This window comes from Ranitomeya imitator, chromosome 1 (genome assembly GCF_032444005.1).
Source record: "Ranitomeya imitator isolate aRanImi1 chromosome 1, aRanImi1.pri, whole genome shotgun sequence".
NCBI classification, from domain to species: Eukaryota; Metazoa; Chordata; class Amphibia; order Anura; family Dendrobatidae; genus Ranitomeya; species Ranitomeya imitator.
In genome coordinates, this window is record NC_091282.1 from 362010981 (window position 1) to 362083069 (window position 72089).

At 46.5% G+C, this 72089-nt stretch overlaps 1 protein-coding gene and 1 non-coding gene across 2 annotated transcripts; both read right to left on the reverse strand.

The window, feature by feature from the left end:
- Window positions 1–25723: 25723 nt before the first annotated feature.
- SUPT16H (SPT16 homolog, facilitates chromatin remodeling subunit) lies at window positions 25724–57833 on the reverse strand. The gene is made up of 26 exons (XM_069761216.1): window positions 57304–57833; window positions 54379–54471; window positions 54119–54289; window positions 52117–52272; window positions 51227–51373; window positions 50685–50836; window positions 50434–50606; window positions 49996–50086; window positions 49683–49756; window positions 49484–49596; window positions 49308–49373; window positions 49098–49193; window positions 48861–48976; window positions 48031–48184; window positions 41127–41254; window positions 40915–41050; window positions 40709–40835; window positions 37561–37679; window positions 37186–37311; window positions 32523–32635; window positions 32047–32122; window positions 30713–30882; window positions 30501–30630; window positions 27824–27953; window positions 27602–27679; window positions 25724–26922 (listed from the first exon to the last, which is right to left on the reverse strand). Exons 1-26 carry the CDS (start codon window positions 57367–57369, stop codon window positions 26819–26821), a joined length of 3105 nt encoding a protein of 1034 aa, XP_069617317.1. The 5' UTR covers window positions 57370–57833; the 3' UTR covers window positions 25724–26818.
- On the reverse strand, window positions 55096–55151 carry LOC138660503 (small nucleolar RNA U6-53/MBII-28). Its single transcript, XR_011317894.1, has one exon. It is a non-coding gene; the product is annotated as a small nucleolar RNA U6-53/MBII-28 (small nucleolar RNA).
- Window positions 57834–72089: the final 14256 nt, after the last annotated feature.

Consider the following 72089-nt stretch of genomic DNA (forward strand, 5'->3'; position numbering starts at 1 on the left):
CCTTACAGATGAATATACAGTATAAGCAGAAAGACCCCCCACAGGCCGTCCTAAATTACCGAAATCTCATTAACTGAAAACTACATATAAAGATTAAACAACAACCACAAGATGGATTTCATCAACCCAGGTATCATTTTAATCAGTATAACAGCGCCAACCTGACACTGTCTGTAGGTTACGGAGCACAATCCTGCTGACAGGTTCACTTTAAGTAAGAGCTCAGTTTTATACACAGTTAACATGGATGTTTTAACTTAAATCCTTAAATAAATGAAAAAGGAATAAAAACAAAAAAACGGGATTGTTTACTTTACTTTCTACCTGGAACTTTAACTGTGATACTCCATATAAAGGTTTCTATACACTACAGCGGATGCCCCCAACCTTTCTGACCTTGAGAGCCACATTCAGCTATGAAAAAGGGTCATGGGCCACATTCATCTCTAAGAGATGCTCGCAAGCCCAATCCAGCTCCTGTCCCACTGGCAGTAGTGACACCCAGAGACCCCTATTAGGCTGGGGTCACACTTGCGAGAAACTCGCATGAGTCTCAATGCCCGGCACTGCCGCCGGCACTCGGGACCGGAGTACAAGCGGCAGTGCCGGGTGTTGGGATGCGAGACTCGTGCGAGTTTCTCGCAAGTGTGACCCCGGCCTTACCAGTATAATGACAGCCAAAGCTTTTCCATTGGCAGGCAGCCAGGAGCCACTCACATCACAGGCCCGTAAGGGTTTGTGCACACGTCAGGATTTCTTGCAGAAATTTCCTGAAGAAAACCGGAAATTTTCTGCAAGAAATCCACTTTTTTTTTTGCGTTTTTTTCCCGTTTTTTTCGTGTGTTTTTTTTAGCATTTTGCAAGCAAAATTAGCTTGCAGAATGCTAAAGTTTTCCAAGCGATCTGTAGCATCGCTTGGAAAACTGGTTGGTCACACTTGTCAAACATAGTGTTTGACAAGTGTGACCAACTTTTTACTATAGATGCTGCCTATGCAGAATCAATAGTAAAAGATAGAATGTTTAAAAATAATAAAAAAAAATTAAAAAAATGGTTATACTCACCCGCACACAGCCGATCCCCTCAGCGGCGTCCATTCCTATAGATGGTGTGCGTGTGCAGGACCTTCGATGACGTCGCGGTCACATGAGCGGTCACGCGACGAATCACAAGACGGCGACGTCATCGCAGGTCCTTCACACAGAGCATCTATAGGAATGGAAGAGAGAGCATGCACCGATGAGAGGCGGGAGGACTCCAGGGCCATCAGAGGGTGAGTATATGATTATTTTTTAGTTTAATTCTTTTTTTTTAACCAATTATATGGTGCCCAGTCCGTGGAGGAGAGTCTCCTCTCCTCCACCAACCGCACATAATCTGCTTACTTCCTACATGGTGTGCACAGCCCCATGCGGAAAGTAAGCAGCTCAATGCATTCCTAGGTGTGCAGAATCCCCGCAATTCCGCAAATTTAATGAACATGTTGCTTTTTTTTCCGCAATGCGATTTTTTCACGGGAAAACAAGAAATGCGGAATACACTTTAAATAATAGGATGCATATGTAAGCGTTTTTTTCGCGTTTTTATCACGTTTTTATAGCGAAAAAACACGAAAAAAACGCGAAAAATACTGAACGTGTGCACATGGCCTGTCTCGAGCTACAGGTTGGGGATCTCCACATTAAAGTGTAGTTGGCCTAATTCGCCATCTTTGATGGGACCTCCCAACTCTCACCCGACAATGTCGTCACAGATAAGGATCAGTTTTAATTCTAAAGGTACCGTCATACTCAGCAACTTTGCAACGAGAACGACTACAATCCGTAACGTTGCAGCGTCCTGGATAGCGATCTCGTTGTGTTTGACACGCAGCAGCGATCTGGATCCCGCTGTGCCATCGCTGGTCGGAGCTAGAAGTCCAGAACTTTATTTAGTCGCCAGGTCGGCGTGTATCGTCATGTTTGACATCAAAAGCAACGATGCCAGCAACGTTTTACATGGAGCTAACAACCAGCGAGAACGATAAGTGAGTCGCCGTTACGTCACTGGATCGCTCCTGCATCGTTCTTGAGTTGCTGTGTTTGACGTCTCTACAGCGACCTAAACAGCGACGCTCCAGCAATCGGCTCGTGTTCTATATCGCTGCAGCGTCGCTGAGTGTGACGGTACCTTAACACTTGATCATTTTGATCTCCAGATACTGTAACTAAATAAATAAAAAAATAAATAAAAAGCAAAAGTGCATTTAAATAACACAGGGTTCTTGGTTACATTGTTTTTGATCAAAAATAGCATAAACGCCATCTCATTGTCGGCTTTTTATTTATTTAGCTACAGCAGGGTTTATGTTCATCTTGATTCTTGTCATGGCCAATGTGAACATGCATTTATATGCTGCATGTATACCAACTTAAACCAAGCTCAATTTTTGTGTTTTTTCTTTGTTCCATTCATAGTCTACTGTATGTCTTAAAATGATATCAGTTCATCTGGCCTGTAGTAGGCAGGAAAATGGCATCCAACATCTCAAATGCCACCAGTAAGTACAGGGTAGTCATAATACTTATGCTTATGTATGTATATTATGCCCCTACTCGTAAACTAATAACATTGTAGCAATACGGAGAGTATATATGCCTATAGTTTTCCAGTTCATTGCATTAATTTGGTCATAAATGAACATTCTGACTGACCAATTAAATAAAGCAGATTAATCTCTGTTCATTTTAAGGCTATGTGCGCACGTCTGGAACGGCCGCGGAAATTTCCGCGGCGATTCTGCAACACTGCCACGGGTAAAACGCATGTGGAATTGGCATGCGTTTTCCCGCTAAACACTAGCATTTTACAAGCGTAATTAGCTTGCAGAATGCTAGTGTTTTCCAAGCGATCTGTAGCATCGCTTGGAAAACTGATTGACAGGTTGGTCACACTTGTCAAACATAGTGTTTGACAAGTGTGACCAACTTTTTACTATTGATGCTGCCTATGCAGCATCAATAGTAAAAAGATAGAATGTTAAAAATAATAAATCGTGATATTCTCACCTTCCGGCGTCCCCTGCAGCCTTCCCGCTCCTCGCGATGCTCCTGTCAGCTTCCGTTCCCAGTAATGCCTCGCGGCAATGACCCCAGATGACATAGCGGTCTCGCGAGATCGCTAAGTCATCACAGGTCATTGCCGCAAAGCATCCCTGGGAACAGAAGCATCGCGAGGAGCGGGAAGGCTGCTGGGGACGCCAGAAGGTGAGAATTTCACGATTTTGTTATTTTAATTTTTTTTTACAGATATATGGTTCCCAGGGCCTGGAGGAGTGTCTCATCTCCTCCACCCTGGGTACCAACCGCACATGATCCACTTACTTCCCGCATGTTGGATATAGACACATGCGGAAAGTAAGCGGATCAATGCATTCCTATGTGTGTGGAATCCTCGCGATTCCTCACAAAAAATGAACATGCTGGTTTTTTTTCCGGAATGCGATTCCGCAGTGGAAAAAAAAATGCAACATGGGCACAAAAATTACGGATTGCATTCAATAATAGGATGCTTAATGTAAGCGTTTTTTTTTTTTTTGCGGTTTTAGTTTTTAAAGCGAAAAACCGCAAAAAATCCTGAACGTATGCACACAGCCTTATTCTTCACCTTTGACCACCACTGAGCATACTGAACTCCACCAGATCATTTCTAGCACCGAAGCTTAAACCACCAATAACAGAGGATGAGAAGCTTTATGTGGCTTCTGGCAGCAACCAATGGAAGAGCAGTCAGAGCATGCTTCAGATGAGCTGTCTACTGAATTGTAATCGACGTGTTGGGGATATGATTTTGTGGTAATTACTAATTTACAAGTATTGCATGTTTCTCGCCTGTACTTGTTACAGATGTCCTCAGAAACTGCACAGAGCTCCTATTCATCAGTTGATGAAGGGACATATCACCAGAACAGTCATTCAGCCTCCTCCTATTGAACACCAGATTTCTCCTATGAGGTGTTTTACAATTAGAGGAGGCTGAGGACAGGTGTGGTCACATGTTCCTCCACAGGCAGCCATTTTCAGTACATGAGAGCTGTGCAGTCTGTGAGGAAAACTGAAGGAAATGAATGAATCTGTTATACTTCTATATAAGTGTCACAAAATCACATTGCCTACATCTTTTAAAATAAAGTGTCCAACCAGTTTAACAATGGCAAGGCCAATGCATACTGATCCCCTCTGCTGACTAAGAGTCCTCCACATCTGATGATGGATCAATTCAGCTAGTCACCTTCCTCTATCACCACAACAAACGACATCTGAACTGCACATTACTTATTAGATGACCCCATAACACCCATCCTCCCCCTACATCACGACAGATTTTCCGAGTCACCATTTACTTAACTATTATTTTCTGAATATTTTGGTGACATCATGTTCATCTATAAGACCATGCTACCTCACTTCTATCATTACCACCTACCCTGTGTACTCTATGTCAGACGGCATTGCTGCCTGTATTCCCTATTTCCACCCTATGACTGACATGCTCCAGAGATAGGCAGGATAACTATACACTGTGGATAGTACTGGTAATGTTCCAACCTTAGTAGATGTGACCTCCTTACATACCTCCCCTAATACTATTCTAGACATACTATAGGACGTAAATGACATTCACGGGGGGACCCCAAACAGTTCTAGACACTAACTTCACTGTTCCAGCCATCGTTCTGCCTGCTATAAGGTCCTCTCCTATTATCGCATGCACCCTAACGAACAGGCCATCCCATGTATTCAAGCTGTCTAGCAGCCGCAAATCATGCAGCTGCGTCGACATAAACTAAATCTCCGAGCACGCCGAAATACTCGGAGACCACCAGAGCGTGCTCAGAGAAACTCAAGTAACGAGCACACTCGCTCATCACTTGTCAGGACTTAAAGTCACATCCAGACCTTGGGGATCACTGCGTGTCATATGACCATGATATCAATACCACAAAATTAAGATATTTGGCACCTGCACGCTGCCGGAAATTCTGGAACTCCAGCATGACAGCGGAAAGAAAAGGACTGGAGGGCCAGCAGATATGACAGGTGTGGTGACTGTATTAGCTTTGCTTATTAAACAGCTGATATTCATAACTAGGGGTCTATGTAAGTGGAGACTGCCAATGAAAACATTGTTGTAGACCAAGTACACCTCTTGATGGTATTGGTTTTCACTATTAACAATGGTTTATTTGATGTGTCCTGACTGCAAATACGATCAGGAATAAGTTAAATAAAGAGTAAGGCTATGTTCACATGGCCAGCAGTTATTTTCATTTTTTGGATCTGTTTTGGGATGACAAAAAGTAAGTATTAGACCTACTGGTGATAGGTTTACCAGGAGTCCATCATGACAGCACCATCAGGAGGTTGTCCTTCTTATCCTTGATAGGAACAGGAACACACAAGAGGTTAAAAGTCGCCTCTCCCTCCACCACCCCTTGATTTTTTCAAGTACCAGGCCAGGATGGATGCAACTCTATTTTGTTTAGTTTTTTTTCTACATACGTTACCGTCACATATTAGATAGGAATTTAAGGGAGGGAATATAATTGGTGCTGTCATGATGGATTCCTAGAAAACATATTACCGGTAGGTCTAATGCCTACTTTTCAGGATGTCCCTCCTGACAGCACCATCAGGAGAATGCCAGAAAATACATTCAGGGCAGGACCACTGCTTAGATGACCTACCTTCCAAAGGCCATCTTTTGGCCAGAAAAAGTCCAGTTTAGAGTGTCTGCAAAAGGTATTCAGATTTGTCCATGTTGCAGTGCTGCAGATTTGGTCCACTGAGGCCCCTACTTGCTCTGCTCTTGAAGTGGCTACTACTCTCGTGGAATGGGCTCTGATATTGACTGGAAGAGACTTCACTTCTGATGTGTAAATCAGGCTGATCACTGGTCTGACCCATTGTGCCAACATCACTTTTGACGCCTTTTTCCCCTTATTTTTCTCCCAAAAATGTATGAACATATTGGGATCTATTCACCAGTCCTTGGTGGTTTCCAAGTACCGGAGGACAACCTTACTGACAGGGAATGAAAAGACCGTTCCTGACTGCTTTTATGGTGTTGGCAGAAGGGCTACCTCTTGACTCATGTTACTGCTTTAGGCCAGAATGCAGGGTCTAATCTAAGAATAATGCAGTCACCTAAGATCCTTAGGTATGGGCTTTTACTGGAAAAAGCCTGTATTTCCCCAATTCATCTGGCTGTTATGGCAACCAGGAATGCAGTTTTAAGTGAGATTTTGTATCTGAATCTTCAAGTGGTTCATATGTATTGGTAACGTTGAGTTTTCCTCTCCTCTACCAACGCAAATCATAGATACCACTGGCTGTGAGGATGAATAGGCACTAGTGATTGTTGTGTGGGTTTTCCCGAGCACGTTCGGGTGGTCTCCGAGTATTTGTAAGTTTAAGATTAAGTTTTCCTTGCCTCAGCTGCATGATTTAAAGCTGATAGACAGCTTGAATACATGTGGAGATTCCCTAGCAACCCCCACATGTACTCAGGCTGGCTAGCAGCTGTGAATCATGCAGCTGCGTCAACAAAAAATAAATCTCCGAGCAGTTACAAATATTCGGAGACCACCCGAGCGTGCTTGGGAAAACCAGAGCAACGAGTACACTCGCTCATCACTAATAGGCACGTGATAATACGCTGCTTTGAGACCTAACGAGCACGTTACCATATTCCCCTTGATCAATGGCGTCGTACATCTTATAGACTCCATTTTGAATCTTTTGTATAATACCCATCTGTTTAGTGACTTCAGATTTATTATGGTGCGATAGTCTCCCCCAATGTCTTTGAGAACAGGCTCAAATAGTAACCGAGACCCCCATTCTGACTCTGTAGTGGGTAAACGTGTGCACAACCTTAGGATGTGGTGCCCAGGTAGGTTCCAACACCTTAGTAGTAGATAACAAAACCTGGCACTCAACTTGTATGCAAGTGGTTTTATTTTACAGCAACAAAAACGTTTCGGTCACAAAGTTTGACCTTCATCAGTTACGTTTTGTGGGTGATATATATGGGAGGCCTATAGTATTAAGCAGTTATTGTGGCACATCCTTGCTCCATGCAGGGAGTGTATGCAGAGAAGCAGCCCTTGCTGTGTGGTGGTAGGACGTTTTTGTAGCTGTAAAATAAAACCACTTGCATACAAGTTGAGTGCCAGGTTTTGTTATATATATCCCATTCTGACTCTGGCACTGGAACCACTGCTCCTTATTCCACCAACTTCTTAATGTCTGCCAGCAGCCTTCTTGCAATCTGGGGAGACTGGATGTAACAACCCTGCCGGCATCACTGCATGGCCTTCCATTCCCCACCTGCCTGTTACATCTACTCACTCACCCAGTGCCATGCTGTGAGATCTGTCTGCTGCTGGTTCCATGCCATGTGCTTCATGGCGGCCTGCTCTGTGTACACTTCCTGGCTGTGTGCATAGGGGGGCGGCGCCAGCCACTCCGGATTCTTATTGAGACTGTGTGCACCTCCCTAAGGTGCTTCTGGCCAATAGCCTTGAGGCCTCTGATACTTAAGGCATCCTCAACCATTGGAGGATGCCTGAGCAAACTATTCCCCTCAGTTTGCATTTGCTACTGAGCTGCCAGGTCGTGTGTTTCCTGTCTCTGAGGGCTGCACTATTGCAGGCCTTCATCTGTGTTCTGTTTGTGTATCCGTTCCTGTCTGTACTCTGGTCTATGTCCGTCCCTGCTCCTTCTTTGTCATTAGTAATTTCCCACTCTGCTGTGGGTACCTCTGCCTTATCTTTCTGCTCTGTTCGCCACTGTCTGTGGCTCTGCTTCTCTCTGCTCAGTTCTACCAAAACCTGTGGCTCTGTGTCTCTCAGCTTTTCTCTCAGCTCTCCTCTCTGACCTTGCTCCGCTCTCTGTGGCTTTGCTGTACGGCTTCGCTCCTTGCGGTTCCACCTGGCACCGCTCCTTGCGGTTCTACGTCTTTAGCTCCGCCTCCAGTGTCCCCGCTCTTGGCTCCGCCTCCAGTGTCCCCGCTCTTGGCTCCGCCTCCAGCATCCCCGCTCTTGGCTCCGCCTCCAGTGTCCCCGCTCTTGGCTCCGCCTCCAGTGTCCCCGCTCTTGGCTCCGCCTCCAGCGTCCCCGCTCTTGGCTCCTCCTCCAGCGTCTCCGCTCTTGGCTCCGCCTCCTGCGGCTCCGTCCTTGGCTCTGCCTTCTCCTTCTCTACTCTCTGCTCTACATTCTCCTTCTCTGCTCATAGCTCCACCTTCTACTCGTACTCCGCCTCCTGCGATTCAGCTTTTCTTCCACTCTTGCTCTATATTAATTCTCCAACTTTCCCTACAGGTCTCTACCTGTTCCTTTATATTCTCCAGTCTGAACAGGTTCTTACCTGTTTCCACACATCCATCTGAATACCAGTTCCTAACCGAGTATCAGTCCTGTCTGCCAGTGCCCGCCTGTCTGCCTGAGTGCCAGCCGTGCCCACCTGAGTGCCAGCCGCGCCCGTCTGCCTGCCTGTATCTCCGTCAAGCCAGTCCGCCCGTCAGGGCCTCTGCCATACCCGTCTGTCAGCCAGTGTCACAGCCGTGCCTGCCTGCCCGTGTCTTGTCCCCGGTGGGATCAGCATCCACAGTCCGACTCCACCCTGGAGTGGTACCTGGTAGCTTCCTATTGCACAAGTCTGACCTCACCATCAGAGGCTCCAGCGAACACCTAGGAAGCTACTTAGTTACGCCCCTTCCAGGGAAGTTCGGTCTGTGGTCCAGTGGGGCCACACCCCCTGGTGCCCGCGCCAACCAGTCTCGGCGCGAGCGTTACACTGAATAGTTTTTAGGTGGAATCTTCCCTGGAGTATCTGCACGAATTGTATCTTGTAACTCTCTGCTACCGTTTACCGTATCCATGTGTTACTGGATACCTCTGTCCAAGCCGGAAGAAAGTTTTGAAGTCTTCCCCCCACTTTCCTGGCGTCATTGTTTGCGTGAACTATTTGCTGAACAGGAAAAGGCACTTCTTCCTTTATCACCCTTCGGGTAGCTCCACCTACCGGTCTTCCAATTCCCTTTGTATTCCGGTGTCTGATGGGAATAAGGCATCCGAAAGGATAAAACTTTTTTAGGTTTTCTCCGGAAACCCCTTTTTTTCATCCGACGCCCTTCCTTTGTCGTCCAGTAACGGACCAAACATTCAAAGGCCAGAAAAGGGGATGGAGCACAATTTTATTATTAGAGTGACAATCTCCTGACCACATTTTCAGCCATATTGCTCGCCTATTGGCTAGTGCCCCATTTCTTGCGGTGAATCTAATGGATTCTGCTGAGGTGCCACCATAAAACCTGTTGCCATTTTGAGCAACAGCATGGATTCCAAGATCTCCTCTCTGGGTGTCTTCTTTCTTAGATGAGCCTCTAACTTTTCCAATCTTATATTCATGGATCTTGCCACAGAGGTAGAGGCTATATTAGCCTTAATTATGGCTGCAGAGGTCTTCCATGTTTTTTTTTTTTTTAGAAGACCTTCTGCCTTTCTGTCCATAAGATCTTTTAGGCATGACGAGTCTTCAAAGGGGATAGCCGTTTTCTTTGCTAATCTTGCTATAGGGATATCCACCATAGGGATTTCTCCCCATAATTTTCCTCCGACTCATGTTTTGTCAGTCTTATTTCCACATCTTGCCACTCTTCCAGGATCATGGCTTTAATATGCTTATTGACAGGGAACACCTTGTACATACGGCTCCTTAAACCTCCGAACATTTCATCCTGTATTGATCTGGAGGAAGTGGAGAAATGACAAGGACCTTGTTCCGATCCTCCTGCACCTGGCATCAGGAGCTCCAGCTTGCTGGAAGATGAGAGGTACATTCTTCTGTGTCCGTCCCTGATAGGGACAGGAAAAACACTTGTGTGTTCCTGTCCCTATCAAGGATAAGAAGGACAACCTCCTAATGGTGCTGTCACAAGGGACGTCCTGGAAAACAGAAATAAAATGATCCAGCATAGGATCGGAAATGACTCAAAAGGTCTTACGTTTGTCCTCCTTCCCGCTACAATCAGCTTCTTTTTTAGCTGTCTCAAAAACCATGTTCAGACCCCCAGAAAAACTTGCGACAATTTTTTTTTCAGAAACATTTCTATGGGAAAGGAAAAGTCATCTGTTAAAAGATTCATTTTTTTAACCCTTTAAGCCCCGAGGGTGGTTTGCACGTTAATGACCGGGCCAATTTTTACGATTCTGACCACTGTCCCTTTATGAGGTCATAACTCTGAAACGCTTCAACGGATCCCGGTGATTCTGACATTGTTTTCTCGATACATATTGTACTTCATGATAGTGGTAACATTTCTTTGATATTACCTGCGTTTATTTGTGAAAAAATGGAAATTTGGCGAAAATATTGAAAATTTCGCCATTTTCCAACTTTGAATTTTTATGCCCTTAAATCACAGAGATATGTCACACAAAATACTTAATAAGTAACATTTCCCACATGTCTACTTTACATCAGCATAATTTTGGAACCAAAATTTTTTTTTGGTAGGGAGTTATAAGGGTTAAAAGTTGACCAGCAATTTCTAATTTTTACAACACCATTTTTTTTTTAGGGACCACATTTGAAGTCATTTTGAGGGGTCTATATGATAGAAAATAACCAGGTGTGACACCATTCTAAGAACTGCACCCCTCAAGGTGCTCAAAACCACATTCAAGAAGTTTATTAACCCTTCAGGTGTTTAACAGGAATTTTTGGAATGTTTAAAAAAAAAAATGAACATTTAATTTTTTTCACAAAAAATTTACTTCAGCTCCAATTTGTTTTATTTTACCAAAGGTAACAGAAGAAAATGGACCCCAAAAGTTGTTGTACAATTTGTTCTGAGTACCCCAATACCCCATATGTGGGGGTAAACCACTGTTTGGGTGCATGGCAGAGCTCGGAAGGGAAGGAGCACCATTTGACTTTTCAATGCAAAAATGGCTGGAATTGAGATGGGACGCCATGTTGCGTTTGAAAAGCCACTAATGTGCCTAAACATTGAAACCCCCCACAAGTGACACCATTTTGGAAAGTAGACCCCCTAAGAAACTTATCTAGATGTGTGGTGAGAACTTTGACCCACCAAGTGCTTCACAGAAGTTTATAATGTAGAGCCGCAAAAATAAAAAATATTTTTTCACAAAAATGAACTTTTCGCCCCCAATTTTTTATTTTCCCAAGGTTACCAGGAGAAATTGGTGAGCAATTTGTCCTGAGTACGCTGATACCCCATATGTGGGGGTAAACCACTGTTTGGGTGCATGGCAGAGCTCGGAAGGGAAGGAGCGCCATTTGGAATGCAGACTTAGATGGAATGGTCTGCAGGAGTCACATTGTTTGCAGAGCCCCTAATGTACATAAACAGTAGAAACCCCCCACAAGTGATACCATATTGGAAACTAGTCCCCCTAAGGATCTAGATGTGTTGAGAGAGCTTTGAACACCCAAATGTTTCACTACAGTTTATAACGCAGAGCCGTGAAAATAAAAATTCTTTTTTTTTTCCCAAAAACTATTTTTTAGCTTAGTTTTGTATTTTCCCAAGGGTAACAGGAGAAATTGGACCCCAAAAGTTGTTGTGCAATTTGTCCTGAGTACGCTGATACCCCATATGTGGGGGGTAACCACTGTTTGGGTGCATGGCAGAGCTCGGAAGGGAAGGAGCGCCATTTGGAATGCAGACTTAGATGGGATGGTCTGCAGGCGTCACATTGTTTGCAGAGCCCCTAATGTACCTAAACAGTAGAAACCCCCCACAAGTGACCCCATATTGGAAACTAGACCCCCCAAGGAACTTATCTAGATGTGTTGTGAGAACTTTGAACCCCCAAGTGTTTCACTATATTAATAATGCAGAGCCGTGAAAATAAAAAAATCACTTTTTTTCCACAAAAATTATCTTTAACACAGCGATCTGACGTGCACTGCTCCTGGCTTACCAGCGCCTGCTCTGAGCAGGCGCTTGGTAAGCCACCTCCCTGCAGGACCCGGATGCAGCCCCGTGGCCATTTTGGATCCAGGGCCTGCAGGGAGGAGACGCTCGGTACAAGGTGAGCACATCGCCTTGTACCGAGGGTCTCAGGGAAGCCCGCAGGGAGCCCCCTCCCTGCACGATGCTTCCCTATGCCCTCGGAATGCTGCAATCATGTTTGATCGCAGTGTGCCGGGGGTTAATGTGCCGGGGGTGGTCCGTGACCACTCCTGGCACATAGTGCCGGATGTCAGCTGCGATAGTCAGCCGTGAGCGCGGCCGATCGCTATGACATACTATCCTGTCCCTGGGAATTAAGTCCCAGGTCACCTTGATGGGATAGTACGTCATATGGGATTAAGGGGTTAAGCAATGCACATGCCCAGAACTATAAGGTGCCACACCTCTAAGTGAAGACGAATTTGTTTGAAACGGAACAAAAGCAGATGCAAAACTGAAACCAAAGTGTGCATCTATTGTGGTCCTACTAATACAGTAGTGTTCAAAAACATGACAAAATGATCACAAATTCTTTATACTAGTTTTGATTTCCATGCATTGGGAACATTGCACACTGTTTTTCTAATTCAAAACATGAAGAGAAATGTATATAATTTTTTAACTACCTTACAGAAAATAACAAAAAATGATAATTGGGCTGTACTAAAAAATAGCAGTGTCTGCATTTGTCTTTACAAACTCACAATATGCACTTTTTTGTGGGTTTAGCATTCCTGTGAATCACTAACCTAATATCTAGCTGTAAACCCACAGGTTTTTTTTTTAGAACTGCTTCATATCTCTGTTGCATAGAGTCAAACAACTGCTGGCACCTGTCAACTGTGATTTCCAGCCCAGGATGCTTGGATTACATCCCACAATTTTTTGGCATTTGTTGGCTTTGCCTCAGAAACAGAATTTTTTATGTCACCCCACAAGTGTTCTATCAGATTAAGGTCTGAGGATTGGTCTGGCCACTCCATAACCTCAATTTTTTTTGACTGGAACCAAGATTTTGCTTGTTTACTAGTGTGTTTAGGGTCGGTTCTTGTTGAAACACCAATCTCAAGGGCATATCCTCTTTAGCGTCAGGGAAAATGATCTCTTCAAGAATTTTGATATATGCAAACTAGTCCATGATCCCTGGTATGCAGTAAATAGGTTCGGCACAATAGTTAGAAAAACAAGCCCCCGGATGTAACCTAAAATATAAAAAAAACCAAGTTTGATTATACTCACCCAGGTCCGGTGCCTTCCATCTTCATGCTATGTCGTCCTCTTCCTTGCTCCTGAGCAGGCGTAATTCTTTGTCCTGTTGAGGGCAGAGCACAGTACTGCAGTGCGCAGGGAAAGCTCAGAGATGCCCAGCGCCTGCGCACTGCAGTACTTTACTCTACCCTCAATGGGGCAAATCTGTACGCCTGCGCCGGAGCCGCGACACGAAGCAAGGAGAATTACATCGTATGTAGATGGGAGGCGCTGGACACGGACCATGCCCATCAGACCCAGACTGCACTGGACCGCACCTGGGTGATTATAATCTAACTTGTATGTCTTCTCTTTCAGGATACATCGGGGGGCTTATCTATAGCATTACAGAATGCTGTAGATAAGCCCCTGATGGCGGTGGCCGCAGCTTATATGCGAAAAATGAGGTGACAGATTCCCTTTAATCAAAGTACGCTATTCTTCTCAACGTAGTCTCGAACAACCCATATTTCTCAGGCTTTCAAGGAGAAATGAATGTACAACATGTCCTGGCTTCATCCTTAAATAAGGACCACCTGACTCACACCTGTTTCTTCCCAGAATGACCTCACTGATTGAACTCCACACTGCTATTATTTTGAACACACCCCCTTTCAATTAATTATTCTAATATACAGACTCAAAAACATGCAGATCATGAATGCGGAGTCTGTTGGTTTTCTTAGAATCTATTGCACCAACTGGTAAATTGTTTGACACGTGATAATATAATTTATACCAAAAACAGTGATTAATCTGGTTAGTCATATTGGACTGCTATTATTTTGAACACTACTGTACACCAGTGGCCAGCATTGTTGGCTTACAGCACTGATGTCATGGAAGTTTGTATACTCTGCTCCTTTCTTCTTGGGGCTTCTGCCACACTAAAAAAAATAATATTTGATAAAGAGGTTGTGTAATGACACACTATGCTGTTAAAAACCCCTTTACAGGTATAAATATTCACAGAAAATATTTAAACTGGATTACTTGAATAAATAACATGTTTTTATGTTTTCTGGTTGGCTTGTACCCTAATCATTTCACACTGATTATTGATAAGGTGTTATTAGAACATGCTCGGGTGCTAACCGAGTGACTTTGTCGTGCTAGAACAATATATCATGTTTCGCGGCTGTTCGACAGCTGCAATAATACATGCGATGATTGCCTGTTTGTTGGGCAATCCTTGCATGCGTTGTGGCTGTCGAACAGCCGCGAAACATGCAGGTGCGGGGACTCGCACAGTGGCCACGTTGGTAGTTTGTCAATAAAATAAGCGCCATGTAGAGTGTGTCTGTGATTGCGTTACATGAGATAAGCATGTAAATAAGAGTGATAGGAAAGATGGTCTGATATTTGATAAGCATTGATCAATGCATCAATATCTATATATGTATATGAATATACAGTGCATACACTCACAGGCTGTTCCCCGATTACAAACAAGATATTGTAGGTTTGTTTGTAACCCAAATTTGTATAGAAGTTGGAATGTAGACCGCAAAGGCTGGGCCCTTTCCTCTCTGTACCAGTTTGTCATCATTATTTTGTTCTCTGTATTTTATATTTGTATGTAACCCTTTCTCATGTACAGCACCATGGATTCAATGGTGCCCCAAAAACAAATATTAATAACTGGGCCAGTAAAAATAAACAACAAAGGCCAGGTTCACATTGCGTTAGTGGGTGTCCGCTGACGGAATCCGTTGCGTAGCGGCACTAACGCTATGTAACGGATCCATTAGCGCACCCATTGAGTGCAATTATGTAGCGCATCGCTAACGCATGCCATTATCGGCATGCGTTAGTGATGTGCCGTTATTTTGTGACGGACCCTCGAACGCTGTCTGCTGCGTTTTTGGGTCCGTTCCCGCTAGCGCAGATAGAGCATCTGTGCTAGCGCGATCGCATAACGCGATCCCTTTTCGGCAATTGCGTTAACGCAGTCAGTTAGTGTATGCGCTAAACGGACTGCACTAACGCAATGTGAACCTAGCCTAACACTGATCCCATCACTGACCTGTCATGGCACTCTGCTGCTGATGACACACAATATGGTTTCTATGCATTTTTGTTGCACATAAAACCCCCATAGTGGAATAAAATGTCAGCAAAGTAAATAGAAAAAAAAGTGTACATGAGACTATCGCTTGACTTGTGATCCTGATTTTAAAACTAGCAGCATGTGAGTTATTTCTGTATTTTTTATGCCTTTTTCCGCATTGATATCACTGAAGCAGGGAAGTAACATCGATAGCAGCAACCCACACAGCCACTATGGGGCCTGTGAGTCAGGGGGGGCCCGCAGCCGGTCAGCACCAGGTTCCCCTCCCCTATCATCTCAATTTCAGCAGTGTTGCTTTTTTTTGTTTATATCAGTAATTGGTGATGCAATTATACTGCATGAAGGGCTGTGTGAGGGTCACAGTTGGGGGTACAGTAGGGTTATCATACTGTGTTTGTGGCACACTTGTTGGCATACTTTAAGGGTGCAATGAAAGGGGAATCTAGGGCTTCAGTAAGATGAAAAGAAGGATTTTTGATACTCACCGTAAAATCTTTTTCTTGGATCCTTCATTGGGGGACACAGGTAACCATGGGGGTATGCTACTGTCCCTAGGAGGATGACAGTAGGCAAAAAAAAGTTAGCTCCTCCTCAGCAGTGTACACCCACCGACCAGCACAAAGCTCATCAGAATTAGTGAAAAAGCAATAGAAGTACAAGAACTATATACAAACCCAACATAGTTTTTTGCATCTATGGGTGGGCGCTGTGTACACCATTGAAGGCTCCAAGGAAGAGATTTTACGGTGAGTACCTAAAATCCTTCTTTCCTTATCACTTCATTGGGGAACACAGGTAACCATGGGACGTTCTAAAGCAGTCCCAAGGGAGGGAACAGAATATCTTGCTTAAAGTAGGCACCTTTCTACCTGAGCCGACATGAGCTGAGGCATAAGTATGTACCCTATAGAATCTTGCCAATGTATGAAGAAATGACCAGGTAGCGGCCTTGCAAATCTGGGTTGTAGAAACCTCGTGCTGAAAGCCCAGGAGGCTTCCATCACTCGAGTGGAGCGAGTCCTCACACTCAGAGGGGGTGGTCTGTCTCTGACAAGGTAAGCCTCCAGAATAGCTGAGCGGTTCCAATGGGCGGTAGTAGACTTGAAGGCAGGAAGTTCCTTCCAGCGAACCTTGGAAATGACGAACAAGGAGTTCGATCATCTGAAGGATGCGGTCCTTGAGAGGGAGAAACGCAATGCTCTGACTATGTCCAGCTTGTGGAAAGAAATTTACAGGGGATGGACGGGTGATGGGCAGCAGGAGGGAAGGACACTATGCTCGTTGATCTGGAACGGGGATAGAAAGAGGGAGCGACAAGAGAGAGGAGCAAATTCTCAAACACGTATAATGGAAATGATCGCACCTAAAAAAGGAGAACTTCCAAAAGGGAAGAGAATACGAGATGTCCTAGATGCGGTGATCTCTGAAGAATGCTCAAAACTAGGTTAAGGTGCCACAGGTCCAAGGAGGGATGATATGGTGTTGCTAGACAAGCAATTCCCTGAAGGAAGGTCCTGACCTTTGTTGAAACAGGGTTAAGAGTGCCGAGACCAGACACTTGAGGGTACTAAGAGTCAAATCAGACTCTAGTCCTGATTGCAAAAATGCCAGAATAGGTGGAAGAGAAAAAGACATGGGAGCTGTGTGCATCTTAACATCAGTGAATAAACACCTTCCAATTATAAATGCGTGAAGACGAGAGTTTTCTTGCCCTGATAATAGTCTGAATGACCTGGGGAGAGAAACCTGCCTTCATCAGGATTGCAGCTTCAACCGCCATGCCATTAAATTGAGAGACCGAGAATTGTGGTGTAAGTTCCCAAAGAACATCTGCGAGCAGGTTAACCAACTCTGCGTACGAAGCTCTTTTGGGCCAGGCACTTAAAGGGATGGCTGACAGTATTCACTAAGTGTTAGATGCCCGCTCTCGCTCCAAGGAACCCACTTGAAAAATCAGCTCCTTAAGACCAGCGTCCAATCCAGGTGATGGCATTTCCAGAAAGATTTATTCTGCCATAGACATACTAAAAAGGCACAGATGATTGGCCTCGGGGAGACCAAAACATCCAACACTGCGGAGACACCATCACGTGTTTCTCAACGCAGTGATTCCAGAACACTGCCCCCATCCCTTATGGGAAATATGCAGATGCATGTAAAGAAGCTGCGGAGACACCATCACGTGTTTCTCGACGCAAGCAGTGAATAGCCAGGCCTGGCTATTCACTGCTTGCGTCGAGAAACACGTGATGGTGTTTCCGCAGCTTCTTTACATGCATAGACATACTAAAGACCTGCTACAGATCGAAACATGTATGTCTATGGCAAAATAAATCTTTCTGGAAATGTTATCACCTGGATTGGACACCGTTCTCATTCTGTTCTGAAGCTCTTTTGGGCCAGTCTGGGTCCACCAGAATGACTGGAACTCCTTCATCCTTGATCTTCTTGACGAGTCTGGGGACCAGGGGAAGGGGTGGAAAAAAGGTATGGTAGTTGAAAGACCATGGATCATAACGGACCAACGGGTGTCAGGAGACTGGGCCTCGAAAAAAGGTACCTTGTGATTCATCCAAGATGCCATCAGATCGACATCAGGAGTGTCCCACCTCTGGCAGATGTGTTTGAACACAGAGGGATTAAGGAACCATTCGCCCGATGAGAGGCCTTGACGACTTCAGAAGCAAACACTAGCAGACGCCATTCAGCCCAAGCCAGAATCCGTGAGAAATCTAGCATGATGGACTTGCTGTGTGTCCCGCCTTGGTGGTTTATGCCATTTCATTGTCGAATTTAATTCAGACTAGTCGGTCCGACAGAAATTCCTGCCAGTGGAGACAAGAGAGGTAGATGGCTCTGATTGATGGTAGATTGATGGAAAGGAAGGGTTCCAAGCAGAGGCGTAGCTAGGGTTTCAACTTAGGGGGGGCGAAACATCTGAGTGGGCCCCTAACCAGCTAACCCTGATTACAGCTACGGTTGCGGACTCTAATTATGACTATAGTGGAACCTCAGAATATGACCGCGCTGTTATTGAAAATAAATCTATATACAAAAACGAACATTGACATTACCGCCATATTGTGTCGGTATGCAACTTTGACGGTCACAATACTCTGAGTGCCCCTATAACAATGATGCTTAAGTGCCCACTTAACATTTAATAATGTCCCCTAAGTTCCCCCATGTACTGCTCCATTATACACAGTATGGTGAGCTTAAAGCTTCCATATACACAGTATAAGGCCCCCACAGCTCCCCTATACACAGTATGATGATTCTATAACTCCCCGCTACACCATATGATGTTCCCACTGCTCCCCTTTACACAGTATGATCCCACTGCTCCCCTATACATAGTATGAGCCCAATGCTCCCTTATAGACAGTATAATGCTGACAGAACTCCACTATAGAAAGTATAATGCAAATCAGAGCTCCCGTATATAGTGTAATGTGCCAACAGCTCCCATATGCACAATATGCCTTCACAGTTCCCTATACATAGTATGATGTCCCCCACAGTTCCCTATACACAGTATGATGGGCCATCAGCTCCCTTATACACAGTATGATGGGCCCGCAACTCCCTTATACACAGTATGATGGGCCAGCAGCTCCTATATACACAGTATGATGGGCCTGCAGCTCCCATATACACAGTATGATGTGTGCACAGCTCCCTTATACACAGTATGATGGACTCACAACTCCCTTATACACAGTATGATGGACCCGCAGCTCCCTTATACAGTATGATGGTCCCACAGCTCCCGTATACACAGTATGATGGGCCCGCAGCTCCCTTATACACAGTATGATGGACTCACAACTCCCTTATACACAGTATGATGGGACCGCAGCTTCCTTATACAGTGTATGATGGGCCCACAGCTCCCTTATACACAGTATGATGGACCCGCAGCTCCCGTATACACAGTATGATTGGCCTGCAGCTCCCTTATACACAGTGTGATGGGCCCGCAGCTCCCTTATACACAGTATGATGGACCCGCAGCTCCCGTATACACAGCATGATGGGCCCGCAGCTTCCTTATACACAGTATGATGGACTCACATCTCCCTTATACACAGTATGATGGGCCCGCAGCTTCCTTATACAGTGTATGATGGGCCCACAGCTCCCTTATACACAGTGTTATGGGCCCGAAGCTTCCTTATACACAGTATGATGGGCCCGCAGCTCCCTTATACACAGTATGATGGACTCACAACTCCCTTATACACAGTATGATGGACCTGCAGCTCCTGTATACACAGTGTGATGGGCCCACAGCTCCCGTATACACAGTATGATGGACCCGCAGCTCCCGTATACACAGTATGATTGGCCTGCAGCTCCCTTATACACAGTGTGATGGGCCCGCAGCTCCCTTATACACAGTATGATGGACCCGCAGCTCCCGTATACACAGTATGATGGGCCCGCAGCTTCCTTATACACAGTATGATGGACTCACATTTCCCTTATACACAGTATGATGGGCCCGCAGCTTCCTTATACAGTGTATGATGGGCCCACAGCTCCCTTATACACAGTGTTATGGGCCCAAAGCTTCCTTATACACAGTATGATGGACTCACATCTCCCTTATACACAGTATGATGGGCCCGCAGCTTCCTTATACACAGTATGATGGGCCCACAGCTCCCTTATACACAGTGTGATGGGCCCGCAGCTCCCATATACACAGTATGATGGGCCCACAGCTTCCTTATACACAGTATGATGGGCCACAGCTCCCTTATACACAGTGTGATGGGCCCGCAGTTCCCTTATACATAATATGATGGGCCCACAGCTCCCTTATACACAGTGTGATGGATTCACAGCCTCCTGTCATGATTTGGCTGTCCCGGTCATTTACTTATCCTCATTCACTATTTTTTGTGGCACTGCTGCATTACTGCTGCTCAAACTTGTGAGCGCAGCTTCTGACTGGCCAGAAGTTATGTCACAAGCGCTCAATGTAAGACTATGAGGCTATGTGCACTTGTTGCGGATTTGTGTGCGGAATTACCATGGATTTCCTGTGTTTTTTGTGCAGATTTCACCCGCGTTTTACCACCTGCGGATTCCTATACAGTAGCAGGTGTAAAACGCTACGGAATCTACACAAAGAATTGACATGCTGCGTAAAATACAACGCAGCGTTTCCGCGCGGTATTTTCCGCACCATGTGCACTGCGGATTTGGTTTTCCATAGGTTTACATGGCACTGTAAACCAGACGGAAAACTGCTGTGAATCCTCAGCGGCCAATCCGCAATGTGTGCACATAGCCTGAGCGTGAGAAAGAGGTCAGAACGAGGCTCCCATAGACTCACACTGATTAGTGACCTCTGCGCTGCTCCATGAAACACTGGGGCACAGACAGGCCACAAACTGCAGGAGACGGAGCCGAGCGGAGACAACAACAGATGAAAAACGCCAGAAGGTGAGAATGAGACAGAGGGCAGGGGACGTGGATTTTCAGCACCGCTCCAGCAATGAAATAAAAAATAATGCTGGAGTGGTGCCGTAGATGTGATGCAGCTCTTGGTTACTGCATGTGGGCTCCTTATACTAATACTCATAAAAGACCCAGGTGGTACGCATCAAACCCCCCCCCCATCTCCAGCCTCACCAGAAAGCAAATATTACATGTGATGGAGTACATATAATATCATAACTAAACATTATAATATTCAGCCCCCAGTGCCCTGTCCCCCCTCCCCCACTTCAGCCCCAATACCCCCATCATCTCCCATCCACCCCCTCAGTGCCCTGTCCCACCTCACCAACCTTCTGCCTTACACCCCCCAAATGGTCTCACATTCACCCCCCAGTGCCCTGACTCCCCTCCCCCACAATACCCCCATGGTCTCACAATCACCCCCCAGTACCCCCTCACTCACTTTTAGCCCCCACAATACCCCAACGGTCTCACAGTGACAAACCTGAATTTAATAAATCTAATAAGTTCCATCCCCACTTACTGAGAAAGTTTGGACTGCAGGCAGGACCAGGAAGTAAGTGAAATGAAAGGTGTGGGCACTAGGACCCAGCGTGCACAGAGTGAAGAAACTGCAGCCAGGAAAAGCTTCAGGATCAGGTCAGACCCACCATTCACTGCAGGGGGGAGACTGCAGCCGGCCACTGTGCTAGCAGCCTGCAAACATCAGAAGGGAGCAGACATTATACTGCTCTGCTCCTATGCGGTGTTCTGCCTCCTCACAGAAGTGGCCCTGCCCTGGCTCCCAGTGGGCCCCTTCATGTGACAGGGCCCGGGGCGACGGCCCCCTCTGCTACGCTACCAAGATTTCCAGCGACCCTGGACTGTGTGATACAGGAAGACTGCTCCCCAACCAAGGAGACTGGCATCCATAGTGACAACACGTCACAATGATTTCCCGTTCCGAATGGGGGGAGGAGAGACTCCACCATGTCAGGGACTGCATCACTCGGAGAGGCAGGAGTATGGGGCAATCCAGGGAACAAGTCTTCTTGTCCCAAGCTGACAGAAGGGCCAGCTGGAGGGGACGGGTATAGAATTGTGCAAAAGGAACTGCTTCCATCGCAGCAATCATCTTCCCTAATACTCTCATGCAGGACATGAAAAACCATCAGTGTGGGAGAGAAGAAAAATCTATCCTGTAACCTGTGGTAAAAAATTTCCGACACAGGTGTCGGCGACAACGCAGAGCCACATGTCCCGGAAAAGCAGAAGACAGCCGCCCACCCTGAGAGGATTCCCGGTGGGGGGTGACTGGCCATGCCGAGGATAATCTAATGGATCAGGCACCTGAGGATTTGCAGTTACCTTTAGAGTGCTATGCTGTGACTGGTTTGAAGGATGGCTTCCTGGTGTCCCACTAGGCAGGAGACCGGTCTCACCAAGAGTAGGTCCTGAAGGAGGTGAAATGACTAAAGGGACGAAACTGAAGAGAACATCCTTGTAAAAAGACATTTGGGTTTAGATTGGGGAAAGGAGGTACTCTTACCCCCAGTGGTGTCCGAAATGAGCTGATCCATAGGGTCCACATTCCAGACTATGAGCCAGAGAATTCTGCGTATGGCTACAATATTGCTTTTAACAAGGGCAGAACAGCTGGTGGCGTCAAGGGCCATAGCGATCGAGTATTTACCTGCATGAGCTATCTGATCCGCAAGATCAGCTAGCTCATCTGGTGAGGACGTCGATAAAATGCACTGCTGAAGAAGTTTTGCCCAAACAAAAAACGACTTGGCTACCCAGGTGGAAGGGAAGGCGGGGCACAGAGAAACTCCAACAAACGCAAAGGCGTACTTGGCTATGGCTTCGATCTGTCTATCTGGGGAGTCCTTGAGGGAGAACTGTCAGGCAGTGATAGGACCGTTACATTAATCTTACGTCAAGAGACTTGCATGCTGTGCTTTATTGGAGTTTTGCTTACGTGTTAGTTCAGTCTCAGGAATCAATGTTTACATTCAGCGACAGTAAGCAGAGAAAGACATGTAAGCTGGATCCTATGTAAACATAAGGCCATACCAAAGCTTAGGGTACCGTCACACAGTGGCACTTTGATCGCTAGGACAGCACGATCCGTGACGTTCCAGCGATATCGTTACGATCTCGCTGTGTCTGACGCGCTACTGCAATCAGGGACCCCGCTGAGAATCGTACGTCGTAGCAGATTGTCTGAAACTTTCTTTCGTCGCTGGATCTCCCGCTGACATCGCTGAATCGGCGTGTGTGACGCCGATTCAGCGATGTCTTCACTGGTAACCAGGGTAAACATCGGGTTACTAAGCACAGGGCCGCGCTTAGTAACCCGATGTTTACCCTGGTTACCAGCGTAAACGTAAAAAAAACAAACAGTACATACTTACCTTCAGCTGTCTGTCCCCGGCACTCTGCTTCTCTGCACTCCTCCTGCATCCTGTGTCAGCGCCGGCCAGCCAGAAAGCACAGCGGTGACGTCACCGCTCTGCTTTACGGCTGACCGGCGCGGACACTGCAGAGGAAAGCACAGCGCCGGAGGACAGACACGGAATGTAAGTTTGTAATGTTTGTTTTTTTTACGTTTACGCTGGTAACCAGGGCCCTGCGCTTAGTAACCCGATGTTTACCCTGGTTACCAGGGGACTTCGGGATCGTTGGTCGCTGGAGAGCTGTCTGACAGCTCTCCAGCGACCACACAGCGACGCTGCAGCGATCGACATCGTTGTCGTATCACTGCAGCGTCGTTTCAGTGTGACAGTACCCTTAGTAATCAAGGAATGTAATCATTCCAATATTCTCCTAGGCACTAATTCCAATATGTGGACACAATGGAGCCATCACCACAGGGTATCTCATATGCAGTCCCAGGTGATGGGCTTCTGGAACATTCTTCACTTTTTTAGCTAAAAGCAAACATTTAAGGGGGAGGGTGTGAACACTTCTGCACATCAAAAGAGCTGATCCTAGGGAGGGAGAACAAGTCACATGTTCAGTCAGGTAGTTGTTGGCGTGACATCAGGTGGGGGTGGAGGGGTAGAGTGAGGATCTAGGCTGAGGTCCTGGAATCCATGGATGGATGGCGTATGGCAGACCTAGGCAAAGTGGGCCACATCCGCCCTCTGATTGTCCCAGTCTGGCCTGCAGACTGAGACAGCCGAGGGGCTGGAAAACAGTCTATTGCTGGTGGGGCAGGTATGGTTGAGGGATCTGTAGTCTTGATTTAAGGAACTTAAGAACTGTTGCTGTTGGACACATGGGCTTTGGATGTGTTGTTATAATGTCACTGCCATATACGCCCACAGTCACATGCACGCAGGCTCCCAGCACATCACCAGGGCAAGAGCTTCTCACCTGCCACAGCAGACATAAGGCTCGGTATTACGCCTCCCGAGCTGCTGCTTCTTAGCACAGGGAGGTGAATGAGAGAAGCAGGCAGCAGCTTCCTTGTAGTACAATTGCTGCTGGCAGTGCAGAGCACAGTTGTTATAAGTCTGTCATCTGACTACTGCACTAGGCAAAGGCAGCGATCGAGATGGAAGAGCAGGGTAATGAAGGGAAATCTAACATCTCGATCAGCGTCTCAGCTAAGTACAGCAATCATATGACAAACTCATCACAACTGAGCTCTGCACTGCCAGCAGCGATTGGTACTACAAAGAAGCTGCTGCCTACTTCGCCAATTCACCTCCCTGCACAAAGAAGCAGTGGTGCGGGAGGTGTAATACTGAGCCTCATATCTGTTGTGGCATGTGAGAAACTCCTGCCCTGGTGATATGCTGGGAGCCCGTGTAAACAGGCACCTCAGACCCTTCAGCACCAGCTTCAAGATGAGAACCAGCCGGCTGGCTCACTGACTGTGAGAGGACGGATTCTCCTGCATTGATGAGGCGTCCATTGCAAAGAGAGGGAACCACGCATGCTCAGCCAGTGCAGAGGGTTAGAAGAACGGACAGAGCGGCCAGGAGTTCTAACACTAGGGGGTGGAATATTAAACATCAAAGGTGCTTATTTTATTAAATGGGGCATCATTTTTAATACGTTTAAATTACAAACATTTATTTACACAATTTTTGCAGTATTATCAATATATTGTAACGTGGCACAACCCCTTTGTCTTTCCATTTCGAAACTAGTTCCCTCTGTAACTTGCGTGTTGTGATGTCTACTGTATTCTACAGCATCAGACACTTGACACAAGTCACAAACAAATGTGGACACATTGTACAGAAGAATTGGACAAATGTAACTAATGAACTCATTGATTGATATGAATCAGGTAAAAGATTTAAATGGGTCGTCCAGGACTTTTACCCTTAGGAAAGGTCATCAATATCTGATTGATCCGGTGTGATCAATATCTGATTGATACCCCACCGGTCAGTGAGATAGGACCATTTCGAAAACTACAGCACATTCGCCCACAACTGATTTGAATATTGGGCAGACGTGCAGTTCCCAGACGTGGCCACCAATGTAAAAGGCCCACACAAACCATTTAAAAAGAGAAGAAAAAAGAAAACCTAAAATCTGACTGTGTTGATCCAGAGGAAGACCACAATCCCTCATGAACTGGATTTGAATGGTCTCATATTAGGCAACATTCTTACCAGACTCCAAATTTGGCAATCCCTAGATAAACATCCCATCTCCAGACATATTCTTTTTAAAGGATGTGGTCCACAGGCATTAAAGGGGCAAAAGAGATGGTTGGCCTCTTCTCAACTCCTATCCTCTAGAAATCGGCCATCAAAGTTTGCAACAGCTGATCGGCAGGGTTCTGACAACCAGCACCCACCAATCCGATATAATTGACCTATCCTATGCGTAGGTCATCAACTTCTTCTGAACAGAGAAACTACAAATTAAAAAAAAAAAAGAAAAATACACCAACAAGAAGGGTCAATCTTTATTTTTTCTTGCATTTTTATTTGAAACTATCCTATTAGCTCCTACTTTAAATGAGAAACGGGGTCAGAACATTGGCCAAGGCTCACTAACTAGGAAGTAATGAAAGCACAAAACCACACACAAAAGGTGGCATTGTATCCCTGAGGAATCCCATTTTATTGTATCGAACAGGACTACACAATCACCGTGTCCATTTACAAGTGCTGCTCAACAATCTGAGTGTTCAGTAAAAATCCTCGTAGTCTACCACAGAATCTCAAAAAAATAGCAAACGGGAAAAATGGTACAAAAAGGTTTTTCTTTCTTTTATTTGTTTACACGTCTCTAAGGTCTGAAAAACACCGTTTACACTTCACTGCGATCGAGGAAAAAAAGGAGAGAAAAAAAACCAAAAAAAAAAAAAAGAAAAAACAGGCAATGGAAAAGGAAATTCCAAGAGAAAAAAAAAAAATTCTTACACCTTTATGGTGCCTGAAGTCAGAAGAGACGAGCAGCGAGGAGAACGATGGCAGTCCTGACACTTTAAACAAAACCAACAATTAAAAAAAGGAACATTTTACAAGAATTGCTAGAAGAGCAACACGAGAAATATGAAACCGGCAAGCTAGAAGAGGCGGCGGCGGCAAGGGAATTGGTCAAGTGCACGCAGGGACACAGGCAAACCACCCAGCTCTAGAGACTGGCAGTGCCACTTTAACCACGTAACTGTCACACAGTATCATCAAGTCCATGAAATAATGGAGGGTGTATAGATACAATGTGAATGTCATTTCAGAAAAACAGTGAAGGATTTTTGTAGGCTGTGAAAACTCACAAAGGAGATCATTTTCTGACCAGTCCAGTTAAGAGGAGATAATAAAATAACGCCACATTGGTCCATTTAACCATCACATAGCATCCCAGCAGTCTGTAGCAGCAAAAGCACAGGTGACGCACCTCAGACTCATAGGGCAAGTGAACCAAAGGTAAGAAAAGGCAAAAGGAGGCATGAGTAGAAAGACAAAGACATGGGGATTAACTTCAAAAATGGGGGGGCACAAAAGAAGAATGCGAGTTGGGAAAAGGAAGGGGTCGCAAGTGTTACTTCCTCCTCTTTTTTGATGGGGTGGGTGCATGTCCATGACCCTTCCTCTTCTTACTGCTACTTTGTTCCTCCTCTTCCTCATAGCGACTTTCACGGTCAGCTGAAAAAAATAGGTAACATTCATTTAATCAAAGCATCAAATCAATGTGACATAGGATAGCACACGACTTCTTTTCCTTAAAAAAGGTTGTGTCAAGTGCTTAAAAACAAGCTACTTTGCAATTTACCCCTCATTAAACATCCTCTCTATTGTCAAGAACAGACGGATTTTTATTGAGGTGTTTTGTTGCCCAAGTTTAGTTGCCACTCTGCAGCCTGTCAGAGGTGGCTGGCTTCATAGGCAAGGAGCGCGCACTTGCAGGTGCTACTCTGAAGCTGCCCAGATGGTTGGCTCCGGCCAACATAAGTGCCCCTGTCCTCCTGTGATGCTGCAAGTTGTGTTGTGATTGCATACTCTGAGCCAGCAGCCCAACCATTCTGCAGAATCATCAGCAACTGTGGTCTCGGATGGCTCAGGGCTGGCAGAGATCGGCGGCAGCAGTTACTTCTCATCCCCATAGCAAAAATAGTACAAATCCCAAATAACTCTTTATTATATTAGTCAAGTTTGTTGACATCCTACCAGAAAATCAGGAGGTCTTCAATAGTTTGGCAGGATAGCAATACATTATAGGTAAAGGATCAGTTAATCAAAGTTTTCTAACCCAGTTATGCACCTCTGGTCTGTCTACCTCACAAAGGGAAATCAAATTTAAAAAAAAAAAAAAAAGGACACATACCTTTCCTAGCTTCTTCTTCTAGTTCATCCCAGTCTTTACCACTCTCTTCATCGCTGCCTAGAGAATCTTCACTGTAAACTGGAAATGGAAAGAAAAGTTTTATCTATAGACAACAGTTCAGCCATTAACTGTTCCTTCCTCAAATCCATGGTTTGGCCTCCAAACTTTTACATGTCACAAGCAGTTGACCAGACCAGAGTCCAAGATAAATTCCAATTATACCTGATTCTTCGGTTTCATCAGAATAATCCTCATCGCTGTCTTCTTCTTCCTCCTCACATTCTTCCTCTGAAGGGTTGAATGTCTCGTCTTCAACTTCTGACTCTGAACCTGCAGCTTCTGCATCACTGCCCTTAGAACAAAAAAAAAAATTGTGAACACAATAAAACATTTTTTTTTGTAAAACTAGTCCTAAAACATTTTGATCGTGGTTTTATAGAAGACTAGCTGTGAGGTGCACTCTGAGCGCATCTACTCTCCCTCCAACTGGCTGCCATTTACCACCGCCCCCAAGGCTAGCCACCTTTTTTTAGACTTCATTTCCTCTCCGCTGACATCCCCACTATCCGCAACATCAATTCAACATCCCCATTGACACTTCCCACTCTGTTGTCTCTAAGCTTCTCTCACTTTCTCATTCGGCCTTGCTCAATGGTCTTCTGCAGCCACTCACAAAGACGGCCACACACTGGACCTCATCTTCACCCCCCTCTGTTCTCTAACTTACCACTCCCTCAGTCTGACCACAACCTACTCACATTCTCTTCCCTCTCCTCTTCTGGTGCCCAAACCCCACTCTACAAACTTGCACACCCATGCAGAAATCACCTTCTGTTCTCCCTCTTGCAGACATGGGTAACTTACATGATGCAGATGTTGCCAACACTTTATATAACAGCTGCAGCTCTCTAATCTATTGCGCCCCCTCACACATACCAAAGCTCCCACAATCAACAGGGAACCTTGGCACACCAGCCTGACTAAAGAACTGAGGCTTGCTTACAAAGTTGCTGAGCGGAGATGGAAAGATCCCACTACAACGAGCACTAAATCACATTCAAACAGTCCTTCGTCACTTTCAAGTACACAATCACTGAAGCAAAACAAACCTACTTATCTCTCATATCCTACAGTACCTGTCTCACAACCCTAAACAGCTTTTCAACACTTTCAATTCTCTCCTCCGTTAACCAGTACCTCCTCCCTCTCCTCTCAGCTAAAGACTTTGCCTTATTCTTCAAGCAGAAAATTGATGACATCAGAGAAAGCCTTGGTCTACAGGCCCTCCTCATAACTACTCAGCCCTCCTCCTCCAAAACCAGCTTCTCCACCATTAAAGATCAACTTTCCCCTCTACTCTCATGATCACATCTCACCACCTGTGCACTCCACCCGATTCCATCTCACCTCATCCCAAACTTCACCAGAGTGTTTATATCCCAACCCTAACCCATCTCTTCAACCTATCACTAACTGGTGTTTGCCCCTCATGCTTCAAACATGCCTCGATCACACCCATCCTCAAAAAGCCCTGCCTTGACCCATCCACTGTCTAGGTATCGCCTCATATCACTTCTCCCCTATGCCTCAAAACTACTGGAACAACACGTTCATCTTGAACTGTCCTCCCACCTCTTCTCCTGCTCGCTATTTGACCACTTACAATCTGGCTTCTGACTGCATCATTCCACAGAAATTGCCCGGACTAAAGTCACAAACGACGTACTAACTGCCACATCCACGCAACCCTACTCTGTCCCCCTCCTGGACCAGTCATCTGCTTTTGACATAGTTGACCTTTCCCTCTTACTACAGATTCTCTCATCTCTTGGCATCACAGACTTGGCCCTATCATGGATTTCTTCATAACTAACAGACCAGACATTCAGTGTCTCCCACTCGCACACCACCTCCTCACCTCGCCCCTTATCTGTCAGTATGCCACAAGGTTCAGTTCTAGGACCCTTGCTCTTCTTCTAAACCTTCGGCCTGGGACAGATCAGAGTCCCACAGCTTTCAATATCATCTCTATGCTGATGACATACAGATGTACCTCTCTGAACTCGATGTAACCTCCTTACTAATCAGAATCCCACAATGTCTGTCTGCTAATTCATCCTTCTCTGCTAGATTTCTAAAATTTAACATGGACCAAACAGAATTCATCCTCCTTCCCCATCTTACTCAAGCACCCCCCAACAGACCTATCCATTAAAGTGGCTGCTCTCTCTCCTCTGTCTCGCAAGATCGCTGCCTCGAGGTAACCCTGGACTCTAATCTCTCCTTCAAATTACATATCCAAGCCCTTTCCACTTCCTGCAGACTACAACTCAAAGTATTTCACAGATCCCTACATTCTTTAATCAAGAATCTGTAAAAACACTAGTACATGCCATCATCATCATCACCAGCCTCGATTACTGCAGTCTCCTCTGTGGCCTCTGTTCTAACATTCTCGCACCCATCCAATCAATAATCAACTCTGCTGCCCAACTACTCGACCTGTACCCTCGCTATTCCCCGACCCCTCCTCTGTCAATCCCTTCACTGGCTCTCCATTGCTCAGAGAATCCAGATCAAAACCTTAGCCATGACATACAAAGCCATTCACAACCTGTCTCCTCCATACATCTGTGACCTAGTCTCCCGATATATACCTGCAAGCAACCTCCGATCCTCACAAGATCTCCTTCTCTACTTCATTCTTCCCACAATCGCATACAAGATTCCTCCTGTACATGCCCTCTCAATCAACATATCAGACTGTCGCCTACCATGGAAACCTTCAAAAGCAACCTGAAGACCTACCTCTTCCGACAAGCCTACAACATACACACATGGCCAGAAGAAATTATTTTATTTGGTTTCAAGCTTAACAAAAGTTGCTTGATTTGCTCACCTCCCCATCGGGTTCAAGGAAAATCCAGCCACCCTGTTCAAAGAACCCTTCAGGGTCATCCACAATGGTTTTCATAATTTTAGTCCAGTTCAGGGACTGAACGCCCTCAGTGTACTTAATATCACATGAGCTGCAGAAGAAAATAAAGCAGTATGTAAACGCAAACATCTTCATTACTTGAGTCTCAAAATGTAGGAATAAGAAATGCTCACTTTAGCCACTCTTTGATTGGGTCGAGGGATGCCACAGGAATGGCATTGATCATAGTGACCTTCTTATTGTAGTCTTTGTAGATTATGACCATGTCAAAGTTCTTCAGGTGAAACTGGACTCTCTCAAAGTGGACAAGCTCCACCTCGTCCAGCGTCACAACAAATGGAGGCTGTAAAATCATAACCAACATATTGGAAAGGGAAATGCTAAAGTTGGAGCTACTCTGAAAAATTAAATGGCTTGTCTAGCAACACACTATATGGAAAAAAGTATTGGGACAACTGCACATTTTGTGGCTTATTCTAAATCCAGACATTAATAAGGAATTGGTCCCCCCTTTGTAGTTATATGCTTGCATTCCTCTGGGGAGGTTGCCTACGAGATTCTGAGGTGCGAATGTGAGAAATTTTAGGCAGTCATCTAGAATAGCATTTGTGAGGTCAGACGAGAGGTGGGTAAGAGGGCCTGGCTCACAATCTCCATTCTAGTTCATCCCAGAGGTGGTTAATGCGAAGTCAGGGCTTTGTGTAGGGTCTGTCAAGTTCTTCTATACCTAACTCGCCCAGCCATTACTGTATGAAACTTTTCTTTGTGCACTGGGGCACAGTCATGGTGAACAGAAAAGGGTCTTCCCTGGAAGTAGGAAGCATAAAATTGTCCAAAATATCTCGTTCTGAAGCATTAAGTTTAGAGTTCACTGGAATTAAGGGGCTTAGGCCAATCCCCAATTAGCAACCAGACAGCATTATCCCTCCTTCAGCAAACTTTACAGTTGATACAACTGCCAGATAGAGAAGTGTAGCTCGGCACTCCACAGAAATGGTTTCTACAGCACGAGAAACCAGTGGTGATGTGCTTTACGCCACTTAGAACTGTGTTTGGTGATGTAAGGCTTGATTACCGTAACCCACGTAATGAAGCTTCTCTGGGAGAGTTTTTGTGCTCATATTAATGTCAGAGGGGATTTGGTGACTTGTGCACTATACCCCTCAGCGATCCTGCTCTTTAACTTTTCATGGGTGGCCATTTTGTGGCAGAGATCCTGTGGTTACTAGTCACTTTTAATAATGCCAATCACAGCTGATTATTGAATATTTAGGTGGGAAGAAATTTCATGGACTGACTTGTTAGAAAAGTGGCACCATAGCACCGGACCATTCTAGCATCAGTGAGCTCCTTAGAAAGACCAAGCCATTCACAAAAGTTTACACATGCAGATTGCAAGGCGAGGGGCTGGAGTCATACACCTGAATTCAATGATTGACCATCCTCTCCCAATAATTTTGTCCATACAGTGTATATAGACCCTTAGCGAAAAGTAAAGACTACGCACCCATTCTGTCGTGTTTACCAGAGAGCTGCTTGTTGGTTGCAGAAGACATGTACTTCTGTATGGGGCTCCATTGAACCTAGAACATGGACATGAAATCTATACCATGGAAACATAAAACTTGGTACAAGTTAACAATATAACCACAAAGTAAATGTATTAGAAGTTTTGATTGTTGGGAGTGTGTGCAGAGACCAAAAGATTGCTAAAAGGAAGTGGCTCAGTAGAGCGCTCATGGACCATCTCCAGGACCTTCGTTTGATTGATCACCACCCAAACATCCAACGAGTCTGCCCCAGAACTTGCTTACAGTGTATGCGTTTAGTGGTAACATTCCAGAATTTTCCCTCTAAAAACATACCCAAGCATGTAAAGTGTGACTGTGCTTTCACAAAACTCAAGAGTTTGGTGGGACCAAACGTGCCTACAAATCTACAGCCTGCAATTACAATGGAGAGCAAAGGATCACGGAGTCTTACCCCAAGTCTCTGAATGGAACCTCGAACTCCAGGTCTTCTTTAGTTAAAGATTCAACTTTCTCAATAAAGTTTTTGAAGGCCGTTTTCAGTTTGTGCCTCATCTCTCTCTCCAGCTATCATCAACGCAAGACAGATACACAAGATTTTGGACGTTTTACAACATAAATGACATTTGCAAATTCGTAGAGTCAGGGCATATAATCAAATCATAGATTTGGGGTCTTTATATATATATATATAGGAGCCAAGTGGCTGAGAATACAAGGAATCAGTCATCTAGCTACAGGAGATCTTGTAGGAAGGGTTTGGATAAGCGTGGCAAATAAATACGTTAACCCTGCAACACGCATGAAAATAATCATTTTTGGACCAAATAATTAAAGGTAACCTGTCAGTAGGGTTTTGCTATGTAATCTGAGGAGTGCATGAGGTAGTGGCTGAGACACGGGTTTGAGGGATGTGTCACTTATTAGGCTGTGTGCCGTTTCCATACAATCAAAGTTTTATCACCAGGAGAATATCACTGCCCAGACTAGATGTTTCATAGCAAGTGGTCCGACTGCACCGCCTCCTCTGATAAGCAGTTGTCAATAGACAACGACCATAGAAAGCTGTGGTGTGGGTGGGGTTAGCTTTCTGAGCTCTGCTACATATAAGAAATCTGATTGTTTACTAAGTGCAGCAGCTATGACACAAAGTGATACATCACTGGAATTGTGGTTTCTATCTCTGCATTATGCTGCTCTCAGAAAAGGTAGCAAAAACCTGGTGACAGATTCCCTTTAACCCCTTTACCCCCAAGGGTGGTTTGCACGTTATGGACCGGGCCAATTTTTACAATTCTGACCACTGTCCCTTTATGAGGTTATAACTCTGGAATGCTTCAACGGATCCCGGTGATTCTGACATTGTTTTCTCGAGACATATTGTACTTCATGATAGTGGTAACATTTCTTTGATAGTACCTGCGTTTACTTGTGAGAAGAACGGAAATTTGGCAAAAATTTTGAAAATTTCGCAATTTTCCAACTTTGAATTTTTATGCAATTAAATCACAGAGATATGTCACACAAAATACTTAATAAGTAACATTTCCCACATGTCTACTTTACAGCAGCACAATTTTGGAACTAAAATTTTTTTTGTTAGGGAGTTATAAGGGTTAAAAGTTGACCAGCAATTTCTCATTTTTACAACACCATTTTATTTTAGGGACCACATCTCATTTGAAGTCATTTTGAAGGGTCTATATGATAGAAAATACCCAAGTGTGACACCATTCTAAAAACTGCACCCCTCAATGTGCTCAAAACCACATTCAAGAAGTTTATTAACCCCTCAGGTGTTTCACAGGAATTTTTGGAATATTAAAATAAAAATTAACATTTAACTTTTTTTCACAAAAAATTTACTTCAGCTCCAATTTGTTTTATTTTACCAAGGGTAACAGGAGAAAATGGACCCCAAAAGTTGTTGTACAATTTGTCCTGAGTACGCCGATACCCCATATGTGGGGGTAAACCACTGTTTGGGCGCATGGGAGAGCTCGGAAGAAAAGGAGCGCCATTTGCCTTTTCAATGCAAAATTGACAGGAATTGAGATGGGACACCATGTTGCGTTTGGAGAGCCACTGATGTGCCTAAACATTGAAACCCCCCACAAGTGACACCATTTTGAAAAGTAGACCCCCTAAGGAACTTCTCTAGATGTGTGGTGAGCACTTTGACCCACCAAGAGCTTCACAGAAGTTTATAATGCAGAGCCGTAAAAATAAAACAAACATTTTTTCCCACAAAAAATATTTTTTTAGCCCCCAGTTTTGTATTTTCCTGAGGGTAACAGGAGATATTGGACCCCAAAAGTTGTTGTGCAATTTGTCCTGAGTGCGCTGATACCCTATATGTGGGGGGGAACAAGCGTTTGGGCGCATGGGAGGGCTCGGAAGGGAAGGAGCGCCATTTGGAATACAGACTTCGATGGAATGGTCTGCAGGCGTCACATTGTGTTTGCAGAGCCCCTAATGTACCTAAACAGTAGAAACCCCCCACAAGTGACCCCATATTGGAAACTAGACCCCCCAAGGAACTTATCTAGATGTGTTGTGAGAACTTTGAGCCCCCAAGTATTTCACTACAGTTTATAACGCAGAGCCGTGAAAAAAAAAAATTTCCCCTCAAAATTATTTTTTAGCCCCCAGTTTTGTATTTTCTCGAGGCTAAAAGGAGAAATTGGACCCCAAAAGTTGTTGTCCAATTTGTCTTGAGTGCGTTGATACCCCATATGTGGGGGGGGACCACCGTTTGGGCGCATGGGAGGGCTCGGAAGGGAAGGAGCGCCATTTGGAATGCAGACTTAGATGGAATGGTCTGCAGGCGTCACATTGCGTTTGCAGAGCCCCTAATATACCTAAACAGTAGAAACCCCCCACAAGTGACACCATATTGGAAACTAGACCCCCCCACGAACTTATCTAGATGTGTTGTGAGAACTTTGAACCCCCAATTGTTTCACTACAGTTTATAACGCAGAGCCGTGAAAATAAAAAATCTTTTTTTTCCCCCACAAAAATTATTTTTTAGCCCCCAGTTTTGTATTTTCCCAAGGGTAACAGGAGAAATTGGACCCCAAAAGTTGTTGTCCAATTTGTCCTGAGTACGCTGATACCCCATATGTTGGGGTAAACTCCTGTTTGGGCACACGGGAGAGCTCGGAAGGGAAGAAGCACTGTTTTACTTTTTCAACGCAGAATTGGCTGGAATTGAGATCGGACGCCATGTCGCGTTTGGAGAGCCCCTGATGTGCCTAAACAGTGGAAACCCCCCCCAATTATAAATTAAACCCTAATCCAAACACACCCCTAACCCTAATTCCAACGGTAACCCTAACCACACCTCTAACCCAGACACACCCCTAACCCTAATCCCAACCCTATTCCCAACCGCAAATGTAATCCAAACCCTAACCCTAACTTTAGCCCCAACCCTAACCCTAACTTTAGCCCCAACCCTAACTGTAGCCTTAACCCCAGCTGTAGCCTTAACCCTAACTGTAGCCTTAACCCTAACTGTAGCCTTAACCCCAGCTGTAGCCTTAACCCTAACTGTAGCCTTAACCCTAGCCCTAACCATAACCCTAATGGGAAAATGGAAATAAATAAATTTTTTTAATTTTTTAATTTTTCCCTAACTAAGGGGGTGATGAAGGGGGGTTTGATTTACTTTTATAGCGGGTTTTTTAGCGGATTTTTATGATTGGCAGCTGTCACACACTGAAAGACGCTTTTTATTGCAAAAAATTTTTAGCGTTACCACATTTTGAGAGCTATAATTTTTCCATATTTAAGTCCACAGAGTCATGTGAGGTCTTGTTTTTTGCGGGACGAGTTGACGTTTTTATTGGTAACATGTTCGGGCACGTGACATTTTTTGATCGCTTTTTATTCCGATTTTTGTGAGGCAGAATGACCAAAAACCAGCTATTCATGAATTTCTTTTGGGGGAGGCGTTTATACCGTTCCGCGTTTGGTAAAATGGATAAAGCAGTGTTATTCTTCGGGTCAGTACAATTACAGCGACACCTCATTTATATCATTTTTTTATGTTTTGGCGCTTTTATACGATAAAAACTATTTTATAGAAAAAATTATTTTTGCATCGCTTTATTCTGAGGACTATAACTTTTTTATTTTTTTGCTGATGATGCTGTATGGCAGCTCGTTTTTTGCGGGACAAGATGTCGTTTTCAGCGGTACCATGGTTATTTATATCTGTCTTTTTGATCGCGTGTTATTCCATTTTTTGTTCGGCGGTATGATAATAACGCGTTGTTTTTTGCCTCTTTTTTTTTTCTTACGGTGTTTACTGAAGGGGTTAACTAGTGGGACAGCTTTATAGGTCGGGTCGTTACAGACGCGGCAATACTAAATATGTGTACTTTTAATTTATTTTTTTATTTAGATAAATGTATTTATGGGAATAATATTTTTTTTTTTCATTATTTATTTATTTTTTTTTTTTTTTTTAACACACTTGGAAATTTTTTTTTTTACTTTTTTACTTTGTCCCGGGGGGGACAATACAGATCGGTGATCTGACAGTTTGCACAGCACTCTGTCAGATTACCGATCTGTCAAAGAGCGCTGCAGCGTTACCAAGTGCCTGCTCTGAGCAGGCACTTGGTAAGCCACATCCCTCCCTGCAGGACCCGATGCCGCGGCCATATTGGATCCGGGCCTTGCTGCAGGGAGGAAGGTATGAGACCCTCGCAGCAACGCGATCACATCGCGTTGCTGCGGGGGTCTCAGGGAAGCCCGCAGGGAGCCCCCTCCCTGCGCGATGCTTCCCTGCACCGCATGCACATCGCGATCATGTTTGATCACGGTGTGCCGGGGGTTAATGTGCCGGGGGCGGTCCGTGACCGCTCCTAGCACATAGTGCCGGATGTCAGCTGCGATAAGCACCTGACAGCCGGCCGCACTCCCCCTGTGAGCGCGGACGATCGCGCTGGACGTACTATTCCGTCCTTGGGAAGTAGGGCCCACCCCACATGGACGGAATAGTACGTCTAATGGCAGAAAAGGGTTAAACAACGAAACAGCATTATGGGTTTAGACATTCCTTGTTAGAGGAATCACCCCGTGTGGTAAAGAATCGATCTACTCACCTGTTCTGCATACAGATCATCCCGGTCATGCATGTGCTGGTGTTTTCCAAGATCCGTGGTGATCTCTCCAACTTCTGTATAGAACTGGACATCTGTGTGCCTCTTTTTTCCAAACATTATGGCATTCTGTAAAACAAAAATATATGGTATGTGATAAGCCAATTGTATGCGATCAGATGACTGGACTTTTTTGGTAAAGGAGTTGTCTATTACTTTGACAATTCCTATATTTCCCCCCAGTAAAATAGTACCTATACTCCCCTCCATTGCCAGAAGCAAGCATAAATGTTATAATTTTATTGGTGGAAACAGAGATTCAGAAGAAGCTGTCTGAGTAGTGGAGCACCCCTTTAAATTACAAATGTTTATCATTACCTTGAGGTGGAAATGAAGCACAATGATCATCTCGCCATCACAAGGCTGGAAAATGGCATGTTTAATGTTATTGTATAAAATATCCACTTTATCTCCTCTCACAGATGTGAAACGGAAACCTGTGTAAAAGAAATAAAATATGTATAAGGCTGTGTGCACACGATGCAGATTTAGTGCAGAAAAATCTGCTGCAGTTCTGCACTAAATCTGCATCTCCTGGCAGAATCTGCAGGTGCGTTTTTGATGCGTTTTTTGAGCACAAATCTGCACGAAAAACGCATGAAAAACGCATGAAAAACGCATGAAAAACGCATGAAAAACGCATGAAAAACGCATGAAAAACGCATGAAAAACGCATGAAAAACGCATGAAAAACGCATGAAAAACGCATGAAAAACGCATGAAAAACGCATGAAAAACGCATGAAAAACGCATGAAAAACGCATGAAAAACGCATGAAAAACGCATGAAAAACGCATGAAAAACGCATGAAAAACGCATGAAAAACGCATGAAAAACGCATGAAAAACGCATGAAAAACGCATGAAAAACGCATGAAAAACGCATGAAAAACGCATGAAAAACGCATGAAAAACGCATGAAAAACGCATGAAAAACGCACCTGCAGATTTCTATTATGGAGGGGTGCAGAAACGCTGCAGAACTGCACAAAAGAAGTGACAGGCACTTCTTTGAAAACTGCAGCGTTTCTGCGCAGATTTTTCTGCACCATGTGCACAGCTTTTTTTTTTTCACATTGATTTACATTGTACTGTGATCACAGTGCAGTTCTGCAGCGTTTCTGCTGCAGAAAAATCTGCTGCAGTTCTGCACTAAATCTGCATCGTGTGCACATACCCTAAAAGTATGAATGTTTGTCTAGAAAGGGTCATTAGACCAAGTTGTATAATTGTTGAAGTATTAACACTATCAAGACCAGAGTATTTCCCACTTTCTTTGCACTTTTGTTTCTTCCTCCACTTCTTCCAAAAGCCATAACACTATTTCCTAATCAACACAGCCGCTTAAGAGGTAGTTTCTTGCAGAACGAGTAGTAGTTTTGAATGACACCATTCATTTTAGTATACCAGTTACTGGAAGACGGGGAAAAAAATGTGGTGAAATATAGTATATCTATATCTAGATATAGATACATTTGATAGATGGATAGATATATTATATATACACACCCCGTATTTTCAAAAAAAAATTCTGGACTATAAGGACGCACCCCTCCATCGTCCGAGATGTATCATGTAGTCGAGCAGTGGGGGAAGGGGAAAGAGGTGGAGGAGAGGGCCACAGGAGTCAGTAGCCGGCGGCAACGGCTAAGGCTGGTTTCACATTTGTGGGGCTTTTTTGCGTTTTTGTGCAAAAAAAACGCATGCATTTTTTTTCCTATACTTAACATTAAAAACGCATGCGTTTTGCCGTGTTTTGACAACGCATGCGGTTTTTTTGCCTCAAAAAAACGCATGCTTTTTTGCGGCAAAAAAAGTATTGCTGTCTATGTAAACGCATGCGTTTTTAAGCACATGCGTTTGCATGCGTTTTTAAACGCATGCGTTTTAATATAAAAACACAAGAATACACACTGATAAGTCAACCCCCAGCCCTAACCCTAAGGGATCCTAACCCTAAGGGTTAGAATCCCTAGGGTTTGGGTTAGGATCCCTTAGGGTTTGGGTTAGGGTCCCTTAGGGTTTGGGTTAGGGTCCCTAGGGATCCTAACCCTAACCATTTCTGTTTATAGTGGGTTTTCTTGTTGATTTTGATGATTGGCAGCTGTCACACACTTCTCATCATGCGTTTCAAAAACGCAAACGCAGGAAAAAACGCATGTAAACGCGTCAAAACGCCGCGTTTGTATTAAAACATGCAAAAACGCATGCGTCTAAAAAACGCAGCGTTTAAACGCGTTTTTTCACCAAATGCGTTTGCGTTTAAAACGCTGCATTTTTAAACGCAAATGTCAAACCAGCCTAACATGTGTGCACGCTAGTAAAGAACGTAAATATTCACTGCTCCCCAAGCCCATAGTCCCTCCCACCTCTATGCACTGTAGCCAGGACTGAGAAGTAGGCAGGATTATGGGAGTGGGGAGCAGTGAATATTCAAGCTCTTTAATAGTGAGCAAACATGTTAGCCGCAGCGGCTGGCTTCTGCAGCAGCTGTGCGAGCATGTGTGTCCCCTATTAAGAAAAATTAATATTCACTGCTCCCCACTCCCATAGTCTTGGGCTTGGGGAGCAGTGAATATTCCAGCAGCTGATGTCGGCGTGTGGGGGCGTATGGCAGTGACATCACTTGCAGGACACCGCGCTGTGAGAGCATAGGGAAGGCGAGTAGAATTGTTTATTTTTGTGTGTGGCATGATGGGAAGCCATATATGCCAGGATATGGAATCATATACACCAGGAAGGGGGACATCACCCCTATAACAGTGTCAGCAGTAGATCCCCCCCCCAACCCCCCACATAACAGTGCATCATGAACACATATTTTTGCCTCAAGTTTTTTTTCTATTTTCTTCCTCTAAAACCTAGGTGTGGCTTATAGTTTGCAAAACACGGTATATATGCATCCTAATCATATCTACACAGACGGGTCTTCACAGGAGCACCATCATGACAGGTACGGTGGAAGAACTCTTCAGGACTGCCATAGCAATCCATTGGCACTCCACAATCACATAGGAGGGAATCCGCATCATACATACAAGTATATTCAATGTCAAGAAGGGGTTTTCTACTAAAATGATATTGACCTGTTCAAGCTGATCTGCAGTACCCAGGAGCGGACACTACAGTGCGGAGGATCTTTGGCTTTCTGTACATTGTTTACATATGACTGTAGAAGATTCTAGCAGATAGGTAAGGATGTGGGGTGTTGTTACTCAACCCATCTGATATTGGTCATGTATCCAAACGGTAGCTGATCAATATAACATTAAAACCTAATTAAAAGCAAGCATATCTGTGTAAAGCAAACTGTATAATCTCACTATTGCCAAATTCCAGACTTTCATTTTAGGACTGTTCAATAACTTGACAATAGAGGCTAGTAAATAGGCACGTTTCTGCTGAATGAAGCACGAGACCCGGTATGAATGAGGTCTTGAGGAATTCATGTGAAGGGTCACACTTACCATTTACATGGGCCTCAAGAGAGCCCTGCATTCGCTTCTGTGCGATGTTAGGCCTAATGTACAAGTCTTTCAATTTTGGATTACTACGGTTAAGATTAATGACAAGGGAATCTTGCTTTACAATGCCCTGCAGAAGAAGATTAAGTCAATTAATATACAAAAATGACGCATGTACGATAGAGACAGATTTCATCTCCATTTCTCACCTCTTTCTCCTTCTCTTCTGCCTCCCTGGTCTTGTATCGCTTCTGCACTTCCTTGATAATTCGGAAAGCATTCTGTAAGTTAAGCGATGGCACAGCAGTCTCTCCGGGGGTCTTCATATTGGAGGCCCGGTACGTTCTGAACAACAAAGAATTACAGAAATCAAGAAAAGGAAGTTCTATAAAAACAAACTGTTGTAACCAAAATTACTTACATTTCCTTCACAAACGTGGCATCTGGGTTAGGGAAAATATTGCCTTCATTCCGCCCTAAAGCACTTCCAGGGCAGTAGAAGTTGATGCGGAGATACGTATAATCACCTTCAACGGACATACTAATGTTCTGTACACAAGGAAACAGAAAAAGTTTAAGAGAAAAAGAAAACATCCAAAAACAATCTGCTAATGCATGTTTATATAGAAAAAAAAAATTCCGACGGATCCGCTCTTTTTTTTTTTTCAAAATTCGCCGGATTGTGCCTGACAGCAAAAAAAACTGATGTGTGAAAAGGAGATTTTTGTGTACTCTCCGTAAAATCTCTCTCTTAGCCTCTAATTGGGGGACACAGGACCATCGGTGTTATGCTGCTGTCCACTAGGAGGCGACACTATGCATAATCTGAAAAAGATTAACCGTGGCTCCTCCTCTGCACTATACACCCCTGGACGGCGTCAGCCTTCTCCAGTTTTGTGCAAAAGCAGTAGGAGGAACGTGACATGAATAACATAACCATGCCTATAAGAAGGCAACTATGTACAAGCTCAAGCAAACAATATGAGAACTCAACAGTAACAACGACCCGGAAAGGGCAACAGGGTGGGAGCTGTGTCCCCCAATTAGAGGCTAAGAGAAAGATTTTACGGTGAGTACACAAAAATCTCCTTTACTCTGTCGCCTCATTGGGGGACACAGGACCATGGGACGTCCCAAAGCAGTCCCTGGGTGGGAAGCAATGGACGAATATTGTGCAGACAGGCCGCTACACTTGGGGCACCGCCCCCTGCAGAACACATCTACCCAGCCTTGCTTCCGCTGAGGACTGGGTATGAACCTTGTAGTGTTTAGTAAACGTGTGTAGGCTAGTCCAAGTGGCCGCCTTACACACTTGTTGTGCCGAAGCCTGGTGCCGCATGGTCCAGGAGGCCCCTACCGCCCGTGTAGAGTGTGCCGTAATACCGGCAGGAAGAGGGGAATTCTTAAGGCGGTAGGCATCTTGTATGGTGGATTTGATCCACCTGGCAAGGGTAGCTTTGGAAACTGGCAGACCCTTGCGGCCGCCTTCCGGAAGAAGGTAAAGAGTCAGACCTTCGGAAGGACGCAGTCCTAGACACATATATACGCAATGTCCTGACAAGGTCAAGCGTATGCAGAGCCTTCTCCACTCTATGAACCGGGACCGGACAAAAGGATGGCAGTGAAATTTCCTTATTGAGGTGGAAGTGGGACACAACCTTCGGAAGGAAGGATGGAACCGTACGGAGAACTACCTTGTCCTGGTGAAAAACCAGGAAGGGCCGTCTGCAGGAGAGTGCTGTCAGTTCAGACACCCTGCGTAGCAAGGTGATTGCCACCAGGAAAACCACCTTCTGGGATAGAAGGCAGAGCGGGACCTCCTTAAGGGGTTCGAAGGGTGGTTCCTGCAATGCTTACTTGCGGCTTGGTAGCAATGCGCCTTTGAAAAAGCACAGAGAGCTGACACCTGGCTCTTAAGCGAGACCAGGGACAGCCTGGCCTCCAGACCCAATTGGAGAAAACCAAGTACTTTGGGTAAGGAATAAGGGAGTGGAGTCTGGCCACGAGATTCGCACCAGGTAAAGAAAGCTTTCCAGGTACGGTAATGGATCTTGGCAGAGGCTGGCTTCCGTGCCCTGATCATGGTTCCAATGACGTCCGGCGAGAACCCTGCCTGGGTTAGAACCCAGGTCTCAAGGGCCACGCCGTCAAATTGAGAGCCCCTGAGTTCTGGTGGTAGAACGGGCCTTGTGATAGAAGATCGGGGTGGTCGGGGAGACGCCAGGGGGCGTCTACTGTAAGTTGTACGATGTCGGTGTACCATGTACGTCTGGGCCAGTCCGATGCGATTAGGATGGTTGGAACTTCCTCTTGCTTGATCTTCCTCACCACCCTGGATATCAGGGGGAAAGGTGGAAAATGTACAGAAGCTGGAACTGGGTCCAGTCCTGAACCAGAGCGTCTGCTCCGAGCGACCGCGGATCGTGTGCTCTGGCCATGAAGTTGGAGACCTTGGCATTGAAGTGGGATTCCATTAGGCACATCCGGGGTCCCCCAGCGATGGCAAATCTGGCGAAAAATTTCGGGATGGAGAGACCACTCTCCCGTGTCTATTTCTTGTCGGCTGAGGAAGTCTGCTTCCCAGTTGTCCACACCTGGAATGTGGACCGCCGAGAGAACCGACCCTGTGTCCTCTGCCCAGTGGAGGATATGACTTCTTGCATCGCCTGGGTACTGCGGGTCCCCCCTTGGTGATTCACATATGCCACAGCCGTGGCATTGTCCGACTGTATTCTGATGTGAGAGGCTGCTAGTAAGTGATGAAAGGCTCTCAATCTCAGGAGAATGGCACGAATTTCCAGGATGTTGATGGGCATGGTCGCTTCCACTGGGGACCACTTATCCTGTGCCCTGTGGTGTAGATGCACTGCACCCCAACCCATCAGGCTCGCATCGGTGGTCAGAACCATTCATTGACCTGTGAGAAAGGATTTCCCCTTTGCTAGCGAGGTTGGCTTGAGCCACCAGTGCAGGGACCTCTTGGTTGACGTTAGCCGGAACTCCCTGTCGAGAGAGAAAGGGTTTTTGTCCCAGGACTTGAGGATGGCTAGTTGGAGATCCCTGAGGCGAAACTGGGCAAATGGGACGGCTGCTATTGCTGCCCCCATCCTGCTGAGGACTCTTCATGGCAAACCGGAGATCGAGGGGGTTTGCGGAGGAGGGTGCGAACTCCTAGGCGAAGAGCCAGTGCCTTGCCTTGGGAAGGAGCACTAGACCCCTGGAGGTGTTGAATAGCATTCCGAGGAAGGTCAGAGAATGACTTGGGGTTGGTGATGACTTTTGTAAGTTGACTAACCAGCCCATGCGACTCAGTGTCGATTGTGATTGAGATGCTGAGCTTGTAGTCCTTGAAGGTGGGAGCCTTGATGAGTAGATCGTCCAAGTATGGAATGACTACTATGCCTCTGGAGAGCAGGACGTCCATGATGGCTGCCATGACTTCGGTAAACACTCTGGGAGCCGTGGCGAGTCCGAACGGGAGAGCCACGAACTGGTAGTGGTCCTGGTCGATTGCGAACCTGAGAAACCTCTGATAGGCAGGTGCAATCGGTAAATGCAGGTATGCGTCTTGTATGTCTATGGAGGCGAGATATTCTCCCTTCTCCATGGATGCAATGATGGACCGAAGAGACTCCATGCGGAAGTGACGGACCCGTACATATTTGTTGAGTTGTTTTAGGTCCAATATGGGCCGCACACTGCCTCCTTTCTTGGGGACTACGAATAGATTGGAGTAGAACCCTCGGAAGCGCACGGCCGTGGGGACCGGTACTATGACTCCTGCTTGAAGAAGCGAGGAGACCGCTTGTCAGAAGGCACAAGCCTTGGCCGGTGGTTTTGGGGGGACAGAAAGGAAGAATCGGTCCGGTGGGTTGGAGGTGAACTCTATCTTGTATCCCGAAGACACTAGTTCCCTGACCCACCTGTCTTCTGTAATAGGCAGCCAGACTTGATGAAAGAGCAAAAGTCGGCCGCCTATGGGTATAGTGTCTTCCTGAGTCCGTGAGTGATGATGAGGAGAAAGTCTGAGATTTTCCTCCTCTGGGCTTAGACTGGGCTGCTTTTGACTGCCAGGTCTTGTCCGACCTTTGCGTCGACCGTGAGTTGTCCCTGCGTTGGGAACGGTTAATTCCAAAAGGAAACGCTTCTTGTAAGTGCGTTTAAGTTTCAGTTGGGGAAGAGAGGTACTCTTACCCCCGGTGGCGTTGGATATCATCGTGTCAACTGTTCACCAAAAAGTCGCCCACTGAGGTAGGGGGGGTGCATGAGGGACTTCTTTGAGGCTGCGTCCGCTTTCCATTCCCGCAGCCAGAGGATACGCCGAATTGTGATGGCGTTTGATGCCATCCCCGCTACACCCCTTGCTGAATCCAGAGCTGCATGTAATCTGCTACGACTGCTATTTGAACCGCTTGGTTCAGGAGCGGATGCTTGGAGGCCAGCTTGTAAATTTTGGCCCAGGCCAGAATGGCCTTGGCAGCCCAAACTGAAGCGAACGCAGGAGCCAGGGTTGCCCCTGCAGCCTTGAAAATTGAACGAGCCATGCGTTCTACCTGCCGGTCTGCTGCATCCCTGAAGGTTGAGCTATCTGGCAGTGAAAGGAGGGTCTGTGCTGCTAGTCTAGAGACTGGGGGGGGGGTCCACTTTGGGTGGGTCTGTCCATTCCTTGGTATCCTTCTGTGGGAAGGGCTACCTAGCCTCCAGATATTTGCGATTAGCGAATTTTTTCTCAGGCTGTGAAAGCTGCTTTGTAAGGATCGCCTTAAACTCTGGGTGGTTAGAGAAAACCTTAGGCGGCTTCAGAGGTTCTTCAAAGGAAATCTTGTGTTCTGGGGCCTCTGGTGGCGGATCAGAAGTGTCCAGCACCCGATGGATGGAAGAGATTAAGTACTCAACTAGCGCTGTATTGCTAGGAGGGATTGGGATCAGGGACCCTTCCGTTTCCTTGTCTGAGTCGGAGTCACAGATGCCTTCCGAATCCTGTGTATCACTGAGGCGTCCCCTGCTGGGTGAGCTGGGGAGGAGGCCTTCTCTAGTCGTGGATTGCGGAGATCTTCATGGTCTGTCCCTGGAAGGGGACGGTCTAGATCAGAGGTGTCAAACTGCATTCCTCGAGGGCCGCAAACAGGTCATGTTTTCAGGATTTCCTTGTATTGCACAAGGTGCTGGAATCATTCTGTGCAGGTGATTAAATTATCACCTGTGTAATACAAGGAAATCCTGAAAACATGACCTGTTTGCGGCCCTCGAGGAATGCAGTTTGACACCTCTGGTCTAGATGACCTAGAACTATGGTGTCGCTCCCTAGAAGGGGATGACCGTGTGCTATGGGATGACGCAGATGAACGTGACCTATGGGTCCGCTTGCGTCCTGACCTAGACGTGGATGTGCCAGGGTCATCCTGTCCCTGAGTCAAGCTCTCCCTTTGCTGGGTAGCGGTCATAGCCGAGGCATGACTCTGCAGAGCCTGAAGCAATGTGGAGGTTAGGTTATTTATAGACTGCGTCATAGATTGCGACATCTGAGTGACCCATTCCGGCGTGGCATTAGAGACTGAGGCATTAGCAGGGGCCTCTTGGGGCTCTGACACAGTAGTCTGAGTGCAGCCCTGGCAGTGCGGGTACGTGTTGCCACTGGGGAGAGCGGTCCCGCAGGCTGTGCAGAATGCATAATAGCAGTCCTGCCTGGTTCTCTTGGACCTTGAGCCCAGCATAGTGCACAGAGTGCAAAAGGGCTGGCTAGCACCTTACAGGGGTAGCTATGCAGAGGAACCTTAAAGGGAATATGGATTCACAGCCGAGTAAAACAACCCAGCTGTAATCTTACCCCACCAGTTAGCTCCTAGGTCCAGCGCCGAAGAACCACAGTCCTGTGCCTCCCAGAGACTGGCTGGCCTGGTCCTGCTGACCGGGAGATGCAGGGTTAATCCTCGCTGCAGTAGAAATGACAGCTGAGGAGAAGAGGCAGGGAGAGAAGGGGCGGAGAGCTGAGGAAAAAAAAAAAGGCGGCAAGGCTGTGTAAAAGCACGCCCTTTCTGTCTCGATCCGCCCCCTCTGTGACACTGTAGAGTGTCATATTTGTCATCCGGGGGGCGGGCCAGGGAGCGGAGAGGTGGCGGCAGCTTCAGCTAGGCCGAAGCTGCGGCCTAAATTAGATGCCTGATGCCCAGAAAGGCTCCAGGCCAGCAGGGGGTCGGATCTGAACCGGCCCCCCTCGGATTTGAAGGCAGGATAGAGGTGGGGCTATAAGCGGAAGGGGGGGCCCTGTGAGGGGTCCCCCTGAGGCAGCATAGAGCTGGTGCTGCCGCAGATACAGGGGCGCAGGGAGCCCTGTGTTTCTATTGTGCCATTGCTACCTTCACTCCCCCCGGTCCCGTCAGGAGCCCGCAGCTGGGCTGGGGTCCCTGGATGCAGGTGCAGTGTGCTGGCCCATTGCTGGGAGTTGCAGAGTGCTGCCTGTGCAGGCCCTACCTGAGGCGTCTCAACCTAATGCCCCCAGAGGGGGATTAGGGAGGGTGCTGCCGTCACCATCAGGGGGCTTTATCCTCGCCTCGACCCAGAAACCAAAAGGAATTGGGGAAGGAAGGGGGGTCTCGACTTCGAACCAGCACCCGAGGGACTAGGGAAGGAGCGATTTGGGGAAAAAGCCATCTCGACTTCAACCGGGCACCTGTAATAGGTGGCCGAGGAAGGAGCCATGCCGGGAGTCTCACAGGAGACCCACTTTTCTTCATCTGGAATCCGTCTGAAAAAAACGGAGTAAAAAAATCTTAGGTGTGCCTCCTATGCGACACTAAGCAAAAACTGGAGAAGGCTGACGCCATCCAGGGGTGTATACTGCAGAGGAGGAGCCACGGTTAACCTTTTTCAGATTATGCATAGTGTCGCCTCCTAGTGGACAGCAGCATAACACCCATGGTCCTGTGTCCCCCAATGAGGCGACAGAGTAAGCAGCCTTAACATTAGAGCAACGTATTACAACCACAGGTCCATACTCCTTGTAGCCAAAGTGCTACAGAAAACCTACGCCGTCAATAAGTCATAGGCCATGAAAGACATACTGATAGGGAATTTAGATTGCGAGCAATGTGTGCAAACTGTAAAGTGCTGCGGAATATGTTGGCGCTATATAAATAAAAGATTATTATTATGGCTTCCTGGTTCTGCAAGCTAACAAAAGGAGCTGCCACGCAGTTCTGGGTACACTAGGCATACACACGCCCACGGGCTATTTTCATTGGCAAGAACGTCTCCAGAATTTTTGATGCTGTCGATTTAGCACAACAAAATACAGCTCATTTTACAATGAGCAAGTGCTCAATTACCTTGATGGTGGCAATATGGAAGGGAGTAGCTATTCCAAACACAGGCATAATCACAGTCTCATATTTTTTGTCTATGTAAATCTTCATCTCCCGAATTTCAGGCTCTTTTGGAATTTGAGATGTGTTTTTGTATGAAACGTTAGACTTGCGAGCCCTGGGTGAAGAAAAAACTATTATTAACAGTGAATGTTACAGCATAAAACAATACAGTGAGATTGGTTAAAGGGAACCTGTCACCCCCAAAATGGAAGATGAGCTAAGGCCAACAGCATCAGGGGCTTATCTACAGCATTCTGGAATGCTGTAGATAAGCCCCTGATGTAACCTGAAAGATGAGAAAAAGGGGTTAGATTATACTCACCTGGGAGGGCGGTCCGATCCAATGGGCGTCACAGTCCGGCCCGGGGCCCCCTATCTTCATACGATGACGTCCTCTTCTTGTCTTCACGCTGCGGCTCCGGCACAGGCGTACTTTGTCCTGTTGAAGGTAGAGCAAAGTACTGCAGTGCTGGGCCTCTCTGACCTTTCCCGGCGCCTGCGCACTGCACTACTTTGCTCTGCCCTCAACAGGGCAGACAAAATAAGCCTGCGCCGGAGCATGAATACAAGAAGAGGACCTCATCGTCCCGGACCGCGACGCCCATCGGACCCGACCGCAGCGGGACCGCCCCCTGGGTGAGGATAATCTAACCTCTTTTTCTCATCTTTCAGGATACATCGGGGGCTTATCTACAGCATTACAGAATGCTGTAGATAAGCCCCTGATGCTGATGGGCTTCGCTCATCTTCGATTTTGGGGCCGACCGGTTCCCTTTAAGATAGGGACTCACTTCTGCGCCTGCTGCTCGCCCTTCTGTTCCGTTAGCCTTCTCCGTGCCTCATCATGCAACTGTGAAGCCAGCTCTTTCTGATGAGTCCGGCGCTTCTCCTCTGCCGTCATTTCATTCTTTGGAAGAAAACAGCAGTGAATCAGTCAAGAATAGCACAAATAAGGAAAACAAAAACAAAGACAACCCATGAAACCTTCCAAGTTTATAGCTGATTCACCAGTCAAATACAGAACATACTCTAGTTCTTTCCGTAAGCAGTGCTGCAGCTCGAGATCCTCGGTCAAGAAGATCCTCAGCTTCGTCCTTTTCTTCCTCCTCCTCTTCATCTTCATTCTGACAAGACAGATCAGTAATTATACGGTGCTGTGCTTGGACTAGGATTACACATACTCATAAGTTTTAAAAACAGTCAAAAGAAACAGAATCTTAGGATTTTAGCCAAGTTACCTTTAAGAAGATTCCAACATTCTTCACTTTTTTCTTAACACCAGTAAGAATAGTTGCTGGTCCCTCCTAAGGAAAATTTACAGGGAGAAAAAAAAATTACCATACTATTAAAATATCAGCAAAACAACGGATAAGGTTTTTTAGGGCACTTCTTATAACCTGTCCCACAAGTATACCTCATTAACCAGCACTGTGTCGCCAATAAACAAGGCGTAGGTCTTCTCTTCTTGCTTCTTCCCTTCTTTCTTGGTGAGGTCTGACAGGCCCAAGTGAACACTGAACACCATTCCTAAAATAAGAAATTAATGGTCATGGAAAATAAATTATCTTTTTGGTGACCAAGATCATTTCACCCTGATAATGTTGGACTTGTACCTTTCTTCAGTTTGTACTGATTCTTGCTATTTAATACAAGAGATCCTTCCCGAAACTCTATTCCCATTGCAAAACTGGAAAGACAGAATAAAAAGGAGGCACCAGATGTTACCAAGAAGCAGGTTTTCTGCCGCATGCAATATTAAAGGGAACCTGTCACCCCCAAAATGGAAGAGGAGTTAAGCCCACCGGCATCCGGGGCTTATCTACAGCATTCTGTAATGCTGTAGATAAGCCCCGAATGCTGGTGGGCTTAGCTCATCTTCCATTTTAGGGGTGACAGGTTCCCTTTAAGCACAAGTGCTGCACCTACCCCAGGTTCTTGGTGATCTTGCTCATTAGATCTGGCTTCTGCTTCTTCACTTGATCCATAATGGCTTGGTAGATTTCACTTATTTTTGCACCTGGTGTTAACAACAACGATAATTATGATCTATTCTCAGACTCCGTTCACATAAAAATTTAGAACAAGTCAGTGTATAGATCCGGAAAGCTTCTGAAGAATTCCCCCAAAATTAATCATTGGACCCCAGATGGCAAATATGAAAACTCCCGTTGCATGGATAGTTAGTGAAGTATACCAAGCATTGGAGGTAATTTCACAATATGTGACGGATCAGAACCTTCACCTATAGAAGTGTGCTAGCCGAGGTCAGAGGTCGGCCATCCTTTAAGCAGGAGCTATGAAGCCCATTATAGGGGTCATGGCCCTTCTGGAAAATGTCCAAATTATAACTCATTAAGCACTTACCATGCTTTAACTCCTTGCACAAATCATCTTGCATCTGGAGCAAAAAGTTGTAATTTTCCTGCATTTCCTGTGATGGATCCACCATGAGAGTTCGCACTAAATTGGAGCAGTATGACTTGTAGCGGACGCCCATGGCACATGTGATTGCCCCAAAGTGTACGTGGTTTTTGTCACTGCAAGCAGAAATACAAATGAGACGAGACATCTATCAGAGTTCCAGCGCTTTTACTGTACTAGGAGTGAGAACCAACCTGACCACACTGAATTTTAGATTATAATTGCCCCCACTCTGGATTATGGGAGGATAGCACATTTCAATGGTGGACGGATCTGTCCCACCTAAATACTTCTTATCTTCTATGGCTTTCTCCACAGACTCCGCTAGCTTGCTGTGCCGTACTTTCTAGAATGAGAGCCAAAAATAAAAGGTTTTATGCATTTTATTCAGAAGAGATGTTGGTTCGGAAGAGGTGGTGGTCCGACCACTGGGGCACACAAACTGGCATAACAGTGAACTTTGATTCCCATTAGAATGGGGCAGAATCTTGTATGGTCAACTACAGCTCCATTCATTCTCTATGGGGCCCTGAGCTTGGCTTTTCCCTACAGCTTCATAGAGAATGAATGGAGTGCCGCTCCATTTTGTAACAAGGATAAACGTGCCGCTTCAGGGATGAAATTACCCTGTTCTGCCAATTGGCGTGGGTCCCAGCACTCAGACCTCCACTGATCAATAGGCGGAGGATGTCCAATGAAACATGTTAACTGTACTAAACATGGAGCATTTTATTACCTCATCAGCATCCACAATCTCCATGACACGCTCCTTGAAGAACTTGTTAAAGACGTCAGCGGTAATGGTGGCTGCTTTTTTAATAAGGTTTAGTTCGCCCTCCTCTTTTACAGCAACTGTGTAGGCCACTGCAGCGCTGATATCAGCCTAATGGACAAGAAGAGACTCAAGAAGGGTCCTAGGGTCATTTCTTCACGGTTACAACACTAGCATGAAGTGCTTGGTCAGAAAACGTCTGTGCGACCTGTATATGGCCCAACTGGCACATAAGCTACCGATTCTGGCAACATCTCCTGGAGATTTCCTTTATTACCAAAGCCAATATAGACATTACAACTTCTGATGATACTGAGCACAATAAAGTCTCTGCCCAACATACCCCATCCTTTATGGGATATTTTTAAAATATGTTTTTGACATGTGTATCTTAGGGTAGGATCGCGTGAATGTTGCAAAAATAAAAAAAAAGCTCAACTGCACAACTGCACTGCTCCACTGACTACCATTGGCCAACCACTCTCCGTTTTCCCCACAAATCGCAATAGGACCGAAAATACAGTTGTGTGAGTGAACCATTACAGCAAGTCATGCCAAAAAAAAAAAAAAAAACACCAACATCCAGTCACATTGAATATAATCACTTGTATAGAAGTGTTTTCTGGGCATGATGTGATCTGGGCAAAAGTCACTGTGAAGAGAGAGGGAGGAGGTGAGCTGTACCATCACCTACAGTGTTTGGAGGATCCGGTCACCGTAATCCTGCTTGTCTTGGCACAAAAAACAACATACTGCCCTGAATAAAGAAATAAAGCCGTGCACAGCTCAGTCCAGTGAGATTAACCTCTTTACTGCCCATAAAACAGTGTGCAGCAGGAAAGACAAGCTCTTACCTTGTCAAAGCCTTCTTTATTCAGGCAGTCGTACCAGCTTTTCATGAAGTCGCCTGGGAACTTGTCCTTGCTAAAAACACCAATTCGCTTTCCTTTCTTGCTCCCTCGGATTGCCTCGAGCATTTTGTCGAAGTTTGCCTTGTTACCCTCATTTTGCTGCAGAGAAATGCACATTTTTAGAAACAGACTGCCATACAAGCTTACAAACAGGACATTAATGCGAGATTTTCTTCAAAACATATGCCCTCACCACATTTAAAGGGAATCTGTCACCCCTTGGATGCTTTTAGGCTATTACTATGGGCATACAGGTAATAGAATGGTTAAACCAGTCTCACCTGTATGCCTCATAGCTGCGGTGTGTTGAGGAATGCACTCTTAATCTGTTGATGACTTCTTCCAGTCTTCGGGGCGAGCGGTGCCTGGAAGAAATCTCTGCCTCATCTACATTGCAATAGCATCCCCTCCCGTGTATATCACACTGCCGTGTGACGTGCAGTTGTGGCGCTGTTATCCCGCACATGCGCCATGCACCCGCGCGGTTATGGTACCTTATCCACCGTTCTCTGGGCAGCGTCTTCATCCTCCTTCTGCGCAGTGCAGTGACTCACCAGCGCCTGCACAGAAGAAGGATGAAGCTTGTATGGTAATATCCGTCAGGAGAGTTCCATCTAAAGTCAGTTAACTTCAATGAAGGCTAAAAATGAAACACTGGACTGCCCATGACCTCCTGTAGACTAATTGAGTCTATCTAATAGAGACATACTCCACAGCAAAGGAGGTGAAAGAGTCCGGAGTTTAGTATTTTAGACTGCTTGAGTCCTGTTTTTCAGGGGTTCAGATGGAAGACCACCAGAGTCATGAACATGGACCAAGACGTCAATCTGTCTACCTCAGATTGGGAGTCAGAACCTAAGACATAACCCATTGTGGCTGTAATATGTATCACTTTGTCCGCACACAGGAGGTATTAGAAACATCCCCATAAGACTATTTCCCTGCAGAATTTCTTTGTGGAAAAGATGCAGATTCAGTGAAACGACAAAGCCGCCACTATAGTGGAAAACCAGTCCACTGTGTATTCTCAGCATGGGAACATACACTATGTAAGAGCCCTCTAAAGTGTTAAAGAGTGGGATAAAATATAAAAAGTAGGCAACTGACAAGGTTTTGTTAATTGTCATATTAAAGAGTTTCAGGCTTTTAAGACCAAAAGTGATCTCAATCCAATGCCGACTACGGAGAAGGAAACATGGGGCCGCAATACACAAAGCTGAATGGCTGGTGACATCTACAGAACAACCCTCCTGCCCAAACACATCACCCAGCCATCATCACCTATGGCATTTCACTTCATCACTTCCATTATTTGAGTGGCCACTCAAGGACTAATATGCCCACTAACTTATTACTTGCAGCTTTGGGCAGTAACCCGCCATGATACGACCCCCTGCTGTTCAGTGCAGCTGTATGATCGTTCCATATATCACCCCTTAACTCCGAGAGAAAGCATTCAGTTGCCTCAATATAAAAGTCCATCAAGGCGGAGATGTTTGTTAATTTGGGGCAGCAAATTACCCCAATAGCACAGAAGCAGTAAAAGCTCCCCATGTCGTGGCCCAGCGATAATCAGGCCCAATGTCCCCACAACTGATGGTTCTGTTCAGTGGGGTCTACTGCATCCATGGCCTGACACTTACCATATCCATTAGATGGCTGTCGGACCAACTCAGCCAACACTCCCTTAGTAGCACTCGTCCGGCCGGGCACACCTGTGCTCTCTGAGAGAGCCACCAGCTGACATGTCGGCCGACAGCCTGTCTCCGGGAGTCCAATATTGGACACATGCAAGATTGACACCTCTCCCCGGCACACCCATATACAGACCGTTGGCCGATCCCATGAATATCAGCAGACTCCAGCAAAATTAGTGTGATGGGCATGGGGCCCATAGTGGCAGCATGGAACCTGCATGGACCTCGGTGTGAAGTAGGACACGTACCTTCTCCCGGACCAGCAGTGTGATTGCTGGGGTGCCATTAGCGTTCTCATTGCCTTTTGTGTTTGCAATCTGCTTTAGAAACTCCACTTTTTTCTTGCTGGCCATGAAGAGAATTTTCTCGTCGCAGAAAACCATTATCATGTCTGTTAACTCATAGCCAAAAAGCCAGGTCTAACAAAAGCAGAAAAACACAAAAAAACACTCAAAACTTTAGATCATACTGCAAAAAAGAGACAGACATTGTACAAAGTGGCCCTCACCTGCAGGGCGGTGGACTTGGCGTACACGATCTCCTCGTCCACTCCCACCGACACCACGATGGCATCCACATTAGAGAAGTCATCTTCACCTTTCTGAAAAAGAAAATTAGTATCAGCCATAGGGACAAAACATCTGCTGGGAGTGACACAGGATGTCATGGCCGCCTCAGCCATGGGGACAAAACATCTGCTGGGAGTGACACAGGATGTCATGGCCGCCTCAGCCTGGGACTGACAAGATGTCATGGCCACCTCAGCCATAGGGACAAAACATCTGCTGGGAGTGACACAAGATGTCATGGCCGCCTCAGCCATAGGGACAAAACATCTGCTGGGAGTGACACAAGATGTCATGGCCGCCTCAGCCATAGGGACAAAACATCTGCTGGGAGTGACACAGGATGTCATGGCCGCCTCAGCCATGGGGACAAAACATCTGCTGGGAGTGACACAGGATGTCATGGCCGCCTCAGCCATGGGGACAAAACATCTGCTGGGAGTGACACAGGATGTCATAGCCGCCTCAGCCATGGGGACAAAACATCTGCTGGGAGTGACACAGGATGTCATGGCCACCTCAGCTATAGGGACAAAACATCTGCTGGGAGTGACACAGGATGTCATGGCCGCCTCAGCCATAGGGACAAAACATCTGCTGGGAGTGACACAAAATGTCATGGCCGCCTCAGTTAGTCAGCTACACTCATTCACTGCCAGAAGCCACATGCTCCCGGGGGCAGCATCAGTATTAGCATGGCAACTCATCATAGGCTACGCCAGACAATAGTAATCACTAGTAGTGGGTCAGACTAGAACCCATGGCCACAGCGTTGTAGGGCACCTGTGCTAACCACTAGGCTACCGGGCAGCCCTGCCGATCTGTCTGCACAGCCTCCAGGAGACCATTGGATGGGGTTGGCAGGGGCTGCACGGCCACTCTGGAATATCAGACATATTACTGACATCTATGGAGAGAAACGGGAGGAACGTCTTATGGGAGGGAAAAATCACTAAGAAAACAAGAAGCAACAGCAGGAAACAGTACAGATGCCTGGCACAGTGTACCCGCCTCCACACGCTAGGGTGCCCCCAGAATCACTGCTGGTAGTGAGCAGAGGTACCGGACAGGCCTCAGTGCCACCCCACAGACAGTGCCCACTACCCTATACCACAGAAGGTGCCATATTAGACAGAGGGTGCCCCCGGAATCACTGCTGCTAGTGAGCGGAGGTACCGGACGGGCCGCAGTGCCACCCCACAGACAGTGCGCACCACCCCACACCACAGAGGGTGCCATATTAGACAGAGGGTGCCCCCGGAATCACTGCTGCTAGTGAGCGGAAGTACCGGACGGGCCGCAGTGCCACCCCACAGACAGTGCCTACCACCCCACACCACAGAGGGTGCCATATTAGACAGAGGGTGCCCCCGGAATCACTGCTGCTAGTGAGTGGAGGTACCGGACGGGCCGCAGTGCCACCCCACAGACAGTGCCCACCACCCCACACCACAGAGGGTGCCATATTAGACAGAGGGTGCCCCCGGAATCACTGCTGCTAGTGAGCGGAAGTACCGGACGGGCCGCAGTGCCACCCCACAGACAGTGCCCACCACCCCACACCACAGAGGGTGCCATATTAGACAGAGGGTGCCCCCGGAATCACTGCTGCTAGTGAGCGGAGGTACCGGACGGGCCGCAGTGCCACCCCACAGACAGTGCCTACCACCCCACACCACAGAGGGTGCCATATTAGACAGAGGGTGCCCCCGGAATCACTGCTGCTAGTGAGCGGAAGTACCGGACGGGCCGCAGTGCCACCCCACAGACAGTGCCCACCACCCCACACCACAGAGGGTGCCATATTAGACAGAGGGTGCCCCCGGAATCACTGCTGCTAGTGAGCGGAGGTACCGGACGGGCCGCAGTGCCACCCCACAGACAGTGCCTACCACCCCACACCACAGAGGGTGCCATATTAGACAGAGGGTGCCCCCGGAATCACTGCTGCTAGTGAGCGGAAGTACCGGACGGGCCGCAGTGCCACCCCACAGACAGTGCCCACCACCCCACACCACAGAGGGTGCCATATTAGACAGAGGGTGCCCCCGGAATCACTGCTGCTAGTGAGTGGAGGTACCGGACGGGCCGCAGTGCCACCCCACAGACAGTGCCCACCACCCCACACCACAGAGGGTGCCATATTAGACAGAGGGTGCCCCCGGAATCACTGCTGCTAGTGAGCGGAAGTACCAGACGGGCCGCAGTGCCACCCCACAGACAGTGCCTACCACCCCACACCACAGAGGGTGCCATATTAGACAGAGGGTGCCCCCGGAATCACTGCTGCTAGTGAGTGGAGGTACCGGACGGGCCGCAGTGCCACCCCACATACAGTGCCCACCACCCCACACCACAGAGGGTGCCATATTAGACAGAGGGTGCCCCCGGAATCACTGCTGCTAGTGAGCGGAAGTACCGGACGGGCCGCAGTGCCACCCCACAGACAGTGCCCACCACCCCACCCCACAGAGGGTGCCATATTAGACAGAGTGCCCCCGGAATCACTGCTGCTAGTGAGTGGAGGTACCGGACGGGCCGCAGTGCCACCCCAGACAGTGCCCACCACCCCACACCACAGAGGGTGCCCCCTACGAGGTCGGCCCTGGCACATGTGGGCAGATAACGAATATCGGGACACATGGAAACTTTATTAACCCCTCGCTGGTAGGCTGGCCAGCTCCTCTGGGGCATCAGCCCGGGCATGAGGTGTATATAACGTATACCCCGTATATACACGGGTCTGTCCTCGGCCACACGCGGGCACAGGGCCGCACACGTGACCCGGCAGGTGATAGCACGCAGTGATGGAGGATCGGGCAGAGCGGGAGCCCACAGGACCGGAGCCACACGCCGCCATTCATCACCTTCCAGTTTCCGTACAGACGCTTGATTCGCCGGTAATAGGCCTCCTTATCCAGGCTGATCGCCATCCTCGTCCTGTGCCCCCTCCCGGAGCAGGCCGGGCTTCCCGCGTGTCTTTCCTAATCTCCTGGCCGGGGTAGCTCGCAGTCCGTTGGGGAGGATTCCGGGAAACACCGCGGGCTGGGCGATGGCCTGCGCGGGCTTCTAGCTCCGAACGCACAAACGATGGCACGTAGAGCGGGAAATCCCGAGCTGCTAGAGAGAACCGGGGGCGGAGAGAAAAGACAGACTGAGGCGGAGAGCAGCGGCCACAGCGCCCCCTGCCGCCGGATATGCGCATCTATTGACTGCTGTGTGAATCTCAGCGGAGAATGACCGGAGATGTCACTGCCGGCTGCACCGAGGCCTCCCCGGTTCTATCCGGCATCACCGGCTGTCATTTAGGATTAGAAAATATACAGCACGAGATCTACTAATCCTGCTGCAAAGTGGAGCAGGCGCCCTAACCAATCAGCTCACGTCTTTCATCTTCGGCGTGCCTTAGTAAGATGAGAGCTGTAATCTGATTGGCTGCTGCAGGCATCTTCCTCACGTGTATTATTCACTAGTTTTGGGTTGTCCGGAATTACAAAAACATGGCTGCTGTCTTTTCCAGTGTCTCACACCTGGCCAGAAGTTTTATTAGGGACCGCAGCCCAGCCAGTGAGTGGAGCTGAGCTGCAGTACCAGGGGTGACACTTTTTTTCTGACAGTTTTTTAATATGTTTTTCTTCTCATGGTCAACCCCTTTAAATCTCTCAGAGACTCCAAAAATGGAAATGTTGTGTGGTCACTGTGTAAAATATCTAAGCGCCATACACTAAATAGCAATGCCCACTGAACTTGGCTTTCCTATACGCCACCTTAGGCCGTAGTCGCAGCGCTGTATAACACGGCCGAACGCTATGTGATAAAGCATCGGATAACACTCGGCCTAGTGATAGGTCATTGGTATATCGCATCCGATGCCATACTCTGGTGTCCAGAACGTTCACAGCGTGGATATCTGAGGTGTTGGGTGTCTGTCGGGGTATGTGCACACGCTGCGGATCCGCAGCAGTTTCCCATGAGTTTACAGTACAATGTAAACCTATGGGAAACAAAAAACGCTGTGCACATGCTGCAGAAAAAAACGTGCGGAAACGCAGCGGTTTACATTCCGCAGCGTGTCACTTTCTGCAGATTCCGCAGCAGTTTTACATCTGCTCCAATAGAAAACCGCAGTTGTAAAACCACAGTGAAATCCGCAGAAAAACTGAGGTAAATCCGCAGCAAAAACGCAGCGTTTTTGCCCTGCAGATTTATCAAATCCACTGTGGAAAAATCCGCAGTGGACCATTATACGTGGGCACATAGCCTAAGGGGTGCAGCATACCTCCCATCTTTTGGAGATCAGATGTGGCGTGCGTAGCGGCAAATTTTGGCCACAACCAGTTACCATTTCTTTCTCCCCTATCAGGGGGCGATGGCAGAGAGGGACATTCAGCAGGTGCACGAGACTGCAGGGCATAGACCCAAATCCAGGCAGTTAGGACTAGAGATGAGCGGATAGATTCACGGCACTCCTGGTCCAGGTCAGTGGTACCCGGCAGCTGGACGGGAGGTCGTGAATCGCTTAGTCTCCTTCGTCCCTGGCGCAGCTTTTGATCAGTGCAACATCATCTGTACGTCCTGCTCATCTCTAGTTGGGACCTGTGGATTTATTTTTTGTTCAGTCAGAGCCGCCCGAACATTCTCATCTTTATAAAGTTCAAAAACAGAGAAAAGCAAATTCGGCCCTGCTGCACCACCGTGGTCTCTTGAACAAGTCTGCAGAGACCACTCACACACTATTAACGCCACACACCCCAAGGAACGGGTGCTCAATCCTGTATGAGTATAGAGTCCAATGGCACAGTAGAAGAAAAAAGGAAGGCACTCACCGTTACCAAAAGTGGAAGTCTTTATTTCATGGATAAAAAAGGATAGTGAAGTCTATTTTTTAAAAAGGCCGATTAAAAATTACATTATTATAATCGTTTTTAATTTTTTTTGTAATTTCATAGGGAGAGAAAAAATCTCTTATTCTCCCTCTAGCTTACAGACTGAAAAATACAATGTAAACTCCTGTCTGTAATTGTAGAGGTTCTTGGTTTTAGTTCCGGGGAGACACACACAATGAATTTTTGTAATTGATTTTCATTATTTTTAGTATTATAGGAACAAGAAAAGTCTGACTTTTTCTTCACCTGTAGAATACAAATAGAAATGCACTGTTTTATACAATTTATCTCTATGCATAATAGTATAATCTGTTTCTGGGTTCACTGTCTGCAATACAACTCAAGATTACCAAATTCTCTTATCTACAGTATGTCATTGTGGGCTGTAGCGCATTGCTAGAGCTGCTACCTCCGAATCTGAAATCGTTGGTTTGAATGGTTGGGAATCAAATAAGTTCATTTATGCAGGGAGGAACGGCCCTGCCCATGGAGAAGGAGCGATGAAGATGTCAAAAAGAGGGAAGTATTCAAAGCCCTGATGTGCCCAGACAGTAGGAATGAGCCCCTAAAATGGCTGTTGGTAGAGGAACATTCAGGATCCTACCTTCTCATATAAATATATAAAGTTTCAACCTAAGAGAGGATTCACATTAGGCAGGTTCCCAACAACGAGAATGGCCTTATCGTGGCTGTTGTGTATTCATGAATTGGCCAATTTATTATTATTATTATTATTAATTTATATAGCACCATTAATTCCATGGTGCTGTACATGAGAAAGGAGTTACATACAGGGTTATAGATATCGATTACAGTAAGTAGGTTTACATTGACAGACCGGTACAGAGGGGAGAGGACCCCGTCCTTGCGGACTTACATTCTATTGGATAGTGGGGAAGAGACAGAAGGTAGGGGCGAGGCGGCGGCTCTGGCGATGGCGAGGCGGTGGCTCTGGCGATGGTGAGGCGGCAGAATGGTTATTTCAGGCTGTAGGCTTTCTTGAAGAGATGGGTTTTCAGGTTCCGTCTGAAGGAGCCGAGGGTGGTGGATAGTCGGACGTGTTGAGGCATGGAATTCCATAGGATGGGGGATATTCGGGAGAAATCTTGGAGGCGGTTGTGTGAGGAACGAATAAGTGTGGAGGAGAGTAGGAGGTCTTGGGAGGATCGGAGATTACGTGAGGGAAGATATTGGGAAATTAGTTCAGAGATATAGGGAGGGGACAGGTTGTGGATGGCTTTGTAGATCAGTGTTAGTAGTTTGAACTGGATTCGTTGGGGAATGGGGAGCCAGTGGAGGGATTTGCAGAGGGGAGAAGCAGGGGAGTAGCAAGGAGAGAGGTGGATTAGCCGGGCAGCAGAGTTGAGGACAGACTGGAGTGGTGCAAGAGAGTTAGCGGGGATGCCACAGAGGAGGGTGTTGCAGTAGTCGAGGCGGGAGATGATGAGGGCATGCACAAGAGTTTTGGTAGATTGTGGGCTGAGGAAGGAACGGATTCTGGCAATATTTTTGCGTTGGAGGCGACAGGAGGTGGCAAGAGTTTGGACATGCGGTTTGAAGGACAGGGCAGAGTCGAGAGTTACCCCGAGGCAGCGGATTTCAGGTGCGGGAGAGAGCGTGATGCTGTTTACCATAATAGGTCAGGTAGGGGGGATACGTGAGATGGGGGAAAGATGATGAGTTCGGTTTTGTCTACATTGAGTTTTAGGAAGCGAGAGGTGAAGAAGGAGGATATGGCTGGCAGACACTTCGGGATTCTGGACAGCAGAGAGGTGACATCTGGGCCAGAGAGGTAGATCTGAGTGTCGTCCGCATACAGGTGGTACTGGAAGCCATGGGACTTTATGAGTTGTCCTAGGCCAAGAGTATAGATGGAAATAAGTAGGGGCCCTAGGACAGAGCCCTGAGGGACTCCAACAGAGAGAGGGCGGGATGAGGAGGTGGTGTGGGAGTGGGAAACGCTAAAATGTGCGGTCAGAAAGGTATGAAGCAATCCAGGACAGGGCAAGGTCTTTGATGCCAAGGGAAGAAAGAATCTGTAGCAGTAGGCAGTGATCGACTGTGTCGAAAGCAGAGGACAGCTCAAGAAGGAGGAGGATGGAGAACTGTCTGTTAGCTTTGTCTGTGAGTAAGTCATTAGCATTTTTGTCAGGGCAGTTTCGGTGGAGTGGTGGGGGCGGAAGCCAGATTGGAGGTTGTCAAGGAGAGAGATGAGAGGTGGGTGGAAAGTTGAGCATGGACATGCTGCTCAAGGAGTTTTGAAGCAAACGGGAGCAGTGATATGGGGCGGTAGCTGGGCATAGCAGTTGGGTCAAGGTTAGTTTTTTTGAGGATGAGTGTGATGGTGGCATGTTTGAAGGCCGAGGGGAAGGTACCAGAAGAGAGCGATAGGTTGAAGAGATGGGTTAGGGCTGGAATGAGCCTAGTGTGGCCTACGAGGAGCGGTTAAAGGATCTGGGAATGTTTGCCTTGCAAAAAAGGAGGCTAAGAGGAGACTTAAAGGGAACCTGTCACCAGTTTTGGCCGATATAAGATACGGCCACCGCCTTTCAGGGCTGATATACAGCATTCTATTATGCTGTATATAAGTCCCCAACCTTACCTGCAAGAGAAGAAAAATAACTTATTATACTCGCCATACTCACTCATCTTGGTCTGGCGCCTCCCATCTTCTTACGATCGGAACCTGTTTAATGATTCATGCAGCCTTCACGGATTGTATAAATCAGAGACCGACTCAGCATTACAAACATTGATATTGTACTCTAAAACACGGCATCATTTCAAAGTGTAACGTGGCTCGGGGCAGTAGCAGTGGGCAAGTTGCTCGTCTATTACGCCCCGGCACGTTACATGAAAGTGGGGTCCTGGCTGGGTATGTGGATTTCGTCTATGGGAGCGGTACGCCCTTGCAGCCCCTATCCAAAGCCATTTGGGTGATCACTGAACAAGTAGACTTCCAGATTGGGATGCTGCAAACTGAAAAGATCGGCTTTTACATGCTTCCTAGCCTGTCTCATCCGCTTCTTCTGGGCTTTCCGTGGCTCCGCATGCATGAACCTATCTTTGGATATCCGGAGAGGTGCTTCGTTCGGGTCAGTCTTCTCATGAGAAGCGTATTGTGGCCTGTACGCACAGCACACAGGTCTCCTAGAAGTGTGCTTAGGACGTGTGCGATCCCGGCCTCTTAAAGGGCCAGCATGTGGACTGCTAAAGATGTCCCCAACCAATTGTTAGGAGACAGATGATATTTAAGGCACCCTTCCCTATAGGAATGTACCTTAGCAACTTTATTTACCAATCTATATCTTGCTACCTAGTTGTAAGATCCCCGTTCCTGTGCTCTCAGTATCTGACCCTGTTCGTTCTGCTAACCTGATTGTCTCCGCCTCATTGTACCTATAAATGTTTTGGAGTGGCCTAGTCAAAGCCCAGACCTTAATCCAATGAGAATCTGTGGTCACATTTGATGATTGCTGTTCACCAGAGGAAACCATCTAACTTGAAGGAGCTGGAACAGTTTTACCTTGAGGAATGGTCAAAAATGTATGCGGCAAGATGTGGAAAGCTCATAGAGACTTATCCAAAGCGACTTACAGCTGTACAGTAATTGCCAGAAAGTAGGCTCTACAAAGTATCGGCTTTAGGGTGGTGAATAATTATGCACACTGAAGTTTTCAGTTATTTTGTCCTATTTGTTGTTTGCTTCACAATAAAAAGAAACCAAATGTTCAAATCCAGGAGTGGCTGATGAATCCAGAAATGGTGATGCGTTTCTATTATACTTTTCCTCTGATTGTTCTTCACCTGGATTTGGTTTACACATACTGATGTAACATACTGACCAAATACTGAGTGTGTGAAAGTGGCCAAAGAGAAAGAATCGTCTGTGATCACAATGCTGTACTGTTTGCATAATCTTGTGTGTCCTGCCCTGCCCAGGAGATGTGGGATGATCAGACCATGTTCCTGTACGGTCAGACACAGCCATTACACAGTGCACAGCAGGGGAACATTTATAAGATTATCTCCGCACAGGAAAAAAAATGTAAGCACATTCAATTGTGGAACTTATTTTTAATCTAAGGCTACTTTCACACTAGCGTCGTTTGGGATACGTCGCAATGCGTCGTTTTGGGGAAAAAACGCATCCTGCAAAGTTGTCTGCATGATGCGTTTTTTCCCCATAGACTAACATTAGCGACGCATTGCGGCGCATTGCCGCATGTCGCAACCATTGTGCGACAGTTGCGTCGTGTTGTGTCTGAACAAACACACCTCCCTGCAACTCACAATGGGGCAGCGGATGCATTGGAAAAATGCATCCGCTGCCCCCGTTGTGCGGCGCTTCCATAGTATGCGTCGGTACGTCGGCCCGACGCACTGCGACGGGCCGAGTACGACACTAGTGTGAAAGTAGCCTAAGATGTTTTGATTAAAATGCACTTTTTTAAGTGGGAAAACCCCTTTAAGTCTATGTACACACGTTGCGGATTGTATAAGTTTTTTCACCCCGAAATCAATTAGTAAAAAGTTGGTCACGCTTGTCAAACACTATGTTTGAAAAGTGTGACCAACCCGTCAATCAGTTTTCTAAGCGATGCTACAGATCGCTTGGAAAGCGCTAGTATTCTGCAAGCTAAAGACACTTGTAAAACGTTAGTGTTTAGTGGGAAAGCGCATGCCAATTCTGCATGTGTATTTCCCGTGGCAGGGAGTTGCAAAATTTCCGCGGAAATTTCCGCGGAAATTCCGCAACGTGTGCACATAGCCTAACAGTCGCAAACAGAGCTCTTCTCCACCTGTGACTGTTAAAAGCAGGCAGTGGCTGAATAATTCAGCCATCATTGGCATGGAAAGATAGCATGGCTTGTGGGCCCACATCACAGTCAGGGACCCAACATATGGCGTACAGTTACAGAGCGGCAAAAGGGGTTGTCCACCTTTGGGAACAAATTTTTTTTTCTAACGTAAATGTATGCAATTGGGGCTAAAAAATAATGTTTGCAATTGGGTTTCATTAAAACTTTAGCACTGTTCGCCTCCTATAGCCATTTTATTACACTGTGTATTGCCGGCTCCAGAATGAGGAAATGGGATCGGCCATATTATTTTTATTTTATCAGATGTTTTGGGGACATGATTTTGTGGCACTTACTATTATATAGAATGTTAAGGGTTGGAAAAGACCTCAAAGGTCATCTAGTCCAACCCCTTGTTCAATGCAGCGCAGGATTTACTAAACCATCTCAGACAGATGTCTGTCCAGCCTCTGTTTGAAGACTTCCATTGAGGGAGAACTCACCACCTCTCGTGGCAGCCTGTTCCACTCATTGATCACCCTCACTGTTAAAATGTTTTTTCTAATATCTAATCTGCATCTTCTCCCTTTCAGTTTCATTACATTGCTTCTTATGCTTCATGTACAAGTGAGTCTGGAGTCACACTAGCGTAGAATATGGACGAGTGCTATGTGAGAAAACATCGCTTAGCACTCGGACCAGTATTAATATATGAGACAGTTCCCATCACCGTTTTTTTTTCTCAGGCGTATTCAGCGTGCGAGTGAAATCGCAGCAAGCTGTGATTGTACGCGTATGTCGCCCGAGTCTCGCCAATGCAAGTCTATGGGTGCGTTGGGGAAAAGCAGTGAGAAATGTAAAGCCATACGTGTATCATACGGTTGTCATACGGATACATAGGTGCGAGAATCGCATCATCGCATTGCAAACTCTCAGCAGGGAGACTCGGAACGATTTTTCATACGTTAAGTGTGACCCCGGCCTAAGGATGATTCCTCTACACTGTGACATCCCTTCAGATATTTGTAGGCAGCTATATAAGATACGGCCATAACCTCTCAGGGCTGATATACAACATTCTATAATGCTGTATATCTGCCCCCAACCCGACCTGCAAAAGAAGAAAAATAACTTTTATTATACTCACCTGCAGGGCGGTCTGAGGGGTGTCGCTCTTCTTGGTCCGGCCCCTCCCATCTTCTTGCGATCCTCATCCTCCTTCTTGGTGCCTGTGGATGACGCATTCCTTCATCATCCACACAGTCTCCTCTGCACAGCAGTCCTGAGAAGGCGCACTTACTGTATTTGTCTTGCTGAGGGCAGGATAAAGTACTGCAGTGCGCAGGTGCTGGGCCTCTCTGACCTTTCCCGACACTTGCGCACTGCAGTACTTTGCTCTGCCCTCAACAGGGTGGATAAGTGCGCCTGCGCAGAAGCGCGAATCCTCAGCAACGCATTTTCACAGCACTGAGGACTAATTGTATAGCGCCTCCCTAATGGGCTAAAATACAATGAGTGTTGGCTCTACAGTGACATGTAAAACTTTGGGCACCCCTGGTCAAACTCACTGTTATTGCTAAGCAAGGTGAAGATGAAATTATCTCTAAAAGGCCTAATGTTAAATATGACATATTTCCTTTGGATACTAGGCAAAACTATTTATATATTTTCATCTTTTACATATTAAAATTCACAGAAAATAAAATAGGCCGATGAAAACATTTTTACCCCCTTAGATTTAAAGAAATTGACAAAATTATGGACAAAGTTGGGGACCAAAGTCCAAAATGTGGGGAACTCCCAATACAATTATAATAATAAGAAAGCATGGAGCATGTATACCCCAGAGTGGTAGGCAAATAATAAGGCAAATAATATAGAATCCTATACCATACAAGATATTTATATTTCATTAGAATTATATAAAATAAATAGGTTTCAATTATACAAGAATTTGAATTCTAGTAGACAGTCAACCCGGTGAAAATCATGAGACAACACAACAGGCAATGAATAGATGTTAGTATGAGGGCATAGCTATAAAAAAGCTATAAGTGCAATAATGTAATAGGTCAGCTAGATGGCGCTCCTACATACTGCACGGAAACGCACAGTAATAATTGCGAAAACATGAAAAATCCCGTATAACAAAACTGTCATACATGCATCGCATTGCTATATAAGTAGTGTGGTATACTGGAAAGGCACTGATGCGAAAAAAGTTGTAGCATGAGAGCCGAATAGTAAGTGCTTACCCATAAAGTGCGATGTGCCAATGTGCGTCAAAAAGTCCTGACGCACAATTTAAGAAGCCTTCATTGGGGCCTGTATATTGTGTGCATAACGTGGAATATACATACAGTTAGGGCCAGAAATATTTGGACAGTGACACAAGTTTTGTTATTTTAGCTGTTTACAAAAACATGTTCAGAAATACAATTATATATATAATATGGGCTGAAAGTGCACACTCCCAGCTGCAATATGATAGTTTCCACATCCAAATCGGAGAAAGGGTTTAGGAATCATAGCTCTGTAATGCATAGTGTCCTCTTTTTCAAGGGACCAAAAGTAATTGGACAATGGACTCTAAGGGCTGCAATTAACTCTGAAGGCGTCTCCCTCGTTAACCTGTAATCAATGAAGTACCGTATATACTCGAGTATAAACCGACCCGAGTATAAGCCGACCCCCCTAATTTTGCCACAAAAAACTGGGAAAACTTATTGACTCGAGTATAAGCCTAGGGTGGAAATGCAGCATTTACCGGTGAATTTCAAAAATAAAAATAGATCATTATTTCCCCATAGCTGTGCCATATAGTGCTCTACACCGTTCATTATTTCCCCATAGCTGTGCCCCATATAGTGCTCTGCACCGTTCATTGTGCCCCATAGCTGTGCCATATACAGTGCTCTGCACCGTTCATTGTGCCCCATTGCTGTGCCATATACGGTGCTCTGCACCGTTCATTGTGCCCCATTGCTGTGCCATATACGGTGCTCTGCACCGTTCATTGTGCCCCATTGCTGTGCCATATACGGTGCTCTGCACCGTTCATTGTGCCCCATTGCTGTGCCATATACGGTGCTCTGCACCGTTCATTGTGCCCCATTGCTGTGCCATATACGGTGCTCTGCACCGTTCATTGTGCCCCATTGCTGTGCCATATACGGTGCTCTGCACCGTTCATTGTGCCCCATTGCTGTGCCATATACGGTGCTCTGCACCGTTCATTGTGCCCCATTGCTGTGCCATATACAGTGCTCTGCACCGTTCATTGTGCCCCATTGCTGTGCCATATACGGTGCTCTGCACCGTTCATTGTGCCCCATTGCTGTGCCATATACAGTGCTCTGCACCGTTCATTGTGCCCCATTGCTGTGCCATATACGGTGCTCTGCACCGTTCATTGTGCCCCATTGCTGTGCCATATACGGTGCTCTGCACCGTTCATTGTGCCCCATTGCTGTGCCATATACGGTGCTCTGCACCGTTCATTGTGCCCCATTGCTGTGCCATATACGGTGCTCTGCACCGTTCATTGTGCCCCATTGCTGTGCCATATACGGTGCTCTGCACCGTTCATTGTGCCCCATTGCTGTGCCATATACGGTGCTCTGCACCGTTCATTGTGCCCCATTGCTGTGCCATATACAGTGCTCTGCACCGTTCATTGTGCCCCATTGCTGTGCCATATACGGTGCTCTGCACCGTTCATTGTGCCCCATTGCTGTGCCATATACAGTGCTCTGCACCGTTCATTGTGCCCCATTGCTGTGCCATATACGGTGCTCTGCACCGTTCATTGTGCCCCATTGCTGTGCCATATACGGTGCTCTGCACCGTTCATTGTGCCCCATTGCTGTGCCATATACAGTGCTCTGCACCGTTCATTGTGCTCCATTGCTGTGCCATATACGGTGCTCTGCACCGTTCATTGTGCCCCATATCTGTGCCATATACAGTGCTCTGCACCGTTCATTGTGCCCCATATCTGTGCCCATATACGGTGCTCTGCTCCGTTCATTGTGCCCCATATCTGTGCCCATATACGGTGCTCTGCACCGTTCATTGTGCCCCATTGCTGTGCCATATACGGTGCTCTGCACCGTTCATTGTGCCCCATTGCTGTGCCATATACGGTGCTCTGCACCGTTCATTGTGCCCCATAGAAATCTCTGCCGCCGCTGCTGCAATAAAAAAAAAAAACACATACTCACCTCCCTTGATTGCAGCTCCCGGCGTCTCGTTCCGGCGCCTCCATCTTCCCGGCGTCTCTGCTCTGACTGATCAGGCAGAGGGCGCCGCGCACACTGTATGCGTCATCGCGCCCTCTGCCTGAACAGTCAGAGCGCAGACGCCGGGAAGATGGAGGCGCCGGCCGGGAAGATGGAGCGGCGCCCGGCGGCTGGAACGAGGACAGGTGAATATGCTATACTTACCTAGTCCTGGCGATCCTCGCGCTGTCCCTCTGCCTGGTCTTCGGTGCCGCAGCTCTTCCTGTCAGCGGTCACCGGCACCGCTGATTAGAGGAATGAATAGGCGGCTCCGCCCCTATGGGAGGTGGAGCCGCTTATTCATATCTCTAATGAGCGGTCCCACGTGACCGCTGAAGAGGGGAAGAAGCTGCAGCACAGAAGCCCGTGGGACGGCAGGGACAGCGCGAGGATCGCTGGGACTAGGTAAGTATACCTCAGCGCCCTCACCCGCCGACCCTGCCACCCACATTGACTCGAGTATAAGCCAAGAGGGGCACTTTCAGCCCAAAAATTTGGGCTGAAAATCTCGGCTTATACTCGAGTATATACGGTAGTTAAAAGGTCAGGGGTGGATTCCAGGTGTGTGGTTTTGCGTTTGGAAGCTGTTGCTGTGAGCAGACAACATGCGGTCAAAGGAACTCTCAATTGAGGTGAAGCAGAACATCCTGAGGCTGAAAAAAAAGAAAAAATCCATCAGAGAGATAGCAGACATGCTTGGAGTAGCAAAATCAACAGTTGGGTACATTCTGAGAAAAAAGGAATTGACTGGTGAGCTTGGGAACTCAAAAAGGCCTGGGCGTCCATGGATGACAACAGTGGTGGATGATCGCCGCATACTTAATTTGGTGAAGAAGAACCGGTTCACAACATCAACTGAAGTCCAGAACACTCTCAGTGAAGTAGGTGTATCTGTCTCTAAGTCAACAGTAAAGAGAAGACTCCATGACAGTAAATACAAAGGGTTCACATCTAGATGCAAACCATTCATCAATACCAAAAATAGACAGGCCAGAGTTAAATTTGCAGAAAAACACCTCAAGAAGCCAGCTCAGTTCTGGAAAAGTATTCTATGGACAGATGAGACAAAGATCAACCTGTACCAGAATGATGGGAAGAAAAAAGTTTGGAGAAGAAAGGGAACGGCACATGATCCAAGGCACACCACATCCTCTGTAAAACATGGTGGAGGCAACGTGATGGCATGGGCATGCATGGCTTTCAATGGCACTGGGTCACTTGTGTTTATTGATGACATAAGAGCAGACAAGAGTAGCCGGATGAATTCTGAAGTGTACCGGGATATACTTTCAGCCCAGATTCAGCCAAATGCTGCAAAGTTGATTGGACGGCGCTTCATAGTACAGATGGACAATGACCCCAAGCATACATCCAAAGCTACCCAGGAGTTCATGAGTGCCAAAAAGTGGAACATTCTGCAATGGCCAAGTCAATCTCCAGATCTAAACCCAATTGAGCATGCATTTCACTTGCTCAAATCCAGACTTAAGACGGAAAGACCCACAAACAAGCAAGACCTGAAGGCTGCGGCTGTAAAGGCCTGGCAAAGCATTAAGAAGGAGGAAACCCAGCGTTTGGTGATGTCCATGGGTTCCAGACTTAAGGCAGTGATTGCCTCCAAAGGATTTGCAACAAAATATTGAAAATAAAAATATTTTGTTTGGGTTATGTTTATTTGTCCAATTACTTTTGACCTCCTAAAATGTGGAGTGTTTGTAAAGAAATGTGTACAATTCCTACATTTTCTATCAGATATTTTTGTTCAACCCTTCAAATTAAACGTTACAATCTGCACTTGAATTCTGTTGTAGAGGTTTCATTTCAAATCCAATGTGGTGGCATGCAGAGCCCAACTCGCGAAAATTGTGTCACTGTCCAAATATTTCTGGCCCTAACTGTACATATACATACACATACACCTGTCCCATCAGGTGCGTGGGATCAACACCCCATTAGATGGGCGCATGTGGAGCCTCCACCACCAGTCGCATCACTTCCAGCTGATCTCGGCAGCAAACTGTGTGAGGAAACACTTCCCGTGATGTCAAGTGACACACATCGCTCAGCGCAGATACCTAAGGTGACGGGGGCAGGTAGGAGCGTCAGCGACCATGCACACCCAGAAATGGCATATTGAAAGAGTGAGAGAAAAAGAAATATTAACCTCTTTCCGACCTAGATGTATCCATACGTCCAAGTGGCCTGGTACTTACCGACCCAGGATGTATGGCATTGGCTACGTCCAGGTGATTTTGCCGCACAGACTCTGTGCGCGCGCGATCACCGCTGGATGGCAGCCGATTCTGACAGGTGACACCCGGCACTCAGTGCCAGGAGCAGTCCCGCACTGCTCCCAGCACTTTAACCCCCTAAATTCTGAGACCAAACTTGATTACAGCATTTCAGGAGCAGGTAGAGGAAAGAAAGCCCATCTGCACTTGGATCGGAGATCACGCCGTCATCTCGGGGTCCCGATCGTTGCCATGGTGACCGGATGTCGTCTTGATATCATCCGTGTCACCAGAGCTAACAAAGTTGTTTGATCATGCTCAGAGCGCGATAAAGCAAATTTGGGCTCTCAAATCCAAATGCCCTGCCTAAGCCACATACAGTATAGCGTCCACATGATTGGCATTTCTGTATCGATGAGAGCCCTCCTAATTTACGGGTGAATGTCTCCAGAAGCATGGCTGGGCATAGCGTACTAGTCACTATAAGGTACTGGTCACAGCAATTTGCAATTTTCACTCCGCAACATCCATTGCTGCTTGTTTCTGGAAAACACTCAGGGAGTCAAAAGCGTCACTACACCTGTAGATAAATTCCCAAAGGGGAATAATTTCCAAAATGGGGTCACTTGAGGGGGGATTCTGCTCTTCTAGCACTTAGGGGCTCTGTATAATCTAGGAACATCTGCTCTCCAGAAGGCAAATAGCGCTCCGTTCCTCCCGAGTCTCTCTGTATGGCTAAGTAGCACTGTACAGCTACATATGGGGTATTACCATGTTCAGTAGAAATTGTGGGACAAATTTTGGTGCCATTTTACTCGCTTCTTGTGTGAAAATGTAAAATCTGGAGCTAAAACAAAATTTTAGTGTTAAAAATGTAGTTATTTTTTCCTCATTGCACAATGGTATAAAATTCTGTGACACACCTGTGGTGTCAATGTGATCACTGCACCTCTAGATGAATTCACTGAGAGGTGTAGGTTGTAAAATGGGGTCACTTATGGGGGCGATTCTGCTGTTCTGGCACCTCAGGGGCTCTCCCAGTGGGTCATGCCATCCGCAAATCATAGCAGTAAAATCTGCACTATAATATGGTGCTCTTCCCTTCTGAGCTTTGCACTGTGCCTAAAAAATATTTCCTGATTACATGTAGGGTATTGTCGCACTCAGGTAAAAATAGACCTTAGGTTGTTGCAAACATTTCTCCTATTATCCCTTAGAAAAATTAAAAGCTTGGGGCTGAAACAACATTTTAGTGGTAAAAATTAAATTTATTTTTTCTTCACCGCTCAGTGGTATCAAATGCTGTGAGGCACATGTGGTGTCAATATGATCACTGCACCACTAGTTGAATTCATTGGGGGGTGTAGTTTGTAAAATGGGGTCATATATATATAGGGGGTTTCTGTTGTTCTGGCACTTCAGGGGCTCTGCCAATGTGACATGGCACCCTCAAA

Bases quoted from the DNA above. Each gene is read 5' to 3' on its own strand.
- SUPT16H (XM_069761216.1), bottom strand. From the start codon at position 57,369: ATGGCGATCAGCCTGGATAAGGAGGCCTATTACCGGCGAATCAAGCGT. The intron at 41,255-48,030 runs GTAATTGAGCAC...CCTTGTGTACAG, and splicing joins TCCATATTGCCACCATCAAG to AACATTAGTATGTCCGTTGA. The intron at 37,312-37,560 runs GTAATGATAAAC...TTTGTTTTACAG, and splicing joins TGCTTCATTTCCACCTCAAG to AATGCCATAATGTTTGGAAA.